We start from the raw sequence: 69,500 nt of genomic DNA on the forward strand, positions 1-69,500 counted from the left end.
ACGTGGCCGGGCTGAAGGCAGTTTCCTTGGCACCCGAGACAAATGCTTGGTCTGCCCTCCTCCACACCCCCCGCCGCCCCGGGGGCTGATAGATTTGCCTCATTAATCACAGTCTGCCCCGCGGTGGGGGTGGGGCCAGAGGGGGTCCTGGGCCCCCCTCCGGGAAGCTCCATCCACCTGCATACAGCCCTGGCCAGGGGCAGCCAGCGAAGGGACTGGGCACTTGCCCCCAGAGCCCAGCCAGGCCTCTGCTCCCCCTTCACCACGTGCACTTCCCCAGGTGCCCCCAGTTGGAAGACAGGGTGTGGGAGGCCAGAGCCGGCGTTCTGGCTCCTCCGTCTGTCCCCAATCACAGATGAGACCCTGCCTGGCAGCGTTCCCAGCAGAAGCAGCAACAAAGGTGCCCTCCAGGCAGGTGGGGGCCGGGGGGGAGGCGGGCCAGGGAGCTGTGCCCAGAGCCTCAGCTGTCGGCTCAGAACCTGGGGTCTCTGTGAGCCTCGGGCCTGTCGCTGAGCCTCCCGGGGCCTGGAAGTAGGGGCGAGACCCCTCGAGGGAGCTGGGAGGACGAGGGGCTCCTGGGGGGCCTGCCTGCACCGTGACCCCAAAGAGCTCGAGGCAGACTCACAGCCCACAGGCCCCTCGCCCACTCTCCTCTCTGATGCGGCAAAGACCAGGGTGGACCTCGTCCTCCAGCGCCCTGCCCCGGGAGGCCCCCAGACAGCCCCCCACCCCAACCGGCGCTGTCCCGAGAGGGTCCACAAGCCTTGCTGGCCACCCCCTCCTCACCCACCAGCAGCGATCTGCCACGCCTTCTGTCTCCCAGAGTCTCCTCGGACCAGCAGCGCCCCCATCACAAAGCCACAGTTGAGACCCTTTGCTTGTTGGCCCTGCCAGGTCAGCTCCAGCCTCCTCCTGCTCTCCCCCAAGACCCCCAAGTGCCCCAACAACGGGGGCTCTGCTGGGCCCACCTGGCCCCCCTCGCGCCCTCTGGGTCCAATAGAGCCTCACGCTCTCAAAGCGCCTTTTGCGGCCGCACCCCTTCCATCCACAGGGTCCTCTCATGGCCTGGTGGCCTCAGAGCACCGGGACCCTCCCTCACCCTGACCCTCCCCCAGGGCCCCCCACCTCCACTAGGATTCAGGGGCCTGGAGGGACCCAGCACTGGTAGGAAGGCAGGGCTGGCCCGAGCGAGGCCATGGGGGCAGATGCAGGCCCCGCCCCAACCCAGGCCTCTCCACGCCGGCTCCTCGGGGATCCAGCCCCCTGCATGTCCCCCTTCCTGCGCCCTGAGGCCACAGGGGACTGCTGCTGTGTGTGTGGTGAGGACTCCAGCGTCCGCAGCACTGAGGAGGGGTCCGCCTGGTCCCTCCCCTGCCCTGAATGCCCACCCAAACCTCAGTCTCTGTCGAGAGGGACGGTGAACCCGTGAACCCCACGGCTGATGTCCGGTCCCTTCCGTGGTCAGGCTCACCCTTGTTCTGGCCCCTCCTCTTCGTGAGCAGGGTCAGAGGATGCGCACTGCACTGGCCCCCCAACCCAGCTGGGGGTGGAGGGTAGGGGGTGGTGCGCACCAGGCTCAGCTTCCCAGTCGTCGGAGCTCGGCGGACACCAGGGCAAACACCACTGTTCACAGGTGAAGGTCAACAGGCCAGCAGAGGACGCACGGATGCAGAGGGATGCAGGCCACGTGCGAGCCCGCCCCACGGAGGAACCAGCGCTCACGGGGACCCATGACATGGGGCCCAGGGAGACCCAAGGTCCACGGGTTGCCTCCTCCACCCAGCAGGCGGGGTGCCACAGCCCCAGGGCCCCGTCCACAGTCCAGCCAGAACCTGCTCCACATGCACGCGCACGGCACCCACCATCCCTCCTTCCTCGAGTGACCGCCCACGCCGGCCACCGCTCAGGTGGAAAATAACCACAGGACGAAAGCGGGGATGGATGAGCCCAGAATTTCCTCCTTTCAGCCCTTGCTCGGCCACAGCTGATGGGAGCAGGTGCAGGTAGAACGCGGGTATCTAGTTTTTGCAGCGTCTCTGCTGTTCCATAACAGCAAAATTACGTGCACGCTGCAATATTTCAGTGGCGTCATTTCGGTGATTCCTCGTGGCAGTTAACGTGCTTATCTCTACATCTAAGACTAGCATCGCACAGTATAAAAATTAATGCCAACAAATTATTAACGTTCTTTACTTGAACGGCATTAAATAGCAAGTTTGCAACACTACGTCAAGACAGGCCGTGGAAAAAAGGAAAAAGCTATTTCCACACCTTTAGCGTCACTTTCCCCCCATATTTGAACAAGGGTGTCTCGTGATCTCACTCTGCAGGAGGGCCCCGCAGATAAGGAAGCCAGCCCTGGGCCGGGGGTTCCAGGCTGGGGCTGCCCTAGAACAAGCAGGAACCATGGAGGTTTCGACTGCCCCTCTCGGGACGCACTGGCCCCAGCACACAGGACAGGCAACAGCTCTGCGAGGTCAGGACTGCAGCCTCCGTTTCAGGGGCACGGCTCCAAGATGCTACATGACCCCGACAACACCCAGGGCCCCTGATGTTCCCCTGGAACCAGGGTGTCCGCCAAGGGCCAGGCAGTGCCGTGCCCAGAACACAGGTCCCCTGAGGGCAGGGCCTCCCTGGGCGCTGCTGCACCTGGACACAGAGAAGGTGCCCACTGGAGTTTCCAGAATGATCAGGCGTGGGACCTGGCAGAGCAGACGAGGCCAGCAGGCACCCGTGCTAGACTCCAGCATCCGAGAGGGTGGCCCCATGTGGGTGGCCTCCAGGGACACACCATTCTCTGACTGGGTGAGTTTTAGCCACAGGGAGCCTCCTGGGACTATAAAGCAGGGTTTTATAGTCCTGGAAAACCCACTGTCACGAATAGCAAAGACAACATCCTGACCCCCCGTGGCACGGCGCCCCCAGAGGGCCCCCGGGGGCTATGGCCATCCAGACCAACAGCCCACCCACCCACCTGCCCACCCCTAGGAAAGACTGCCCCGGTCCCACCCAGCTTTACCCCAAGGCACCATTCCCCCCACACCACAGTGGGGGTCCCCACCTAGCCCCAGGCTGCTTCGATCTAAAATTGGCTTCCGACCTCCAGCAGGCGGCAAGGCCTGGGCCACAGGCCACCAGGAGAGCCCCGCTGCCCCCACCACGGAGCTGAGGGTGGGGACCCGAGCAAACGTGCTGGTCTGGAACACGGAATTGCTAAGTGTGCCCCCCAGGACGGCCCCAGGCAGCCCCGCCCTCCTGGAAGGGGGCCACTGCCAGGACTCAGGAATGAAGCCGTCCCTGTTTGAGTCCCATGTCCCGTCACCTTCAGGCTCTATGACCTCCAGCACCTCATCTTTCAGAGCTGTGCTTTGCGGTTCTGTAAAGGGGGCAGCGATCGGCATCCGGTAACTGATGGCTGGCGGGGGACAGGGCGCTTTCTGCCTAGGGTGAGCAGGCAGGCCAGTGTGCCCATGTGGTCTTAAAAATGAGCCTGCCCAGATAATCTGTGATCAGTCTCCACATGGGATGCAGAGCCAGGAACATGCTCTGAGGTGCAGGAACCAGAAACCAAACTGGAGTCAATCATGCCTCTGCTTCCAAGCCACCCCCTCCAGTCACAGGAGATGCAGGACCAGTACCCAGTGGGCACCAGCAGGCGCGATGCCATCAGCAACGGTGGGACACAGATGGCCTCACTTTCTCGTAAAGTGGCTGGGGACGGGATGCTCACAAGAGGCTTAACTCCAGTGCGGATCTGCACCGGATCCTTATTATGAAAAACCAGGGACTTCCCAGGGGTCCAGTACTCGACTCTGCTTCCACCACAGGGGGCACGGGCCCTATCCGTGGTCAGGGAAGTTCACAATCATGCATGGGGCAGTCAAAAAAAACACAAACATGGAAAACAGAGGCAGTCAGAGGGCTGTGCCACTGACCGGGTGTTTGACAAAATGAAAAGAGCTGTTGTTCATCTGTGGGGGTCAAGGTATTGGGGTTCCCCTTGGAAGCTCATCTGGAGAATTTACGGGTGGAACCGTACGATGTCTGAGGTCTGCTTCAGAACCACGCGGCGGGTGGTGGGGGCGATGCATGGACAGCCAGGGGTTTGTGTTCAGTCTTTGGTGCTGGTGATGGGGCTTCTCAGAGCCTTCTCCCACATCTGGCGTGTCCATCGTTGACCAGGCCGGATGCTGGACGCCTGATACAACAATGTCACTTGTGGGTTAGATGGAGCCTGTGTGCCCTGCTAGAACGTCAGCTCCATGAGGGTGAGGCTTCCTCGGGCACCAGCGCATCCTCCGTGCCTGGCACAGAGAACTTGTCCGGCGGAAGTTCTGGAACTTCTGCACGCGCTTGGGATTTTCCGTAAAAACAGAAGCACAAAAATGGCAGCTCTTACCCTTGGCAGAATTTCATCACCAGTCCCCCTCGGCCTGCCCCTCCCGTGCGTCCCCTGTACCCACCTGCCAGCCAACACCCATGTGTGATACTACCCTGCCTACCACCACTCCATGTCCTGAGAGCTGCATGCCTTTCCCTGGGTCAAGGTAAGGAGACCCAGCAGAGGCCGGAGCCAGAGGCTCGGTGAGGTCACTGACCACGCTGTGGACCCTGGGGAAGGCTGCAGGCTGGCCCTTGCCGGGTGGCCACATCACACGCCTCGTCTGTCCCTGGGACGAGGCCAGGTCACTCCTGGCCCCGCAGTCCCCAGCCACAGCTGCTCTGCTGACCCCGCCAAGCCTGAGCCTCGTCAGACCCACCCAGCCCGTCACCCTGGTCACCCGGGAGACATTCGTTCTGCCAACACCAGTCGCCCCAACCTGCCCAGGTTCCAACGGCTGTGACCCAACCACTCCCCGCAGGAGGAAGGGGTGCCTTCAGCATCCGAAAGCAGCCTGGGGGATCCCTGTCGGCTCCACCTCCACCCATGCAATAAAAGAGAGCTCTGGGCAGGGTGAGACTTCAAAGCCGCCGAGCCTCTGGTCAAAGGTAGGGCTGAGTAATCACCTCTGAGCTTGGGGAGCCTGGGGGGGCCTCCTTGTTCCTCTCAGAGGAGGGCCCAAGCCTCTGCAGCCTGCAGGGCACACGTGGCCAGGAGCCACAGGCATGGCAGCGGACGGCTGAGTATGGTGGGCTGGACACAGCCAGACACCTCTCCATCGTCCTCCCGCAACTGTAGGTCCCCCCACTGGCAGGTGGAGAGCCCTGCCCGGGGTCACCCAGCTGGCGGCGGACAGCGGGGATCTGACCACAGCAACCTGGACCCCAAGACAGAGGGCAGCCTGGGGGCCCACTGGTCGGACCCCCTCGGGCTGAGCCCTATGCTGGGCCTTGCCTCAGAGCCTGATCCCAGTCAGCAGCCTGCAGACATCAGCGTCCCAGCCGTGAGGCAGCCCTGTCTGGACCACCCTCCAGCGCCCCGACGCCTGACAGGAGCCCCAGGCCCTCCCGGGCCCATGAACTGCTTTGGCAGGGCGGCCGCCAGGTGGACCCCCAGACGGAGGCGCAGGGTCCAGGGAGACGTGACCACAGATGTGGGCCTTCTGGGTCCAGGGTTGAAGCCACCACCCTCCCACCCACACGGGACCCTCACCTGGATCATGGGGGGCCTCAGGGGTATGGAGCGGGTACCCCCACCACCACTGATACACAGCACCGGTTTATATATAGATCCACCTTCCCTAAAACAGGTTTCCTGAGGCTGGTCTCTCCACAGCTGGCAGAGATGAAAGGGGACGCCCACCAGGAACTCTGCACAAGGGCTGTGGCACGGGAGATTTCAGCCAGGTTCACAACTTCCAGGAAGAGGGAATAAACAGTCTTTATTGTGTTCTAAATCTAAGGGTTCTTTGTACAAAAATAAGCCTTCATACCGCCAGTGTCCCTGAGCAGTTCAAGTCCATGTGTTCGTAAAAAAAAACATAATCTGCGTCGTCATAAAGCCCTCTCCCCTTCAAACCTCCAAGTGTCGGTTCCGCAGCCCCAGTCCAGTGGAAAGTCTCTGCGGACAGGGTGGCTGGGGTCCGAGGAAGCTGCCGCCGGGAGGAGGTCAGGCGGGAGCGCTTGCACACTAGCCTTGGGTCAGGCTGGATGGCGGGGAGCGTCGGCTGGATCCCTGGCTCGGTGGTGGCTTGGCCCGCGGAACGACGAACACGGAGGCGGGAGCCTTTCCAACCGACTGGCTCCGCAGGGGTGAGCGCGTTCCCCGCCGCTGGGAGGGAAGGGGGGGTGGGGCAGGCACGTGCGTTAGTGCGGGATCCGGCCCCGGAGACCCCACGCAGCCCGGCCCTCCCCCACACCCACAAGCGGAGTCGGCAGTTTCGTTCTCTGGGTGGGTTTTGGAGCCCAGGTCTCCGTAGGAGCCTCGGCTTCGGTGTGTGGCCCGGCCCTGGGCGCCGGGCGGGGCGAGCGCTCGGAGCCGGGGTGAGTCAGGGCTCCGCGCCCCGCCGACTCATTTCTGCCACCGGGCCGGGCGCGCAATTTGCAATGCAAAGTCTCTTCGCCTCCCAGCGCCCTAGTCTGCCCCGAGATCCGCAAACACTCGGGGCCTCACCCGCCCCAGCCCTCCGTTTCCCCGCTCCCCCTACGGCGGCGGAGCAGCGAGGGGGAAGTTTTGCAATCCCGGACAAACAAACGTTAGTCTTGCACAGGCTTGAAGAAGTCTGGGGAGGAATAAAGAGGGAGCGAAATCCAGGCCGTCGCTCCGGCCTCGCTCCGGGCCTCGCGGGCTCTCGGGAGCGCGAGCAGCGAGGCCGTTGTCTCCACGCGCCCAGCTGCCCTCCCTCCAGCCCTCCCTCCTTCCCGCCTCTTGGAGCCTACCTTGCGGGGCCGGGCGCTCAGTAGCCCCCTAACCAGCTGGAGAAGTCGAGCAGCTCGCGCTCCGCGGGGCTCAGGGCGCCCTCACAGCCGCTGTCGTCCGACGAGTAGGCGGAACGCGGGGACCCGGGCTCCGAGCTGTGCCCACGACCCGGGGACGACGAGGCGCAGGAGGGCGAGGCGGCGGTGGCGGGGGTCCCCGATGGAGCGCGGGGCAGGGGGTGGCGCGCGGCCGGGGCCAGAAGCCCCCCGGCCAGCGCGGCCCGCACAGCATCGTGCTCCGCCAGCAGGCGCTGCAAGGCGCGGATGTACTCCACCGCCGAGCGCAGCGTTTCCACCTTGCTCAACTTCTTGCTGGCACCGCCGTGCGGCACGTGCTGCCGCAGCGCCTGGAACCCCAAGTTCACCAGCTTCACGCGATTGCGCTCGCGTTCATTGCGCCGCGCCACGGCCGCCGCTCCACTGCCGGGGTCCACCGCGCCCGGCCGCCGCCGGCGGCTGCAGCGGAGCAGCTCTGGAGACTCCGGTCGCGGCCGAGCGGCGCAGCAGCCCGGGACACCAGGCGCCGGGGGCGCGGGCCGGGGTAGTGCGCGGCTGTCCATCGCGTCTGCATCCACTCGCCCCGCGCTTCCCCCAAAGTCTCTGTGCGCCGCAGGAAGGTGGAGGGCAAGGAACCGAGGGCGGAGGAACGCCGGTCAAGTCTCAACGACGATCGGGCACTGCGCTGCCAAGACTACCCCGGGTACGCGGCCCCAGGTCGTCCGGGGTCCGGGGACAGTAAGGCGCAGGAGACCGAGAGAGGGCGGGCAGTGCGCGCCGAGGAGCGTGGGGGGCTCGTGACTCGCGCGTGCTGTCAGACGCTCGCCAGGTCTTCCTTGAGCGGCGCAGGCGGCGCGTTTTTAAATACATAGATAACCCTCCTCCGCGCCGCCGCCTCCTTTCTCACGCCCTCCTTCCCTTGCCTCCCCCTCGCGCCACGCTTCGCCCAACCCCTGGCGCACAGTCTGCAAAGACAGAGCCGTGAGCCTCCGAAGACCGCACCCAGTCCCCCAGGCACAGCCGGCAGGCCCCCAGTGCGTCCTTGTTCCCAGCAGGTGCCCAGTGCGCCCCCAAGATGCAGTCCGCGGGTCCCGCGTGCGCACCGCCCCCCACTCCCCGAAGTTGCTGTTCACAGGTCCTGGGTACGACCCCCGCCGCGTTCGCCTTTGAGGGTAGGGTGTGTCCACCGCCACGGCTCAGCCATTCCGGAGGCGCGTGAGACCCCCGGGGGCAGCACGCGCCGGGCAGCCGGCACCCACGCTCCGCCCCTTGAGGCCGAGGGGCGTGGGGGGGGCCTCAGCCAATGGCGGGCCGCCCGTTCGGCCAATCGCGGCGGGCGCGGCCCCACGCCTGGCCCCTGGGAGGAAGCGTGTACGCCAGACGCGTGGCTCCCGGAGCGTCTCTAACAAAGCTTGGCGCCCGCGCGGCCCCGCCCGGCCCCTCCCCGCCACCCGGGTGGGCGCGCGCTCCCACGCGCACCTGTTCCTGGCCGGGCGCCCACCTGTTATTCTGCTGGGCCTGCGAGAGGGCCACTCCGTCTTCCCGCCAAGGCGGGGCTTAAGAAGTGGTGGAGATTCGGCGCGCTGGGGTGGGGTGGAGGCCGGAGGTCTGGCTCCTGGGGTGCGTTCCCCCAGTTCCCTGCCACGTACACAGTCTGCCCCCGGCCTTGCGCGTCTTTGAGGCGAAGGGCCTGGAGATTTGCTCAGACCGCTTTGGACCCCGGGGGGCAGTCCGCCTGCCTTTCCCCTCTGCCCGTCTCCCCCCGCCCCGCTCTCGAAGCTTCCTTTACTTTCCATACTCCCCTGAAATCGTCCTCCCTTCTTGGACCGGTTCCCTCGGGCTGCTCACCCGTGGATGTCTACCCGCCTTCATGACCCTTTTCCCTCAGTGCCAGCACCTGCCACCTACCCCTGCGCTGGGATTGGCCGGTGGGGGAAGTCGGGGGGCAGCCGCCTTTCCCGCTGACCGACGGGGGTACCTTTCGGGGTTTGAGGGGGCAGGGACTTTGGACGTGCGCCGTTAATGGGAGAGTTTTGTCCTGCCCCGCGGCCTGGGAAGGCCAGCCAAATGGCTGTGCCCTCGGGAGGCCATACCCAGCAGGTTTTTCCCGAAAAGCGACCAGACCCTTAGGGCCAGGACCTCCGGGAATGGAGGGCGGGGGTAAGGGGCGGGCCCAGCTACCTGGAGCAGACTTACTCTGCTGGCATGGGGAAGGGGTAGGGGGCTGGGGCGCCTCCCGAGGACCCCACGGGGCACCGTGGCGAGGGTTTCCTGCCTGCCTGGTGGCGCCCTCTGGCTCCTGTCCCCCTGAAGGATTCTGGCAAGTCTGGTCGGCTTGCCTCCTGTAGGAAGTGACCTGGAGTCTAGCACTTGCCAGGAGCCAGGTGGGTGCGGGGCCCTGTTTCTCAGGAAGAAGCTGACTCAGACAGGACATGGAATGTGTCCACAGTCACACCTCTGGCCAGTGGAGCAACCCAGATAGGAATAAGGTCCCTTCAGAGCGGAAGGCCTGGCTGGCCTCTGCACCCCCTCTCTGGTAAGAGCCCCCTCCTTCCCTGAGGGTTATTTGGCAAACCCCCAGCCAGATAGGAATCTGCCTGCCCGTGCCAAGGGTGCCAGGGAGAATTCCCAAGTCCTGCAAACAGGGCCCTGCCTGAACTTCCACGGGGCCTCCTGGGGGCTGCCTCTGCCTCTGCCCAGCCTTCTGGGCTCTGGCTTTGCCCCCTCCCGCCTGTCCACTGCCTGGAAGCAGGAGGGTCATTACCCCGGCGAGTCGGATCATGCCCGGGCCCGGGGATTAAGCCTGGCTCCCCTCTGCGCTGGCCTCACGCTCAGCTCTGAGGCCGAATCACCAGAGCCCTGTGGATCCCTCAGCGCCGTGCTGTGCACAGCGTGCCCCTCATCCCGGGTGTCCATCTGAGGGCTCCACGCGGAAAGACAGGTACCCTTCTCTCTGTGTCCACAGGGCACTGCCCGTGCCCAGGCCATGCATGACCGTGCTTCGCTAAGGGGACCTCACGTCCAGCACAGAGGATCAGAAGGAGCTGGCCACTGTGGGAGTGGGCGGTGGCTGAGGGACAGGGGAGCAGTCCAGGCCCAGCTCTGCCGTTGACCTTGAGAGGTCCCAGCAGCCCGGTGCGGGAGTGGGTGGTGGCTGAGGGACAGGGGAGCAGTCCAGGCCCAGCTCTGCCATTGACCTTGAGAGGTCCCAGCAGCCCGGTGTCCCGCTGCTCCAGGAGGACATGCCAACCCCTGCTCCAGGGTGACCAAGGCTGAGCGCTTGCCCACTCTGAAATCATGGGCTCCATGGGACTGGGGTGTAGACCCTGAAAATGTGGGGCACCCTGGGGACACGTGAGGCCCAGAGAGGCTCTGGGTCCCCCTTCTCTGGGGCAGAACTGGACTAGGCAGAGGCTGGGTGAGCTCCATGCCTGGGTGAGGGCGAGCAGGGCTGACTGTCAGCTGCCTTGGCCTGGGCTCCTCACTCCTCCTGCAGCCCAGGGCTGCTGCCCACCTCCCTGTCCACCCCTCCAGGGCCTTCCTCCCTGGCTGCCTAAGTGCATTCTCTGGGTCAGGGCACAGGTGGGAGGTGGGTAGCCAGTCTGGGCCAAGCCAGCAGCTTCTCCAAGCCCACAGGTTGTCCTGAAGCCCTCCTGCAGGAGTCCCACCTGTGTGCCCAGGTCACTTGGGAGTCCAGAACCTTCTGGAATTCAGTGGGGTGGGCAGGAGCCATGGGACATGAAGTACTTCCAGACATCAAGCATCATACCCACCAATGACCAGTTGGGATTCTCCAGAGAAACAGATAATATGTAACAAGAAGTTTATGATGAGGAACCCGATCGCATGATGGTAGAGTCAGGAAGCCCCACGTCTACCGTCTGCAGGAGGCAGACCCAGAAAGCCTGTGTGCTGGTGGGATCCCGTCCAAGTGTGGAGAGCTGAGAACCGGGGGGCCGGTGGTGTAAGCCCCAGTGCAGGGGCGGGAGATGGCGAGCTGGCCGGTCCCAGCTCCAGCAGGCAGACGGAGGAGGAAAGGTGAATTCCTCCCACCGCATCCGTTGTTCCGTTCAAGCGCTCAGCGAACTCCGTGATGCTGGTCCACACTGCAGTGGGCGCTGATTCTAATCTTCACCCCATCCAGAAACACACCCAGAAATAAAGTCTAATCTGGGCACCTGTGAGCTGGGCCGGTTGACACTCAAAACTGATCATCACACATCCACCCCTTGTCCACGCGGCACCTGTACCCAGCTCCTGAATCCATGCCTGAGCTCCAGACAAAAAAAAATAGAAAGGTCATAGTTCTGCCTCCTGTGTACAGCTGTCCTGCCTACAAACGAAAGCACATGCCCTCCTGCCCCAGAAGAGGAGGAGGAGGCCTGGGGGTGTGTCTCTCTCCCGACATCCTTAAACACTGGTTTAAGTTCCCAGGCCTAAATGCTGTGACATGAAGTCAGGGCATCGTATGTGACATGACGAGAGGAGAAGACAGGAGAGAAACAGAGATGCACAACTGCATCACCAAGCAGGACCCGGTGGGACCTTCCCAAAACGGAGCCTCCCTCCCTGCACACCCCGCCACGTCTCCTCCCTGCTTCCTGTGTGGAAACACTTTAAATGGAATCAGAGAAATGAGAAAACGCAGAAAGAAAACATTTGAGCAAGACAAAAGAATAGTGCGGCCATTCAAGTCAAGGACCTTTAGCTGCTCCTCCAGGGCTGCAGATGGTATTCTGAGCCATGTCCATTGAGCTGTTTTGCAGGTACTGAAAGCCCCATCAGGCAGGAGAAGTTGACTGCATGCTGCCTGACCCCAGGCTTGTTTGAATCAGAGGTTGATATCGCCTCCCAATTTCCTCACTGCCGACCAACCAGAAGAACGTCCACAAGCTGATCACTCACCCTGATCACTCATCACTCCCTTCCCTCACCCTATGAGTCTTCAGGGAGTTCAGGCCTCTTAAGCACTAGCTGCCTGGACTCGTTGCTTGGCACCCGCGATAAATCTGCACTTCTTTCCTTCACCACAACCACGTGTCAGTAGATTGGCTCTACTGCACGCAGGAGAGCAAACCCAAGTTTGTTTGGTTCCATGACACTTACAGCCGAAGGGCAGGAAGAGAAGGGGGCAACAGAGGGTGAGATGGTTGGATGGCATCATCGACTCAATGGGCTTGAGTTTGAGCAGGCTCCAGGAGATGGTGAAGGACAGGGAAGCCTGGCATGCTGCAGTCCATGGGGTCGCAATGAGTTGGACACGACTTAGTGACTGAACAATAACTGTAGCAGAAGGGGGAAATAAATACCACAACTCCAGTTCTGGTTTCTGTAACGGTCGTGAGGCTGTAGTCAATATTCGTAACCACCTTCTCCCACTGCCTGCTCCATGCTCCCTGTGCCTTCAGCGAGCCCCTCAGCTTGCTGTGGTTCTGTGCTTGGTGGTTGACCCAAACCGTCGTTCCTAGAGGGTCGGGTCATCAGTGGTCCTGCCTGGGTTGGGCTGCTATCATTTCCCCTTGGCCTCAATCCCAGACCTCCGGCGCCTTCGTGCGCTTTCTCGCCTCTCATGAGGAGGGAGCAGCCAAGCCCCCCACTTTGGGATCAGGCGCCCTGGCCAGCACAGTGAGTCCCTTCTCTGCCTGTTGATTCTGAGACACAAGGACCCTGCATTGGCTGGTGAGCCCTAACTTCCGGTTCAGTGGACTCATTGCTTAACTCCTGGTGGAACTGAGAGCTCTGAGCAGGAGCATGCACGGTCTCAGGATCAGGATGGAACCGTCACGCTGGTGTCACAGCCAGGGCCACTGCCACTTCACCCCTTCATCCCAGGAGCCTCCGCTGTGAATCAGCTCGTACCGTGGACACCGACTCAGAACACACGCAGCCTCTTGGAGAACCCGCCCCAGCCCGCAGGGCATTGCCAGCTTGCTGGTGCTATAACTGAGTCTTCAAAAGGCTATTCCACCATCTGGCAAGCCAGCTGCTTCACGATGGTGGGGAACGTGGTGCGTTCCACAGGCAGGGGCCCCTTGCCACCCTTTCTTCCCTAATCAGAAGCAACGCTGTGCGGGATACCACGAGGTGGATAAGGCATTCTGTGATTCACTTCGGCACAAGTACTGAATGCAGAGAAGGCAAAGCCGTATCCAGCATGGGTGTCTGTCCCAGTAGGAACAAAAGACTGTCTCTTCTGTGATGAAAGTGAAAGTCACTCAGCCGTGTCTGACTCTTTGCGATCCCATCAACTACATGGTTCCTGGAATTCTCCAGGCCAGAATACTGGAGTGGGTAGCCTTTCCCTTCTCCAGAGGATCTTCCCAACCCAGGGATCAAACCCAGGTCTCCTGCATTGCAGGCTGATTCTTTATCAGCTGAGCCACAAGAGAAGCCCAAGAATACTGGAGTGGGTAGCCTATCCCTTTTCCAGCAGATCTCCCCAACCCAGGAATCAAACTGGGGTCTCCTGCACTGCAGGCAGATTCTTTACCAACTGAGCTACCAGGGGAGCCATGATGAAAACAGTCCTGTTACTGAATGTGGGTCCACTCACCTGGGAGCAGTAAAGCCAGTCTACCGACACGCGGTTGTGGTGAAGAAAAGTGCAGTGTCTATTGCAGATGCCAAGCAAGGAGTCCAGGCAGCTGGTGCTCAAAAGGCCTGAACTCCCTGAAGGGTAAGGGAGAGAGGCTGTGGGGTGGGTGATCAGCTCATGGACATTCTTCTGATTGGTTGGTGATGAGCTAATCAGAGCCAACATCGTCCACCCTCTGGTTCCAACCCATCTGGGGTCTCTGTGCTGGTGGGCAGTTTGCAGTTAACTTCCTCCACCTGGTGGGGATTTCAGTGTCTGCAAAGCAGCTCAAAGGACATGGCTCAGAATATCATGTACAGCCCTGAAGGAGGAACTCAAGGTTCTTAACTTAATGGCTAAACTAGTATTATTTTAAATGTTTGACTGTTTTCCTTTCTTTCCGCATTTTCTGACTTCTGTGATTAAATTTACTCTTTGGAACTCAGGGAAGGTTTGGGAGGCTGAAGTTTCTCTGCAGACAAGACATAGTGGAGGGCTCTCTTCCGGGAAGTCCCCATAGTGTCCTGCTCTGTTACACGCTGGTGTAATTAATCAGGTAGCTGGCTGGCCCCTCTGGGGGGTGGCGCCAAATCAGGGGTTTGGTGTTGGTCTTGGGAGATTGGACACTCAGCCTTGGTAAGTGGAATCCATGTTGCTGGACCCATGCATGCCCCCATCCCTGCCACCAAGGCCACTTTACTTAATCCACTGCACGATGACAGGGTGGCTGGGAAAGAGGCTGATTGGGATCTACAGGATGGTTCTCCTGTGCACTCTGTTACTAAAATCCTCTGCTGAGTTCACCCTTTGGTGAGCACTCATGTGGGACATGAATATTTTCAGGGTTCCTGCCAATCCACATACTTCTTCCCCAAATTTCCTTGTCACCAATTTTCCAGTCATGTTGCTTCAGAGTCCCTAACCACCCAACCAAACCACTGCCCAGAGCCCATGAGTCCAGTTATCACCACTCATCTGGCCGTTTCTCCTTCCAAGCGAAGTGCAGGACCAGGTGCACTGCCCAAAGCTCTGCCCACCGGGAGGACTGCCCTTCACCATGTCCCTGAGGGATGTCTGCCTCTGGTGGGGGGAGCCTGCATATCACACAGGACCATCTGTAAACAAGACCGAGGTGCTTCTTCTTCTGTTGGTAGATCTAGGAAGCCACCCCCTCCCCCCGAGCCCACAGGTTCAGGCAGGGAGAAAGAAGGCAGTGTAGCAGGGGTGGGAGCCATGGGCATTTGAGCTACTTCTTCAGGTCACTAACCTCTGCCTTCAGGGCCTGCTTGGTCAGGCCCAGCTACATGCCACTTCCATTGGATGGTGGAGTGTTGCCCTGCACACCCAGCTTTCTGGCTTGGTGGGTCAGATAAAGATAACACCCAGTTCATGATAAGCAGGTCACATGGTAACTTGGTGACCTGTGGAGAAGTGTTCAGCCTCTGCTAAGGCTAGTAGCAGGCCCAGAGATTTTCCTCAAGAGGAGAGCAGTTTTCTAGGATGGATGGCAAAGTCCTGCTCCCAAATCTTAAGGGCCTGCCCTGTGATTCATCTCTAGGGGCTGCCGAAGACTCAAAGAGCATCCATCTCTGCCCTGACACTTCCGGGACCACTGGACCTGCTAGGACTCCAGGAGTGCACAGCCTAGACCTGTAGCAGAGCCCCCCACCCCACCCAGCAATCGTCTAGTCAGTCAGTGGGCCCGAGTAACACACCCAAATGAGGACTACATTGTCTCCGTTTTTGGTTGCAGGAGGGATCAGATGAAATACTCTATCCTTCACCGTAGAAAGGATATCTTGCCACTTTACTGGACTCTCTAGAAATTTTAATGAGATGGAAGGCCCCTGAATTTTCATTGGTTTTATTTCCTACCCTCTGATATACAAATGTTGTAAGCCTAGAGTAGTTGCTGCTTCTTGCTCGATAGGCTCAAAAATCAGCAAAATGCCATCCGTGTAGTGCACAAGTGTGATGTCTTGTGGAAGGGAAAGTAACCAAGGTCCCTGTGAATTCAACTGTGGCCCAGGGCTAGAGAGTCGCCTTACCCCTGATGTAGGACAGCGAGGGTGTACTGCTGGCCTTCCCAGGTAAAAGCAAGCTGTTTCTGCTGGGCCTTAGGCACAAGGATGAAGGAAAAGGCGCTTGTCAGATCTGGGGGTGCACGCTGGGCACTAGGGAAGGTGTGAATTTGCTCAAGCAGTGAAACCACGCCTGATACAGCAGCTGCAGTTGAAGCCACCACCTCATCAGCCTCACTCCTCCAAGACCCACTGTCTTCTGCGTAAGCCAAATAGCATGGGCTGTCGTGGGAATCACCGCCTCTCCACCCCTGCAGCCTTCAAGTCCTGGGTGGAGGCACTGAGCTCTGCAGTCCAACCAGGGATGCTGGCTGGTGTGCTGTCTTCCTCAGGAGAGGCTGTTCTAGGGGTTTCCCCTTGGCCTTTCCCCCCATCACAGCCCTTCCTCTACAGTCAGGGAACCCATGTGAGGACTCTGCCAGCTGTTGAGGATTTATCTTCCAGCTGTGCTGCTGAGCCTGATATGGGCACACCTGAGCTGAAGCGGCCGCGACCCCTGACCTCCAGGGGCCCATCTGACTGGGGGGTCCCCAGGGAGGCTTGGGTCTCCTGGAGTGGGTATGGGTTCAGGGCCAGAGTCTTGGGGCCCCTGGAAACTCTCATTATTCCTCTTCCCTGGCACACAGTCACCTGTGAGCAGCAGCAGGTCCTCCGGGGAAGGCTGGGAGAAAGACCGACAGCATTCACTTCCAGGGGTGTCCTGGGTCCATCCTCAAGGGGCCCTGGCCTCCCCTTCCTTCAAGGTCCTGGGTCTGAAAACTGGCTCAAGCCTGGGGCCTCGCTGAGTGGCCGTGACCCTCTGTCTTTATGATTCAGGTAGATGTTGCTTCACTCGGCCTAGGACTTCTTCCTTATCCAGATAAGAACCCGGCAGGCTTCCACACCAGCACCAGGGCCGAGCAGCTAAGACCATGGGTCAGCGCAGTCCGACTGTCCTGGCCACTGCCTTGCCCCTTGATGGTCATCCCCGCCACCATGCCCATGTTGCTTTTGGCAGCGAGTGCCCCCACTAGGGGTCCAGTGGGGTCCAGTGGCCCTGCTCACTTAGGCTTCCCAGTTCAGTGACCACAACTCCCACCACGAGGTCTGGATGGCAGAGAATGCAGCCCTCTGAAGATATGATCCTTGGGGGTGTTGGGGCTCCCCATGGGTGCGCTCCCCACAGTCGTGCTGAGAGGGTCTTCTGGGCCCTCCCAGGAGGGTGGGCAAGTCTTACTCGACAAACCCACTCTCACATCCTATATCCCCAAACCTTTGAACAAGGGAGGTAGGCCACCTCCAGTTCGGGCCATCATGACAGGCCATGTTTTGGCCCCTGTCTCAGCCGAGCAGCAAAACAAACAGTGAGAGCCCCACCCCCTTCTCCAGAGTGGCAGCAGGAGACAGAATCTCTGCTCAGAGGCTCGTGTCCACAAATTCGGTCCCACAGACTTCATCCTCCAGCATCCTACACCTTCAGCATCTGTCTCTCGTGTCCCCTCAGCTTCTGTCTGCATAGATCAGAAAACTCCGCTCCCTCTGGAGCACAGAGCACACTTTGCCCCTCGCCTTTGGGGACCTGCTGGGACTTGAGTCGAGTTATGGGTCTAGAAGCCAAGAGGTGGTGAGGGTGAGTCCTGAGAAGCAGCAGCATCCTCCGTGGCAACTGTCTCCAGGGGACTGTTAGCATCTCCCCAGGCAATGCAGGGTCAGCCCCTCCAGATGGAGCTGGGAAGGTTCCTACTCACTGGGGCTGGAGAGGCTGCTTCCACTGGCAAAGAGGACTCAGGAGAATCTGAGGGCTCGGGACCCCTCCTTCCTCCAGGATCTTCCCACATGTCCTCACCCCGCAGCACAGTCTCCTGGTCTTCCTACTTTAACCATAGACACCCTGCAAGGCTGGGAGCTCAGTGGTGAGTCAGGATGAGATCGGGCATGTGGCTGTCAGTAATCTCAATCTTGCAGCAGAAGGAGATAAGGCTTTCCTCGGGCCATACACAGAAGCTCTTTATGATTCTTTGTGAGATTATTTGTGACTCTGCGGTTATTTTCTGAGATTATCTTTAAGATTATTTATGAGACTCTTGAGCGGGGAATTTGAAATCTCAGACTCGCACTTTTCTTGAACCACTTTGTCCAGAGGCACCAGGCGGCACCAGCCAACGTCACGACGTCTCCAGTTTCCAGAGGTGCTCGAAAGGCCCACCCGCAGAGCAGTGCGGCTCCTTGCTTCGTGTGAGTGGGTGATGGGGAGGCTGCGGATATTCATGCTTTGAGTATCTCTCTTGCCAGATCCCATCATGGACTGCCAGTGTTTTCGCTCTGGCTGGAAATAGAGGCCTTGGTGTCTCTAAACCCCATCAGGTTAGAAAACTGATCCTAGAAACCTGGAATTCAAAAAATACACTCTTAACATTCTGTACCCTCTGGAAACACTCTCAGTACCCAGATCTTTGTTATTAATAGGGTTCTCTAGAGAAAGAGAACCATGAGAGATACAGATTTATCTTGGGAAATTGGCTCACTTGATTATGGGGGTTGAGAAGTCCCACCATCTGCAATCTGTAAGAGGGAAAGCCAGTGGTGAGATTTAGCCCGAGTCCAAAGGTCTCGGGCCTCTGCGGGCAGAAGGTCAGTGTCCAGTTTGAGAAACCAGACAGGAAGCAGAGGAGCCCTCCTTCCTCTACCTGTGTTCTGGTCCGGTCTCGCTGGACGGGAAGGTGCCCACTCCACAGGGAGGCCGCCTGCTCTCCTGCACCCACAAATCAATGCCAGCCTCACTGGGAAACACCCTCCCAGACGTCCCAGGATCGTGTGGAAGCTGAGCTCCCAGTGATCAGTCACATTGACTCAAACACCCCAGCTGGGAGAACAGACTCAAAGCCTGCTCTGGAGAGAAGAGTATGGTGTTCCCATGTGGAAGAGGGGTGTAAAGCCCTTCCCACCCCCAGGGCTGTGAAGTCCCCATGGAAACACATTAGAAGAGCCACAGGCCACCCAAGGCAAATATAATGTGAACCTTCAATGTAACTTTGAAGTACCTAGTAACCACATTTTAAAAAAAAGGAACAAAGAAATGAATTTTAATAATATATCCAAATGAATAACATTTTAACATATAATCAATATGAAAACCATTGAGTGGATAGTTCACAATTTCTTTTCACATTAAGTTTGGAAATCAGATGTGTATTTTGTTATACTTACATTGGTCTGGCCACGTTTCAAATGCTGAACACATGTGTGACTCATGCTACCATACTGAGCCACAACAGGCCCAGACAGGGAGCACCAAGCTGCGTTGTAATACTGCATTTTCTAGTCTATATTTGGTGCTTTGACGTCTTGGGGCTCCAGGGACCCTGGAGAGACTGCCCGTCCCTGGGAGGGGCTGGCTCCTAGAGATAAAAGCCAGACATGCAAACCGTCTCGGGCAGAGCACAGACCCACCACCTCCTCTATAGGGCTCTGACGCTCAGGACCACCAGCCCCTGCCCTCATCATCCCAGATCAGGAACCAGACAGCCAGGGGAGCCCCTGTACCCCAGAGCACCCTGGAATTATTAAAACCAGCCAACATTAAGCCTGTTCATCCAGCCTTTCCAACTCCATCCATGGAAACCACAGTAGAGGCTCCTCTCCACATTTCCCACTCTCTCCACTCTCTCTGCCTCCTGACCCAGCCCCAGCATCCCATCCTGCCCCCTCCTCTCAGAAACTGTAACTGTCTTTTCAAGGGTCATCTTTGGCTCTGTTGGCCTTGCTATGCCTGAATAATAACAAAATCTATACTTTAAAACACTCACTGGGGACTTCCCTTGTGGTCCAGGTTCCACATGCCATGTGGCATGGCCAAAAAGGAAAAAAATCAGGGAAATAAGGTATTCATAAAGGCATAAAAATAAAGAAAATACAGATTTCTCAGTGGTAACAATGCAATAATATAATTTTTTAAATATATAGAGAAAAAATCTATTAACCTAGCATTCTATACTCAGTGAAAGTATTTTGCAAAAACTCAGAGAGACAAAGTTTTTTTCAGACATTTAAAAGCTGAAACAATTCATCGCCAGCAGAACTACACTAGACAAATATTAAAGAATGTCTTTCATGAGAATTCTCTGGCAGCACAGTGGCTCTGCTCTCTCAATTCATGGGACATGAGTTCAATCCCTGGTCAGGGAACTAAGATCCTATGTGACAAATGGGGCAGCCAAAAAAAAAAAAAAATCCTTCATGCAGGAGGAAAATTATATGAGATGAAATTATAGACGTACACAAAAGAACGCAGAGCATCAGAAATGGTAACTATATCAGTGTGTGTGAGCTAAGTTGCTTCAGTCAGGTCTGACTCTTTGTGATCCCATGGACTGTAGCCCACCAGGCTCCTCTGCCAAGGGATTCTCCTGGCAAGAATACCCAGAGTGGTTGTCACGCCCTCCTCCAAGGGATCTTCCTGACCCAGGGATCAAACCGGAGTCTGTTTTATCTCCTGCGCTGGCTTTTTTTTTTAACTACTGGCACCACCCAGAAGCCCAACTATATGAGTAAATATATTTAAATTATCACCTAAATATATCTAAAAATAAAAAAGCTAAGTCCTGGAACTTCTTGGTGGTCCAATGGTTAATAATCCACCTTCCAGTGCAGGGGGTGGAGGTTCAGTCCCCAGTTGGGGAACTAAAATCCTACATGCCATGGAGCAACTAAGCCTGCACGCCACCCCTAGAGAGCCACGAGCCACAACCAGGGAAAGCCTGCGTGCCATGGTGAAGACCCAGCACAGCCAAAATAAAAATAAATTTAAAAGATAAGTCAACGTGTAAACAAAAATGATAGCAGCATGGTGTGGGGCGTGAGATATGCAGAAGTAAATTGCATAACAGCAATAGTACAGAGTGTGGAGGGGCGTGAAAGAGCTTCCTGTAAAGCTCTCACACTGTGTGCAGGGTTGTATGATATCACTTGAAGGCAGATTATAAATTTAAGATATAAACTACAAATCCTAAAGCAACTACTAAAAGAAGACCATGAAGGTTATAGTTAATAAGCCAACAATATTAGTTAATAAGCCAGTCTAAGATTAGATGCCAGGAACTAACAGCATAATTAAAATTACAACATTCAATTAATTTTTTTAAAGCTAGAAAACGGAGCAAAGAGCAGGTAAGTAAAAAGGAAACAGCTGGATGACAGACCTAACCAAATCAATAATAACCTTCAGTGTAAATGGTCTAAATATCCCAGTTAAAAGGCAGATGGTGTCATAACGGACAATAAAGAAACGTCTAAGTCTATGCTGCTTTTTAGAAATACACATCCAATATAAAGACACAAATATGTTAAAAGTAAGACAATGCTCTGAGAGATAGTGGCTAAAGAGGCCCTGATTATCTTGCGAGACACACCCAGGGCTGAGTCTAAGATGCGGTGAGTGAGGCACGGCCTCAGTCAGTAACGTAAGGGAGCAAAAGACTCGTCAATCAAGATAACAACACCTTAGTGCAGTACTTTTTAAAAAATATAAATTCAAGTTAAAAATTCATGAAAGTTAAAATATAAATTTTAAATAAAAATAGGATTAGTAACAGTTCGATGCTCTGCCAAGATAAGCCCTACTGGGGCCTGAGGAAAAGGAATAAATTAGCCCCATGGGAATCCTTGATTCAGAGGCACCCAGCTGAATCACGCCCAGTTTCCTTGCCCGAAAAAAGCTGTGAGATAAAAAATTTATTACTTTAAGCCACTAAGCTTTGGGGTATTTGTTAAGCAACAATGAATAATTGGTACAGATTTCAAAAGATATTCTGTGTCAAACTAATCAAAAGAAACCTGGAGTCACATCCATTAAGAAAAAAGAAAAGTCTCCCCCCAAATTAACAGTACATCTCAAGGAGATAGAAAAGAAAAAAACTAAGCTCTAATTTAATAAAAGGAAGAAAATAGTAAAGATTAGAGCAGAGATAAATGAAGTAAAGAATAGGAAAATGATAGAAAGGATTAATGAAACTAAGGATTGGTTCTTGAAAGCATAAAGAAAAATTGACAGACCTCTAGCCAAGGGAAAAAAAAAATAAAGACAGGATCCAAATGAATAAAATTACAAAAGGAAGAGAAGACGTTACAGCTAGGACCACAGAAACCCAAAGATTGACAGGAGACCACTATGAGCAACATCACTGTTTCTAGAAGAAATGAACCAATTCCTCGAAAGACGCAACCCACTGACACTGAACCTGAAGAAACAGAAAATCTTAAGAGTCACGTGACTAAGGAGATTAAAAACATTAATCAAAAACCTCCCAACAGAGGACCAGAGGGTTTCACTGATAAAAGTTGCTAAACATTTAAAGAAAAATTAGTGCCAATTCTTCTCAAAATCTTTCAAAAATTGAAGAGGAAGGAATACTCCCAAACTCATTTTACGAGATCACATTACCCTGATACCAAAGCCAGATAAGGAAACTACAAGGAAAGAAAGCTTCAGGTCAATATTGCTGATGAATATACAGGTAAAAATTGTCAACAAAATACTAGCAAACAAAACACAACACACATTAAAAGGATCGTACACTGTGATCAAATGGAATTCATCCCTGGGGTGAAAGGGCGCCTCAGAATACACGTCATTCAGTGTGACGCATCACATTAACAGAATGAAGGGTGGAAATCATATTCTTGTCTCAATAAATGCAGAAAAGGCACTTGACAAAATTCAACATTTTTCCATGATAAAAAAAAAAAAACTCTTAACAAAGTGGGTATAGAAGGAACACACCTCAACATAGTCAAGTCCACATATGACAATCCCATGGCTAACACCATACTCAGTGATGAAAAGATGAAAGCCTTTCCCCTAACATCAGGGTTAGAGGGTGCTCACAGCCACAGCCCTATTCAACGAAGTACTGAAAGTCCTAGCCAGAGCAGTCAGGCAGGAAAAAAATCAAAGACATCCAAATCATGAAAGAAGTAAAACTGCTTCTTTTTGAAAATGACCTGAACTTATAGATAGAAAACCCTAAAGATTCCACAAATCAAAAACAAAACAAAATATGGTTATTACTCATCAATAAATTCAGCAAAGTTGCCTGATACAAAATCGACATACAGAAATGAGTTGTGTTTCTGCACACAAATAACAAACTCATCACAAACTGCCAAAATTAATTCAAAAAGAAATAACCAAGGTAGCTTCCTATCTATTTAGTAAACTAAATTTGTAGTTAAGGGAAAAAACTTACTGTTCAAAAAAACTCCACGCTTAGAATAGCTGGTGACTTGATTCAAATATTTAAGGAAGAAATAACACCAATTCTACCTAAACTCACTGAGAACAATGAAAAAGGATGAAATACTTCCCAATTCAGCCTGTGGAGGCGGTGTTGTGCCGGCACCAAAGAGAGACAAACACAAGGAAAGCAACTGCAGGTACTCCTCATGCACATAAGAGGCGAAAAATCTAAAGAAAAGCTTCGCAACTCAAATCCAACCATACAAGTGGGGATTAATTCTAGAAATGCAAGTTTGTTCAACATAATCAACCCAATTAAGTGACAACATTATATTTAAAAATAAAAGCCATGTCATTTTTTCAATAGATTCACAAAAAGCATCTGACAAAATCCAATAGCCATTCATAATTTTAGAGGTGCCAGCAGCTAGGAATCAAAGGACACTTCCTCAGCCTAATAAAGGCCTCAAGTTTAATGGTAGGAAACTGGTCAATTTCTGACTGCTGTCTCACATTGTTCTGAAAGTTTTAGCTGGTGCCATGTGGCAAGAAAAAGAAAGCAACTGAAAGTAAGAGCGAAATGTTTTAATTCATAGAAACCATAATCATCTGAAAAAATCTGACCAAATCTACAAAAATAAAATAAAGTGACAGACTTCATTTTCTTCGGTTCCAAAATCACTGCAGATGGTGACTGCAGCCATGAAATTAAAAGAAGCTTGCTCCTTGGAAGAAGAGCTATGACAAACCCACTTTAGTTCAGTTCAGTTGCTCAGTCGTGTCCGACTCTTTGCGACCCCATGGACTACAGCATTCCAGGCCTCCTTCTCCATCACCAACTCCTGGAGCTTGCTCAAACTCATGTCCATCACGTCGGTGATGCCAGCCAACCATCTCCTCCTCTGTCGTCCCATTCTCCTCCTGCCTTAAATCTTTCCCAGCATCAGGGTCTTTTCAAAAGAGTCAGTTCTTTGCATCCAGTGGCCAAACTACTGGAGTTTCAGCTTCAGCATCAGTCCTTCCAATGAATATTCAGGACTGATTTCCTTTAGGATGGACTGGTTGGATCTCCTTGCTGTCCAAAGGACTCTCAAGAGTCTTCTCCAACACCACAGCTCAAAAGCATCAAGTCTTCGGCACTCAGCTTTCTTTATAGTCCAACTCTCGCATCCATACATGACCACTGGAAAAACCACAGCTTTGACTAGATGGACCTTTGTTGGCAAAGTAATGTCCCTGTTTTTTAGTGTGTTGTCTAGGTTGATTACAGCTCTTCTTCCAAGGAGCAAGTGTCTTTTAATTTCATGGCTAGAGTCACCATCTGCAGTGATTTGGGAGCCCCAAAAAATAAAGTCAGCCACTGTTTCCACTGTTTCCCCATCTATTTGCCATAAAATGATGGGACCAGATGTCATGATCTTAGGTTTCTGAATGTTGAGTTTTAAACCAGCCTTTTCACTCTCCTCTTTAACTTTCCTCAAGAGGCTCTTTAGTTCTTCGCTTTCTGCCGTAAGGGGGGTGTCATCTGCATATATGAGATTATTGATATTTCTCCCGGCAATCTTGACCCCAGCTTGTGCTTCATCCAGCCCAGCATTTCACATGATGTATTCTGCATATAAGTTAACTAAGGAGGGTGACAATATACAGCCTTGATGTATTCCTTTCCCGATTTGGAAACAGTATATTGTTCTATGTCTGATTCTAACTGTTGCTTCCTGACTTGCATACAGGTTTCTCAAGAGGCAGGTCAGGTGGTCTGGTATTCCCGTCTCTTGAAGAATTTTTCACAGTTTATTGTGATCCACACAGTCAAAGGCTTTGGCATAGTCAATAAAGCAGAAGTAGATGTCTTTCTGGAACTCTCTTGCTTTTTGAATGATCCAATGAATGTTGGCAATTTGATCTCTGGTTCCTCTGCCTTTTCTAAAGCCAGCTTGAACATCAGGAAGTTCACGGTTCATGTACTGTTGAAGCCTGGCTTGGAGAATTTTGAGCATTACTTTGCTAGCCTGTGAGATGAGTGCAACTGTGTGGGAGCTTGAGCATTCTTTGGCATTGCCTTTCTTTGGGATTGGAATGAAAACTGACCTTTTCCAGTCCTATGACCACTGCTGAGTTTTCCAAATTTGCTGGCATATTGAGTGCAGCACTTTCACAGCATCATCTTTCAGGATTTGGAATAGCTCCACTGGAATTCTATCACCTCCACTAGCTTTGTTCGTAGTGATGCTTCCTAAGGCCCACTTGACTTCACATTCCAGGATGTCTGGCTCTAGGTGAGTGATCACACCATCGTGATTATCTGGGTCCTGAAGATCTTTTTTATACAGTTCTTCTGTATATTCTTGCCACCTCTTCTTAATATCTTCTGCTTCTGTTAGGTCCATACCATTTCTGTCCTTTATCGAGCCCACTTGCATGAAATGTTCCCTTGGTGTCTCTAATTTTCTTGAAGAGATCTCTAGTCTTTCCCATTCTGTTGTTTTCCTCTATTTCTTTGCATTGATTACTGAAGAAGGCTTTCTTATCTCTCCTTGCTATTCTTTGGAACTCTGCATTCAGATGCTTATATCTTTCCTTTTCTCCTTTGCCTTTAGCTTTTCTTCTTTTCACAGCTATTTATAAGTCCTCCCCAGACAGCCATTTTGCTTTTTTGCATTTCTTTTCCATGGGGATTGTCTTGATCCCTGTCTCCTGTACAATATCATGAACCTCCGTCCATAGTTCATCAGGCACTCTATCTATCAGATCTAATCCCTTGAATCTATTTGTCACTTCCACTGTATAATCATAAGGATTATATTCATGGATTATGTTCATGGATTAGGAGATCCAATAGATATTATTTTTCCCCACATTGATCTAATCTTTTTTTCGTTAATTTTTCTTTTTTAATCTTCTTTTTCTGTTTGTTTTGCTTTGTTTTCGTTTTTTTCTTCTTTCTTTTTCTACAAACCCTCATGTCAAGGGCTGACTTTCAATAGATTGCAGCGAGGGAGCCGCTCTGCATCTGCACGCAGCCGGGACCAAAAAGCAGGTCGGCTATTAATGATTTAGAACCAGGTTCCCCACAAAGGAGCAGTGCATGATGGGCGAGGGGGCGGCCGCCTTTCTGGCCACGCCCCATGTCCCAGGAGGAAGGGCTCGCTGCACCGAACCCCAGTCCCGACGCACAGCGGGCGCGCCACGCTGCTGGAGTGACATGGGCAGTGGCCTGCTGGCGGGGCCGCTGGGGTGACGCGGGCTGTGGCCCGCTGGTGGGGCCTGCTGGGGACTGGCTGTCCGAGGCCAACCGAGGCTCCTGCGGCCCTGCCATATCGTTCCGCCTGGGTGCACGTTGATCTATAGATCTGATACAGTCTCGATCAAAGTCCCAGCAGATTTTTTTTTTTTTTAAGTTGACAAACTTTTAAAATCCTTGTGTTCTTTATAACTCAGATTAATTCATCTTCATGCCTTGATTGGTATTTTATCTGTGAATGTTTGGAAGTTATCAGGTTAGGATGAAACACATTATAATTGTTACCATTAAAATTAATGGATTTCTTTTCCCGTTAAATGGCTATTCACTTCCCCAAAGGACTGTCATGAACAGATTAATGTTTTTAAGCAAACTGCAGGAAATAGTGAAGGACAGTTGGCACGCTGCAGTTCATGGAGTCGCAAAGAGTCAGACAGGACTTAGTGACTGAACAGTAATCCACATTAAAGTCGCAACGAGTCAGACACGACCTAGCAACTGAACAGTAATCACATTAGAGTAAGTGCACCGAGTGTTTCAAACTCCCAGCTGAGATGTGAATCCGGGTGGCACTGGATAAGCCTGGGTTAATTTCAGGAGGTTTGACATCTTTGTCATATTAAGGCATTCCTACAAGAAATGTCTGTCTATTCACTTCAACAACCTCCACCAGGGTCTCTGTTTGAGTCTAGAATTTAGCACAGGGAAGCCTGTGACCCATGAATTTCTAGTTGCTCTTGGTTTTGGTACAGTTAGAGGCGATGTCTTGTATGCTGTTTTGTATTCCCGTTGGTGATTTTTACAGGCATGGAGAGCAGATCCATGGTCTCTCGCACTTTCACACCCCTTGCAGCAGCTTCTGGAATTTATTTATCTTATTGTTTGAGAACCTTGTTGCCAGAGTGGGTGTTACTGTGGCAAACATTCTAAATACTCTGAAGTTTGGTGTCTCTGAAAGTGTTTTTATTCCACTTTCACATTTAAATGATAATGATATCCTGGAAAGTCCTTTGTGAAAAGTGACTGGTCCTCTGCACTTTCCAAATATGACTTCTCCTTGTATTCAGCACCGCTCTTGAGAAGAACGATATGAAGCTCATCCGTTCAGGCCATCTTCAGGTTACTCTGAAACGTTCCAGAACTTTCATCTTTGTGTTGCTACGATAGGAAGACTCTAGCTTCTTCCTTTTCATCCTGTTTGGCCCCTGAGAGCTTTTTCTCGTCTTTCTTTCCTTCTGAGGTACTTAATTTGGTTACGTTTTCAAATATTTCCTCCTGCTATTTCTCTTTCGCTCTGTGACTCCTCTTGTCCAATTAGCTTGTGTTCGTTTTCCTCCCCACACTCTCAGGGTCCCCTCTGATAGTCCATTTCACAGCATCGCAGTGCTGATTTGTGTAGGTGCAAATCACCAATCAATGCTAAAGCAGTGGGTCAAAGTGGGGAGAGTAGCAGGATATTTACACAATTTCGAGGTTCCTCCCTGCAAAAATAAAAATTACAAAGGGCAAAATATTACCTTTACCCTGTAAAGTAACTGTAGACCTGCGACTTACATTTAATCACGTGTTAAAAGTTAATATCTCCAGGCGGTCCTCTCTTGGCCATGCGGATAACTGGGCCCACATTTGCCTGCTGTCAGCTCCCAGAGATCAGGGAACAGTGCGTGTGACTTTGTGTTCAAACACGGACAGCGGGGAGTGAGGGACCTGTGAGAGAGGTGAAACTAACCGGGGGGTCAGGGGGTGATTCTCCAACTGAGCCCAAGGTTTCACGGAGGTGGGGAGGTGGAAATCTAAGTTCAAGGAGGCTGAGGGAAGGAGGATTTGCAGACAGATCCATGGAGAGAGGAAAACAGAGACACACTGTGTGTGTGTCTCACACACACACACGCACTGCAGTTCACCACCACCTTCAGTGCTCCCGGAAGTTTATCATACTTGCTGATCTTTCCTCAGATCCCTTCCTCCCTCTAGCTTCTAGGGTTTCTCCATGGTTGATCCTGAGTGTCCCCATCTAGCGGCCAATTCTGGTGTTGGAATGGATTAGTCCCTCTTCCTCTCTCTGCAGGGGAGAGTGGATGCCACAGACAGGACTGGTGAGTCCAGCTGATGGCTACTGAGGTCAGGTGACTGAGGCCACAGGCTGACGGCCGTGAAGGAGAGCAGTGCAGCTGTGCAGAATGTTCTGGACCTACTGCCAAGAAGCCAGACACAAAAGGACACCATCCTTCATCGAGGATGGAGTCCTGTATGTCTCCACTCACATGAGGCCCCTGGAGGGGTCAGATTCCTAGAGACAGATGTTGGGGCGGTGGGGCCAGACTGGGGAGGGAAAGGGAATGAGTGCTTCATGGGGACAGAGTGTGGGTTTAGGGAGATGAGAGCATTCTGGAGGAGGCTAGTGTGATGGTCCTGCCACAGTGCACTCAACACCATGGAGCCGTGCACTTAGGGTTGTGATGGGAGATTTTGTGTTTCACCCCACATCCTTCTAATATTTCTTTATTTGACTGTATCTCAGTTGCAGCACACAGGATCTTTAGTTGTGGCATGTGGGACCTACTTCCCTGACCAGGGATCAAACCTGGGCCCCCTGCATTGGGCACTCGGAGACTTAGCCACTGGACAACCAGGGAAGTCCCACGACTCCACTTTCTGTCTCTGGATTTGCCTGTTCTGGATTTTTCATACACATGGAGTCATACGAAATGCTATGTGCTTTTTTTTGACTGTACTTAACTTTTCCAATGGCCCAGATGGTAAAGAATCTGCCTGCAATGCAAGAGACCCAGGTTTGATCCCTGGGTCATGAAAATCCTCTGGAGAAGGAAATGGCTATCCACTCCAATATTCTTGCCTGGAGAATTCCCTGGACAGAGGAGCCTGCAGGGCTACTCACAGAGAGTCAGACACAACTGAGCGACCAACACACTCAGCTTCCAAATAAAGGCAAAGTAAAATTACACTTCTGCCCTGGACAACCAGAAGCATGCTCCCCTCCCCACAAAGGGGAGGAGGTCCCTTTATCCACCCCGGGGTGGTGTCCAGTTCTCTTCTTGCCTAGTCACATTCCCACCCTGACGTTTTATGATTTACCTGCAGAGACAGAATGGTGGGCCGGGAACCGTGGTCACACCCTCCAAGCTCTGTGGTTAGCCTGGCGGCCACGGCTAGTCTCTGTCAGCACCTCCCCCACGCCCACCTCCACATCCTCTTGGCCTCTGTAGGCACCTCAGCCGACGCTGGTTCCCTGCCTTGGGTCAATCCAAGGCCTCATTCCTGAGAGGCCTGGGCCGATGGCTATAATTCCCATTTGATTTCCATCACAGGACCAGGAATCTCCATGCTCCAGGGGACTTCTGCCTTCCAGACATGTTCTTTTTCATCCTCACCTCCTTGGAGTAAGCACCGGTTCCCACCCGATGGGACAGATCACTGCAACCTTATTGCCACCCCTCTCTGCCTGTTGATTCTCTGGCACGAGGACCCCACGGTGGCCTGGGTTTAATGGACTCTTCATGTGTCCTTGATGGGAACCCTCCTCCCTTGGGAACTTGAATTCTAGACCAAAAAAACCTAGAGTCGTGGGGACAGGAGGCAAAGACACACCAGAGACATTTCATTAGGGTAACAGAGCTCATTGCCATTTCTCCCTCATGATTCCCAGAACCACACATCTGAGCAAAGAAAGAAAATGCTGATTCAGAGCACCCCAGCCCTGCACCCCAGCAGGCGCTTCAGCCGCATCTTCAAAAGCTCGTCACACTGTCCTGTTGGGCCAGCTGCTTCAGGTGATGGGGGTTCTCGGGAAACCTACAGGTCAGTTAGCCTGAGCCCCCTGCTGGCTGGGGAAGGGGCTTCTTTGCTGTCAGCCTGTGACGGGGGGGTTAGGCGTCCCACTGGGCACAGGTGGTACGCCTGCAGCCACGTGGGGGCAGGAAAGTGACTCCATACTCAGAGCGTCTATTCTAGTGAAGCCGCCTGGTGCCCTTCCCACAGGGAAGCAGCCGCCTCACCCGCGGCCCTGGGATGGTGTCCGGACCACCCGGACCGCATCCGGGCATCGGTGTTGTCTCTGCTGTTTCGCGAGAGGCCCTCCGTGGACGGCCATGTGGAGTGGGCAGTCCGTGTGCCAAGCCCACCCATCACCTCCACCGTGGCAGCCACGAGCCCTCTGGACAGAGGTTGGCGGAGGTCCACAGAAGGGCCAGCGGTCTGCCTGGTAACTGAGATCCTCCTTGGCCGCGGCGGCAGCTCGGCATTCACATGGGCCTTGAATGCCTCCCCATTCTGTGTCCTTTGGGGAAGTCTAACCTCACCCCTCTTTCCCAGACCTCCTGCCAGCAACTTTCCAACTGTGCCCCTTCCAAGTCCCTGATCAACTAACCAAACTTTTCACAGCTGTAATGTCTGTAGACCTGAGGCCCCGACCTCTCCTTCCAGGCAAAGTGAAACAAAGAGACACTGCTTGGGTTCCTGGAGCTCGGGGCTGTCCACTTCGGGTGGTGACCCCACGCAGAGCAGAACCCTGGAGAGACAGGCCCGGGCTTTTCCTTCCTCGGTCACCAGGTCATGGGAAGGTCCCTTGATGCCAGAAGTGACACAGGAGTGGGTGGGCACAGCAGGCTTTGCGGCCGCTGCCTCACATGACATGCTTGTATCCTTAGAACCTGCCCGGAGCCTGTGTTGCATACACCCCTCTCTGATGGTGGAACAGGACTGTGTGCGCCCAACTTCATGGCGTGAAACTGTAAACCCAGCTGCACCGTCTGGTCCGGTCTCTGGTGGGACACCCATTCTTCGTTTTTCATCTGCCACGCATGCATTTATTTTTGTTATTGTTGGACTTAAAGCATTTTTTTATAGTATAGTCACTTCACAGTATCGTTTTAGTTTCTGCCACAGCAAAATGAATCAGTTGTAAGTGTCCATATATCCCCTCTTTGCTGGATTTCCTCCCCATTTAACTTGTCACAAAGCGCTGAGTGTCTCAGTGCTGTGCAGCAGGCTCTCATCAGTCATCTATGTTACACATTCATTGTTGTTCAGTCATTCAGTCGTGTCCGGCTCTTTCTGACCCATGGACTGCAGCACCCCAGGCTTCCCTGTCCCTCACTATCTCCCAGAGTTTGCTCAGACTCATGTTCATTGGGTCGGTGATGCCGTCCAACCGTCTTATCCTCTGTTGTCAGATAATCTTCCTCTGATAATCCTTCTCCTCCTGCCGTCAATCTTTCCAGCATCAGAGTCTTTTCCAATGAATCAGCTCTTAACATCAGGGGGCCAAAGTACTGGAGCTTCAGCTTCAACATTGGTCTTTCCAGTGAATATGCAGGGTTGATTTCCTTTAGGATTGACTCATTTGATCTCCTTGCAGTCCAAGGGACTCTCAAGAGTCTTCTCCAATACCACATTTCAAAGGCATCGATTCTTCAATGCTCAGCCATTTTTATGGTCCAACTCTCACATCTGTACATGACTACTGGAAAAATCATAGCTTTGACTATACAGAACTTTGTTGGCAAAGTGATATCTCTGCTTGGTAATACGCTGTCTAGGTTTGTCATAGCTTTTCTTCCAAGGAGCAAGCGTCTTTGAATTTCATGGCTGGAGTCACCATCTGCAGTGATTTTGGAGCCCAAGAAAATAAGATCTGCTACTGTTTCCAATTTTCCCTATCTATCAGACTGATGCTGAAGCTGAAACTCCAATACTTTGACCACCTCATGCGAAGAGTTGACTCATTGGAAAAGACCCTAATGCTGGGAGGGATTGGCGGCAGAAGGAGAAGGGGACGACAGAGGGTGAGATGGCTGGATGGCATCACCAACTCGATGGACATGAGTTTGGGTAAACTCTGGGAGTTGGTGATGGACACGGAGGCCTGGTGTGCAGCAGTTCATGGGGTCGCAAAGAGTCGGACATGACTGAGCAACTGAACTGAACTGAACTGATCTGCCATGAAGTGATGTAAATGTTAAAACACACACAGACACACAAAACCAGAGGCCCCCTGGGCATCAGGCATCTTCTTAAGCAGCAGAAAGGGCCAGATGCGGGCCTCAAAGTGCCCCAGACACGCCCCGGGCCCCTCGAGGGCCACTAGGCAGCAGGCAGCCAGTTCTGCGGGATTTCTTTCCCACCCTCCAGCATGGCCCGTGGTTACACAGTGTCTGGATGACCACTGCTTCCTGCTCACGGGACCCGACCAGCAGGATGTCATTGAGGTAATGGGCCAGCATGACACCCTGTGGAGGGAAAGCTGTTCAGGAGCCCCAGAGCTCACACGGCTGACCAGATGTAAGATGTCTGGGAAGAAAACCTTCCCCAGGAGACGCTGCCCAGGGCGCACACGTCTGGGCGGCTGCAACAATGTCAGAATCAGGCCGAAGGGCGGAGAGAAAGCCAGAGACTGAACTCGGGGTCCTTCTCAGCCCTCAGACCCGCCCTAGGAGGATGGCAGAGCCTTACACTCTGCGCTGTGGGGGGGTGTTGTGCTCACGGCTGGCCCTGGGCTCCTTCCTGAGTGGGGGCACCGTGTCACCAGCCTATGAGGCCGAACATCGCCTCTGATGGAGAAGGAGGAGGGATGTCTCCCTCGGGGCAGCTGTTACGAAGCCGGGCAGAGGCTGCCACCTCCTGGCCCAGGAAGTTGCCTCGTGGTAGGAGCGGCCTGCTTCATGGCTAACACCCCCGCTCAGATTCCCAGAGGCCGTTGCCCAGGTAAACTGAGGTGGGCCACAGACAGCAGACGGGAGCAAGGGGCCAAGTGGCTGAAGCCACAACTGCGTGAGAGGGCGTGAGATGGAAGAAGGGAGCGAGGGGGCGGGGACAGGCGGGCAGGTAGGTAAGGGGACGGGGGAGAGGCGGGCAGGTGAGCAGGCAGACAGGTCAGCGGGGCACAGGTGGGCGGGTAGATAAGGGGACGGGGGATAGGTGGGCAGCTCAGCAGGGGGACAGGTGGGCAGGGGGACTCGTGGGCGGGGGACAGGTAGACAGGTGGGCAGGTCAGCAGGGAGACAGGTGGGCAGGGGGACTCGTGGGCGGGGGACAGGTGGGCGGGTAGATAAGGGGACGGGGGGACAGTGACATCACTGAGTCCGTGAACATCTTGGTGACAAGCAGTTAGTGAAGTGGGGCTCTGTCAGGCCTGGGGCCAAGAGTTCAAGCCCCGGTAAGTGGACCGGCAGAGCCAACCCCAACCAGAGCCTGGTCCCCTCTGCGCCCTGAGACGGGGGTGGCAGCTAACACCACATTTTTAAATAAACTTTATTTGAGGATAGTTTTAGATTTACAAAGGAGAGTTGCAAAGATAAGTTCACCGATACCACCGCACCCCTGCTGCTGCTGCTGCTGCTAAGTCGCTTCAATCGTGTCCGACTGAGTGCGACCCCACAGACGGCAGCCCACAAGGCTCCCCCATCCACCCGTACCACCTCCCAATACCAGTGTCTGAGCGGCGTGCAGGGTGTCGGTCACAACGGTTCACTTCCCAGGACTCCATTGTTACTGACTAGAGCCCACACAGTCCTCAGCTTTCTCTAGTCCTTGCCTGCTCGCTCTTTTCTGTACTGCGCCCCATCCCAGGACCTACACCCATTGGTCGTCACATCTCCTTGGGCTCCTCTGGGCCATGACAGTTTCGATGACCTTGGCCGTGTGGGGTTCAGGGGTACAGGAGGTCACCCCTTTGCTGGGGTTTGCCGCAGTCAGACCAGGGCTGTGCATTTAGGCAGGAAGACGCAGGGGTGAAGCGCCTGCCCATCGCGGCCCATCAACACAGCCCCCAACACGGCTCACCCTGGCGGTGCTGCCCGCGATCGCCTGGCTGAGGGGCGCTTGCCAGAGCCCAAGAAGGGGCCGGAAGGAGGTGCTCCCCGCCAACGGGAGATTCCACACACGCTCCTTGGGAGTCTCCTGCACAGGCAGTCTCCCTCCCCTCCCACTGGTGTATTCATCCTTCTGCTGGACCAGCACGGATTACGGATGTTTGTTTAACATCGTGGGTTGTCATCAATCTGTTATTTATTCTGTTGCTCAAAGCATCCCAGCCATGGCCATGGGGAGGTCTGTCAGTCGGCTCCCCTGACAAAACAGCTTTCTATTAACCGAGTAATTATTAGATGAGGGCAGGAAGAGGGAGAAACAAGGAGGTCACTGGCCAGCAAAGACCATTACACAGACGCACGTATGCACCAGCAGACATGAGCACACACTTGCACACATGCGCACACACATCCCCCGTGGACACGGAGACAGGAGCGGCCTAGGCAGCTCACGGCGGGACCCTTGGCACAGGGTCCGTGCAGGGTGGCGGTCTGTCCCCCGGCCCAGCGCCTCCGACAGAAGCTGCTGCTTTCTGCGCCCTGCTGGCTCCCACGAGCCTGCCCTGCCCTCAGGAGGGGTGGCCGCCCTGGGTGCTAGAGGGGACAGGCGAGGGGCTGAGGGTCAGGGAGCCAGGCAAGGCCAGCACTTCCCCTCCAGATGTCATTTCCTGTCTCTGACTGGCTGTCGGAGCCGGAGGGAGTGGAAACAGGCTTCCTGGGGCAGGTGTGGACGGCTCCCCACGTGGGCCAGGCTCCCTGCCCAGGCAGCGGGCCCAGGGCAAGGGGGCCTCAATTAGAGGCTTGGACTTGAGGGGGTCTGAGCCGCGCTCAGTCCCCAGCAGTCCAGTCCCCAAGGAAGCCTCGTGTCCTGCCCGCAGAGGGGCTGATGTGGGGAAACACACAGGGTCGGCACTCGGCAGGCCAGGTCAAGGAGCCAGCTCTGACCTCTGGGAAGAGGTCAGGACATCTGCTTCCAAGTCAGAGGCAGACAGTTCCAGAAGTGAGGCCAGCACAGTGGCGACTGGCTCGTCTCTGCAGGAGGGCGGGTCCAGGCGGCCAGCCCTCAGCCCACGGCCCGACTCCCACCCCCATCCAGTACTTCCACTCCCGCTGGCCCCTCAGGCTGCAGCTTGGCTTCACCAGCTCAAAGCACAGGCTGGGACGTCGGGGGCCCCCTCCTGCCCCTTGTGGACATGGGGCAGGATTCCTTGTGCCAAGGGGCAGCTGGGGGCACGGGGGTGGATGAGGGGTCCTGGCTGCCCCTGCTCAGAACAGGGAGAGGAAAGAGGTGGCAGAGCTACCGGCTAGCACAGGCCACACTCTGCTGGCTTCTAGAAGGCCCAGGCCTTACCGCAGACACAGTGACAGCTGTCTGGGCACCTGTCCTTCCCAGCTGAGGCCCCCGAGTGCCCTGAGGACCCACGTGATGAGATGTGGAAGAGGGGTGATTTCAGCACGAGAGGGGAGCTGTGCCCAGGCAGCCCTGGAGGACCGTAGCAGGGGACCCCACTGTCCCAGCTGGCCCAGAAGGGACCCAGACTGGGGGCTCACCACGTGCCTCCCCCCAGGCTGCGCTGGGTCCAGCCGCCCACGAGCGCAGCCCCAGGGTCACATCAGGAGGTTTAATCACAGATTCGTGTTCCGACAGAGCCTCAATGTGGGTGCAGAGAGGGGCCCAGCCCTCTCCCCAGCCCCCTCCTCCAGCCCCCTCCCCCTGCACACTCTGCTCTAAATTACTCATCTGTGCCGCTGAAGCATTGAAAATCAAGTGGCTTTTTGGAAAATTTTGATGTCACAGAACATTTCGAAAGATGTTTCGTAAGACAGTGTTTCGATAGAGAAGTTCATATACGGCCTCTCTCCCAAAGTCCTGCAAGGCCTCTCTCCCAAAGTCCTGCAAGGACAGCAGCTCGAGGCAGGACTCACGGGGGGTCCAGCCTCTGCTTGCACACTCCTAGGACGGGAAGCTCACCCCCACCCAGGCGCCGTCTCTCACCCGCCCACTTCCTCCCAGGGTCCTCCACAGCCCTGCCAGGAGCAGGGCACACCCCTCAGGGAGGCCTCATTTACCTGCTCGCGTCCTGGGGGCCTGGGCCAGGGGAGGGGCGGCAGGGGGGCGGAAACTGGCCTTGCCCCCCTCCCCTTCCTCCCTGCCCTTTTTCTGGGGCACCCAGAAGCTCAGTTCCTGGGTATGCTGAGAGGCAGATGGGTGACCAACCTAACCCAGCTCCTGCGGGGTACTGTGGTCTGAGGTCCCCGCCCAGCTGGAAACCAAAACCACAGAGGGAGGGGAGGGGAGGAGAGGAGAGGGTGGGGAGGGGAGTGGAGAGCAGAGGAGAGCAACGAACCTCCATGGAGCCTTGCAGTCGAGTCAGGGTGGCCAAATGCCAGATGCTGGCCACCAGCCTCTTTGTTCTGGTAACAGGCAGACTGGGCAGGACGCGGCGGGGGTGGGGTGCGCCATGCTCCTGGGTCTCCATAACTGTGGGTTCTCCCCCTAACACACACACCCACCTTCCTGCCCCCGTGGGCGTGCACCTGGGGTCCTGAGGGCAAAGTCTCGGCGGCGAAAGGTGCCCCCTGAGCAGTGTGAGTCCTCCTGCCAGGCAGCAAGGGGCCTGCTGGAGGCCTGAGGGCCTTGGGTGGCTGGGGAACTGGGGTCGGAGAGGGGTCCCCCAGGGGAGCGGGCTGGGGGCTGGCCTCCTGCCCTTGGAGGTGCTCTCACAGAGAGGGGGAGCTGAGAGGGCTGGGGGTGTCCACAAACGGAACCACCGGAGGTTCTGGGCCCTTGGAGGCGCTGGACAGCGAGTGTCGTGCTGGCAAAGGGGGGATGTGAACGTGAGTCTGTGTGGTGTGTGTGGTGGGGTCTGTGTGTGGTGGGTGTCTGTGTATGTGTGGTAGGTGTCTGTGTGTGTGTGTGATGGGTGTCTGTGTGTGTGTGGTGGGATGTATGTGTGTGTAAGAGGGTGTCTGATGGGTGTCTGTGTGTGTGGTGGGGTGTCTGTGTGTAATGGGGTGCCTATGTGTGTGATAGGGTACCTGTGTGTGATGTGGTGTGTGTGTGTGTGTGATGGGGTATCTTTGTGTGATGGGACGTCTGTGTGTATGTGATGGGGTGTGTGTGTATGATGGGGTGTGTGTGTATGATGGGGTGTCTGTGTGTGATGGGGTGTCTGTGTGTGTGATGGGGTATCTGTGTGTGATGGGGTGTGTGTGTATGTGATGGGGTATCTGTGCGTGATGGGATGTCTGTGTATATGTGATGTGGTGTGTGTGTATGTGGTGGGTGTCTGTGTGTGTGTGGTGGGATATATGTGTGTGCAAGAGGGTGTCTGATGGGGTGTCTGTGTGTGTGATGGGGCATCTGTGTGTGATGGGGTGTCTGTGTGTGTAGTGGGGTGTCTGTGTGTGTGATGGGGTATCTGTGTGTGTGATGGAGTATCTGTGTGTGATGGGGTGTGTGTGTATGTTGTGGGGTGTCTGTGATGGGATGTCTGTGTGTGACGGTGTGGGGGTAGGTGTCTGCAGCAAAGACCCCCCTGAGGCCACCCCTAGAACACCTGGAAGCCCTGAAGCTGACCCTGTCCCGTGAGACCAGGACATGGAGACAGGTGGGGCAATCGGTGCCCAGCCCCGCAGCTGACCCTGTCTCGTGAGACCAGGATGCTGGAGACGGCTGGTGGGGGTCGGTGCCCAGCCCCGCGCCCACCAGCTGGACGTGCCTGCCCGCAGCTCCTGGGCTCCGCCATGGCCGCCACAGCCGCGCTCAGCTACTTTGGGCCCCACTTTGCCGTCATCGGCCCCGTGTCTGCAGACAGGACCACCTATGAGGCCTTGCGCCACGGGGGTGAGTGACACTGTGGGCAGCCACCGCTGGGGAGGGGCTTCAGGAGCAAAGGCAGCTGGGGAGGAGCCCTGGGCTGGGGTGAGGACTGCTGAGAGAAGCTGGGCTGGGGCAGGCAGCGGGATCAGAGGCAGGAGGGGCTGCCCTGAGGTCCCAGCTCCCCCCACAGAGCCTGAGTCTGCCTGGATCTTCCTTGGGCCCCTGAGGCAGCGTGGGTATGTCAGGAGGTATGCAGGTCCTGTCCTCCACGTCCAGGAAGGGGTGCTCACCCACGATGAGGCCTTGAACAGCTCACAGAGATGGCATCCTATTCCTCCAACCCCACCCCTGGGGGTCTTGACCTCAGGAGAGACCACAAGAGGCTGAGGAGGGCAGATGTGGTGAAAGCCGAGGCTGGCGGGGTTACCATGGTCCTAGCCCCAGGCCTCCCGTGTTTATCTCGAGCCCCAAACCCCAGAGCCCCGGGAGCAGGAAGCCTGGGGCTGGGCCTGGACTGATAAGATTACCAGCCTGTCAGCCGGGCCTGGGGGCAGGGACGGGCTTCTGACAGCCCCCGGGGGAGGGGAGAGGGGACGGGCGGGAGGGGCAGCGCAGGAAGGTGGGGGCACATCCCTGCTGAGGAGACGAGGCCCCTTCAGGGCCCCCGGGAGCCCAGCCGCCCCGAGTCCATTCTTGCGCACCCAGGAGCCCTGCCCGGGCACCCTGACGCCTCTCTCTACCCCCAGCCTTCTCCGCTGGAACTGCCCTGGCTGCACTCCTGACCCTGGGGGCCATGCTGAGCGCCGCAGCCACTGTGAGAGGGGCCGGGGGCCTCATGGCTGCGGTGAGTGCCCTGAGCTGGGGGCTGAGGGAGCCCGCCTCACCCCTGTGTCCCTAAGGAAAGCGAAGCCCAAGGGGTGTGGGACGGCCAAGACCCCCTCACCCGGGAGTCAGGACCCCTCCACCCGGGAGTCAGGACACCCCCACCTGGGAGTCAGGACCCCTCAACCAGGGACAGTCAGGACCCCTCTACCTGGGTCAGGACCCCTCCATCCGGGAGTCAGGACCCCTCCACCCAGGACAGTCAGAACCCCCCACCTGGGAGTCAGGATCCCCCCACCCAGGAGTCAGAGGCCTGGGACGGTCTGGTTCTGTGACCCAGGAGGCTCTGGGAACACAGTTGGGATGAATTCCACCCTTTAGGACGAGGCCAGGCCCGATCGGTTCCCCCGTAGGTCAGGACTGGCCGTGGCCCCTAGACCCCGGGCTCCTCCTGAGCTGCACGCCCTCCGTGGCAGCCGCCAGTGGTGGGGCTCCCTCCCCCGCCCTGATCTCGCCCCTTGCAGGGGCCCTTGCTGCCCCCATACCTGCTCCTCCAAGCGGCCTGTCCTGCTGCACCTGCCAGCCCCGCCTCCCCAAGGACTGTGGTGTCCGCCGTGGGCTCAAGCTGCCCTCTCTCGCCTGAACCAGGGCCTCAGCTCCTGGCTGGTGCCCAGTGGTGTCAGCTGTACCCCCAGTCCCTCTCAGGCTCCCCGAAACACCAAGTCTAGCCTTCCTGGGCCTCCATGGGTCCCTGCGGTACCCACTTTCCGGCTTCCAACCCTCTGCGCCTGCAGACCCCACCCCTACCCTGGGAGCAGTCCATGGGGCGGCCCCCCGGGAGCTCCTGCTGGGGGCTTTTCCCCAGGTGTACTCTGAAGCTGACAACCCTGGGCTCCCTGGCAGCCTTCTGGGTCCCCACGGCTGGCAGGGTTCTCGGCCAGCGGTGCCAGCAAACGTGTTGAGTGACTCCTGGGTTACAGACGTCTCCGGGGCCAGGTAGCTCAGTCGGTAAAGAATCTGCCTGCAGTGCAGGAGACCCAGGTTTGATCCCTGGGTCGGGAAGATCCCCTGCAGGAGGAAATGGCAACCCACTCCAGTATCTTTGCCTGCAAAATCCCATGGACAGAGGAGCCTGGTGGGCTGCAGTCCATGGGGTCGCAGAGAGTCGGACACGACTGAGCCACACACCAAGGCCGGGGCAGAGTCACGTCCCAGAGCCGGGCCCGGGGCCTGGTGTGCTAGAGGCCCGTCTGGCAGCGGGGTCACAACCAGGACCCCACAGGAGCGTGGGCAGTGCTACCAACCTGGCCTGTGTGGTCCGGCTGGGCGGGGGAGGGAGGGAGGCCCCAGGGGCATCCGACCAGGCAAGTGGACTGTCCCCCGGGAGGGGAGCCCTAAGGCCTGGGGCAGCCACAGGGGCTCACTGCTGGAGGTCCAGGCTGCGGGCAGCGGGGCCAGACCCGGAGGTTCCGGCGGCGACAGTCTGCCGCGTCCGCCGCCAGGGGGCGCCATGGTGCTAGGCGCAAAGCCGCGGCCTGAAGCTGCTTCTGCCGAAGGCTCCCGTTAGCCAGGGTCTTCCCGGCTCCCCCGACCACCACGCTCTGCGCCCTGCTCTGGGGCAGGACCCGGGAGCACCAGGGCCTCGGTTCTGCTTCCCTGCCAGGGACGCGGCTTGGGCCCCACGACTGGCCTCCTGCTGCACCCCAGCCTCCCGTGGGCCCCCAGCCAAGACGGGAGCCCAACACTGCCCCCGGAGGGGGTGAGGGGGAGCAGGGGGCCGGGGGACCCCCTCCCGCGCCCGCCCGGTGAGCAGGGTCCATGTGTGCACCCCGGGGTGCGGTGTTGTGTCTGGCCTCTGTGTGTGTCAGGAGCGTGCGAGCCCCCCGGGAGGGCTAGGAGAGGGCGATCTTTCCCGTCCTGCCCCCCATCTCCCTGCTGCTCCTCCTTCCTGCCCCCGCCCCCTCCCAAACCAGCCTTGCACACAGGAAATGCGCGGCTGAGAGCAGGGCTGGCCGCTGCGCCAAGGAAGCCATTTGGATTTATTTATGTTGTTGTTTAGAATCAGCAGAGAGGGCGGCAGGCATGGGGCCCACCGCACCCAGTGCCTCAGCGCACAGGCCGCCGTGTGCCACCCGGGACCCTTCTTGCAAGGCGGACGGGTGGGCGGGCCGCCGGAGTGATGCTCCCTCTCCCGGGGAATGGAACAGTTCCTGGAAAATGCTAGTCCCTTGAGCTGGCTCCAGGCCTCCAGCCTGGGAGGCAGCGCTGGGCAATGGCTTCCAGATGGGGAAAGGGGCCCTTGGCCAGCCTGGGGGCGGGAGGAGGAGGAGCGGGAGGAGGAGGGAGGGGAGGAGGGAAGAGAGGGAAAAGAGGAGGGAGAGGAGGAGAGGGAAGTGAGGAGGAAGGGGAGGAGGGAAGAGAGGGGAGGGAGGAGGGGGAGGAGGGAGAAGAGGGAAGGGAGGAGGGGGAGGGGGAGGGAAGAGAGGGAGGGGAGGAAGAGGCATCCTAGAGCCATCTGGAGACTGAGGCCTGGTGGGCCCCTGGGCAGGCAGGAGGAAACGTGGGGTGGAAGCTGGTGGGCCTCCCACCCCTGAGCGGAGCTGGAGGTCCCCGTCCCTGCATGGAGTCTGGGAGCCAGTGGGCTGGCCCCCCATCTCCTGGACGCAGCCCTTCCACCAGGTGTGGAACAGAACAGTCTTCTTCACCCCCGTCCAGCCCGGGCACTGTCAGCGTGTCCGTCTACACCTGGGTGTCCCTCCATGCTGGCCATGGACCCCGTGCTGGCCATAGACTCTCTGGTGTCACCCCAGTAAGGCCCTGGGTTGGGAAAGCCTGGCCACACCGGCCCCAGGCGGCAGACAGTCCCGCTCCTGGGAAGGAGCGATACCGGACTCCAGACCCTGGGCCAGGTGGTCAGCAGGCGGACTGACCATCCAGAGCTCCCGGAGGAGGCTCAGCCTGAATGGGAGCATCCCCAGCATGAAGTGACCAGTCAGACTACAGTGGGGGACGTCCCCGGGGCAGCCTGGGGTGAGCCTCTGAAACGACCCACAAAAGAGCTTTGGGGACGTTTGTGTATTTTCGGGGGATGGGACCAATACTCGTCAGCTTCAGAACCCCCGTGAGAGAAAGGGTCCACCAGAGCCCGAGGCCCAGGCATGGGCAGGAGGTGGACAGGCCTGCTGGGTCCTGGGGAGCACACCGGTGGGAAGACGAGCACCTCTGCTGGGAGTCACCCCATCTCAGTGTGGCCACCAGGCCATGCTCTTGGCTAGAACCCCAGCTCCTGAACCTCTGGGAGGCCTGTTTCAGAAAACCAAGCAAAACCAGCTGTCGCTTCTGGAAAAGGCCTTTCCTATCCAAGCGATTCCCTGATGGCTCAGTCAGTAAAGAATCTACCTGCAATGCAGGAGACCCGGGTTTGATCCCCGGGTCAGGAAGATCCCCTGGAAGAGGGCATGGGAACCCACTCCAGTATTCTTGGCTGGAGAATCCCACGGACAGAGGAGCCTGGCGGGCTCCAGTCCATGGGGTCACAGAGTCGGACACGACTGAGTGACTAAGCACAGCACTTCCAAGTGCAGCCAACATCCCCGAGCCACCCCGCCAGGCCAGACCACTTGAAAGGGGGCACTTGTTCTGAATCTGAATCTTAGGCTCAGGGAAGGTCCGCCCGGCCCTTCTGGGGTTGGTGCCTTTCCCGGCTGCAGGCACAGAGGGCTCCCTCATCCTGGGGCCTGACCACCACCTCCCTGGGGTCCTGGGAAGCCAAAGCCGGCCGTGGGGGCCTCCCGAGAAGGGCCTAGCGAGGCCTGGGAGCCAGCGTGCCCACCGGCCCAGGTCTGCCTGTGGCAGGGGGAGCCACCAGGCCGTGGCGGGACCTGGACTCAGGGTGCCTCCTCCCCTGCCCCCTCCCAGGCCTTCCTGAGCTTTGCCCTGGTGTTCTGCGCCCTAGTACAGGCGGCCTTCTGGAGGGCCCACAGCCCCACTCAGGTAAGTGCAGCCCCGTCACGCGGGGGAGGGCCCCTGCTCCCTCTCTCCTGTGGCCACCGGGGGAGGCAGGCGGGTGTGGGGACCACTCTGGGGACACTCTCTGCCTGCGGGCCGGCCCTCTGCTGGGCTGAGAGCGGCAGGTCCTGGGGCAGGAAGGGGGCAGGCCCCCCCCCCGGGGCCCGGAAGATGGCACCTGGGGGGTTGGCGGAGGGAAGCCTCCCAGGCCTGCAGGATTGACTGGGGTGGGGGAGTCGGCTCCAGAAAAATGCACCTTCGAGGGCTGCACCCCTGATGGGGGCCGGGCCTGGCCGGGAGAGAGGCCTGTTCGCAGCAGGGGCTGCGGGACAGGGGACGGGGTGTCCAGCGGTCCTTCAGGGCGGCCCTGACCTGCCTGCAGGCGGGCTGCCTGGTGACCTGCTCCTTCCATTGTCACCGGGGGCTGTTCCCAGGGACGTTCACGTCGGTGGTGACCGTGGCGATGGTGGGCGTGTGTCCCTTTGTGGGGGCGGGGGGGGGGCTCCGTTCTCCTCTCCTTCCTCCGTCCACCCACCCCTCCATCTCTGGGTGCTGCTGGTTCTGAGGGACCCCAGGGCGGCTCGAGGCTGGCAGGGAGGGAGGCCCCAGTTCTGAGATAACGCAGTCACGCGGGACGCCAGCCCCCTGGACAACGGGGCTTGAAGCCTGTGGGCCCGGGTCTAGGGTGGGTGCTACCCCAGGGAGGAGGGCAGGACCATAGCTCAGGAGGGACTGCTCCCAAGTGACAGGGGGCGGGGGCCACCTGGCCTTCCAGAAATTCTGCCTGAACTCCAGGCCCTGAGACAGAGCTGAAAGCCTGCCTGGGAAACGGGACTGGTCAAGTCCATGAGCGAAGCTGAGTCCTCCCAGACCAGGGCTTGGGGTCAAGGTCAGAACGTCTGTGGCCAGACAGAGGAAATGGGTGCCCAAGAGGTTCAGAGAGACGGGGGACACAGCCCCAGATGGCCTTCTGTTTGCAGGGGCCGAGGACTGGCAGGGCCAGGTCCACAGTCAGTTGAGGAGGGGGCGCTGCTGGTCCATGTGGCCGATCCCAAGGGCAGAGCAGGGCTGGCCAGCACCAGTACCCGCCGTGCCCTGTGCCCGTGGCCCTGACAGGCTCAGCTTCGCTCCCCAGCCGAGCTGTGAGTCTGAAGGGCAGCCCCTGAGTGCCCCTCCCAAAGGGGGGCTCCTCTGTAGAGGCCTCCCCCCACCCCCAGGAGCGGACACAAGCCAGGCAGGAGAACCCAGGCCCAGGCTTCACCTGTGGGAGCCCAGCCCAGGCCAGACCCCAGAGCAGACCCTGGGGAGCCCAGCCCCATAGCCCTGTCCAGACGGACTTTCTGAGACCCCGAGCGTGCCTTTCTCTTCTCTTTGGGCTTCAGATTTCCCTGCACTCCATAAGGACAAGCCCGGGGAGACCACGGCCAGTCCTGCTGGAGGACACAGATGAGGGGAGCGGTTTAGTCTCTAAGTCGTGTCCGACTCTTGCGACTGTAACAAGCCAGCCTTCTCTGGCCACGGGATTTTCCAAGTAAGAATACTGGCATGGGTTGCCGTTTCCTTCTCCAGGTGGGGGGTCTTCCTGACCCAGGGATTGAACCCAGGTCTCCCGCATTGCGGACAGATTCTTTATCGACTGAGCCACTAGGGAAGCCCTGGACGATCCTGGGTTTCCAGGCAGGCAGGTGACCAGCGGCGTATGTTTGACCGTGTATCAGGGATCCCAGCGGCCCCGGCCCCTGGTTGCACGGGCACCCCAAGGTGTTCATGCAGCATGCAGGACAGCTGGGTCAGGAGACCAAGTTCGTGCTGTGCGTTTTCAGGCGTGTGGTTACCCACGCTAAAGCCCAGAGGGCTTCCCTGGTGACTCAGCGGGTAAGTCTGCCTGCAGTGCGGGAGAGCCGTGTTCGAGCCCTGGCTTGGGAAGATCCCCTGGAGAAGGAAATGGCAATCCACTCCAGGATTCTTGCCTGGACAATTCCATGCACAGTGGAGCCTGGTGGGCTGCAGTCCATGGGTCACAAGAGTCAGACACGACTGAGCGACTCACACTTTCACCCTTTGTCTTTACCGACTTTGGCCCTGCCCTGCCTTATCCACAGCACGGGCCTAGTTCCCCTGTCCCCTCCCCCGCCACCGCTGAACTCCTTGGAGTTGAGGGGGCATCCCCAGACCTTGCAGGGCGGTTCCATCCTCTTGGTCTGCAGATGGAGGGGCTCAGGCCCATGGGGGTGGGGAGGGGACCAGGTCACCCTGGCAGAGCCGGAGCAAGAGGGGGCCACCGTCAGGACTCTTAGACCTGAGTCAATGCCTCTTTTCCCGTAGCTGCCCAAAGATCACCCCAAACCATTCACCACCACTCTGGGATCATCTGGGGTCACCCACCCCTGACCAGAGGGGAAAAGAGCATTCCCTCTGGTTCTTGGGGGGTCGGAGCCCGGAAAGGCAGCCTCGGCTCTCAGAGACCAGGGAGCACCGAGCCAGGCTGCTGGCCCCCCACCCAGGAGCTGCCGGGTCAGGCGAGGTCGGGGTCACCACGTGGGTGGTCCCTGCCAAGACAGCTGCCAGGGTGCCCGGCCGGGCAGCTCCCCCGGGGCAGCTGAAGCCCCCACTCTTGACTCTGACCCTGTGTGTTTACAGCTCCCAGATCAGAGCTGGCGGTTCTGCAGGGGCGGGGCCCACAGGCCGAAACCCTTCTGGGGCTCCTGCTCTGGGCAGGGGAAGGGGTGGAAGCAGACAGGACGCAGCTGGGCTTCCTCCCTGCACAGCCCCCGCCACCCCGGACACAAATCATTCTGGTCTGGTCTGTGCTGCAGCTGGCCTTCGGGGTCCAGGGTTCGGGGCCCTGGCAGGCCCCAGTGGGGGCTGGGGCTTCCTCCCACACCTGAGTGGGCGCAGGGGGGCCTGGGTGGGGTCAGCCCTGCGTCCGGCGCTCTTGGGAGATCGGCCCACCTTCCTTGGCCTCCGTGTCCTCGTCTGTAAAAGAGTATGAAGACCTCCCCATGTGGGGGAATGAACCAGCACAGGTGAAGGGACAAGCAGAGCCCACTTGCAGCCACCGAGCCCGGGTCTGACCTCCGTCACCCGCTCTCACGAGAGTGCGGGCCCCAGGCGGCAGGGGCCGAGGAGCCGCCTGTCCTGTGCCCCCGACCCCGGGCACCTGGGGGCCCTTGGCGTCGAGGCCAACCCGGGCCAGCAGATCCCTCTTTCCATGGGGTCCTCCTGGAGGCAGGAGCAGAGACGCTCAAAGGGCCACACTGTTTGCTCTAAGGGGTCTGTTCACCCCCATTTCTCCCCTGGCACCCCCTGAGAGATCCTGAAACACGGGGTCCAGATGGCCCGTCTACCTGAGGATGGCCGTAACTTCCTGTGGCCCCGGAGCCGTCCCGCAGGCCCTGACCACTCCCTGCCCCCCTCTCCCGGCCCCTGGCCCCTCTCCCAGCCTCAGGCCCTGGTAGGTGCCCTGAAGCTTGGCGGGCATTCAGCAGGACTAGGCAGTCGTGCTGTGAATACAGAGCTTGAGGGCGCCTGAGAGCCGCTCTGCCCAGTCCCCAGACAGGCCTGCGGGCGATGAATTGCCAGGCCCCGCTTAATAATTCAGGCACGGATTGAGTGCGATGGTGCCTGAGCTGGTGAAAGGCTGCCCGTCCCCCAGCTCCAGGGCTGGGCCCCGCCCCTTGGGGCCACTCCCCGCCCCCATGGTCCAGTAACCGTCAGAGCCAGCCCTGGGCCACCGGGGGCTGCTCCGCACACCATCTGCAGCTCCTACTGCCCCCGCCCCCCAGGCATCCTGCGCCAGGCAGGTTAGCAGACTATGGGAGTGTGGTCAGTGGTAAGGTTGGGAGGGATCCTTGAGGGGAGCTGGCCTGGCAGGGACGCCCCAGGCCCTTGGTTTGTATTCAGCAGCCTAGAAACCCTGTCCTGAGGGGTGTCCCCCAGAGCCCTGGGAGATCGGGCTTAAAGATTAGGGCGCCCTGTAGGGAGAACCCAAATCCTGGGGCCCAAGGGCCTCTGAGACCTCCCAGCCCCCCCGAATTTCTCTCCTAGAGACACACAGGACCCCTGAGCCCAGGGATGGGGTCCGTCTGTGGAGCAACACCCACCCAGGCACCGGGCCTCAGGAGAGTCAGACCAGCCCCACATCCAGGCCAGGGGTCTCGGGCAGGGGTGTGGCTTTGTCGGATCCACCTCTTCACTCGGAGGAGGAGCTCATGGCCCCCACTTCAAAGGAGGCGCCCATGGCCCCCCTTCTGGGGTCGGGAGGGGGTGGGGAGGTAGGTGGGGGAAGAACCCACAGCTCAGCCCCGGCGGGCGTGCCCCTCCAGCCAGTGTTTCTCGTAGCACTCAGAGGGGCCAGGGTCTCCCTGGGCCCTAGTGGGGGGTAGGGGGGGCTCGCCCCCGTCACGGCCTCCTGCACCCCTGACCCCAGGCTGGCTCTGCTCCCCCCACAGGCCCCCCCGAGACCTCCTCCCACGGAGACTAGGACAGCCCAGCCGGTCTCCACCCCCAGGAGAGGGCCCCCTCGCCAGGCCTCCTGCAGGGGTGGCCAGCCTGGCGCCTGGCCCCCCGCCCAGGACGCTGCCCACCTCCCCCTCGGGTAGTGAACAAAGCGGACGGAGCATCTGGAAGGCTCGGAGATTTGGGTCTCACCAAGAGAGCAATGAGCTCGGAGCGCGATGCTGGGGGTGCAGATCCGCCTGTCCCTACAGGGGCACCAGGGCTTTGGGCAGCACTGGGCAAGAGCGCCCCCCTGCCCGCCGGCCCCCAAGTCCTCCAGGCAGGGAGTGGGGAAGCCGGTTCCTTTCTGGAGGGCGGGGTGAGTGACCAGAGCAGGGTACCCCTGAGCACCCGCCCACTTATCCCAGCGGGCACACGACTCAGGGGCAGGAAGGGAAGGGAGGCTGGGCTCAGGGTCTCTGAGGCGGGGAAGGAGGGCAGGGGAGCTCAGAGGCCTTGCCTGTGTCAGACCAGTGACTCCAGCACAATCACCAAAGACTCCCTGGAGGAGGCAGGATTCCAGTCTGCCTCTGGCGAAATAACTTGGCAAGGGGAGGGCACTTCAGAAGGCGCAGGAGGGGACGTTTAGCTGGGCAGACGGAAGGAGGCCTGGGGAAGCGGCGCAGGGTGACGGAACAGCTGGCCAGGCCCTTTTGCTGCTCTTCTCCGTCGGCCCCAAGGGGCCTCATCAGCCCTGGGTGCCCATGGCCAGCCCTGGGCTCTTAGGCCTTGCCTGCACCCCAGCTGCCTGGGCTTTCCGGAACGTACCAGATGGTTCTGGGGGACGACCTGGACCATCCCTGTGAGCTGAACTCTGGCACGAGGCGGCTCCTGGCCGTCTCCCCCAGGCTCACCCTTCGCTCTCCCTCTGCACTGTCCATTTCCAGATCAACAGAAGCAGGTGGACACAGGCCAGGCCCTCCTCCCACTGTAAGACAAGAGCTGGTTTACCCTGCAGGACCCCAGGGGCAAGAGTGGCATCAACAATCATTCTTGGGGGGAAGTCCCCACAGCTGGAGCATGGGAACCCCTGTGACCAGCACCCGGGGGACACAGGCCCTGCTCCTGGGGGGGCCGGTCCCGAGGAAGCAAGAGGAGGAGGCCAGTTGAGCGCCGCTCAGCACCTGAGGGTCGTCAGGGGGTCCGTCAGGGACGTGAGCTTCACCAGCACGGCCTTCCCGGTGCCCCATGCACAGGTGGAGGACGCCGTGCTGGACGCCTACGACCGGGCCTACGAGCGGGCGCTGAGGAGCGCATCCGAAAGCAGGCGGCAGGAGCTGGTGGCCATCCAGGACACGGTGAGCACGTGGGGGAGGCCCCCTCCGGCACAGCTCTGGGCAGCCTGCCATCCAGAAAAGGGGCACAGGGGAGCAGTCCCCCAGAGCCAGCTGGCCAGGTGCGGAGCTGAGGGTCCCGGGTCACCGATGCCAGGGCGGGGCAAGGCGCAGGGCAGAGCGCGCCTGTCTTCCTCCGCCCTGGGAGGCCTGGCTTCTGAGTCCGCGGGGTCAGAGCAGAGTGCGAGAACCCGTGTGCACACGTGAGCTTCCAGCTGGAGGTGGCACAGCCGGTCTCAGTGCCCGCAGGCCAGGCTGCTGGGAGCTGGGTGCCCCCTGCAGAGCCAGCCTCCTGGCCCTGTGCCCCCGTCCTGGCCGGGGGCAGGGCGGGGGGAGGACGTCATGCCTCAGTTTCCCCTCTGCCCCTGGGGTTCTCAGAGCAGACCGCCTCCCTTTTCCGCTCCTGCAGTTCCGGTGCTGTGGCAAGAGCTCGCCCCTTGGGCTCCTGGGGGGCTTGGAAGCCGACCTGTGTCAGGGGGAGGAGGCTGCCAGACAGGTGAGGGGAGGGCTCGCCACCATCCCTGGGCTCTCAGCCCCAGAGCAGGGCCACACCCACCCACTGGCCCCCCAGACCCTCCCAGGGAGGCAGCTGGCCTGGGCTGGGTTCACTTGACCCGGCTGGGCCCAGGTGCTCACTCCTTCGTACAGCTCCCAGCTTGAGGGACTGAGACCCTCCCGTCAGAACCCTCTAGAAGGTCAGGGGAAGGTAGGAGACCCAGGGGCTGAGCTGTGCTGAGCGCCCGCAGAGCGTGGTGGGCAGCTCTGCCTGTGCCGGGGACTCCGAAACCGGAAGGACATTTCCTGGAAGGTCAGCCTGGGCCTGAATCTGGCCACGAGGGCGTCGGAGGCAGGGACAGTGGCCTCCCCTCCCCCCCACCCCCTGGCTCCCCTCCCCCACCGGTCAGGAACAAACTCACCCCATCTCTGGCAAGAGGCTCCTGGCCACCCTCCAAGAAACAGACAGGAGGATGCAAATGGCTGGAAGCCCAGCCCTGACGGAGCCAGCACAGTGCCCTGGGCCCTGGCGCTGGGGGGAGGTGAGGGCAGTGGAGGGATGGGGGGTGGGAGGCCCCAGGTCCTCGCCTGCAAAGTGGGGGTGAAGGCCGGCTTCCTGCACCTTCTGAGAGGCAGGTGACATGGGAAACGGTGAAAGCCTTGTGGGGAGGAACCCCTGGGGGAGGGAGTGGGAGGGTGGACCCCAGTCGCCTTCCAAGAGGAAGTGCAGCCGCGGGGGCGGGGATGAGAGCCTGTCAAAGGGATTCCGGGGCAGATGGATAGACAGACACCAAGCCGGCCTCCTCTCCCTGCAACCTCCGGCTTCAGAACCCAACCCTGCCTGCCCCCAAACGCCAAGTCCATCCTCGGAGCCGAACTCGGCCTCTGAGTGGTTCAGAGCAGGGGGGTGGTCCCCTCCCTCTTCCGTGGAGACAGGGTGCCTCTGTGGGCCCCACGGCCTGAGGAGGCCGGGGAGGTTCAGATGCTGCAAGAACGCCCCTCCCTGTTAGCCAGTGCCCTCTCTTCACCCTCAGTGGGGTATCTGGGACTCAGCCTGCCCTGGAGGGGCAGACACATGGCCTAACACCGCCGCTCAGGGGCCACCCAGAGGCAGGCCCCGCTGGACCTCTGGAGCCCCTCGTCCCCACAGAGGCAGGTTCCATCCTGCTTGTCTTTGCCTGTTTTCAGTACCTGTCTGGAGCTCGGGGCAGTTGTCCTGGGACGGGTGGCACCCCTAGCCTGGGTCCAGTGTCCGCTAGGGCCCCACGCCCCTGCGGAGGCACCGTGCCCGGGCCGGGAGGGGCGGTCCAGGCCCACACACTGCCCTCTGCCCAGGACTGCCTGCAGGGGATCCAGAGCTTCCTGAGGGTGCACAGGAACATCGTCTCCACCCTGATTGGCCTGGGCCTCGCCTTCACGGTAGCTCTCACCGCCCCCGCGGCCCCTACCCCCAGGGTCCTGGGGACCCGCAGGGATCGCCCTGCACAGGGAGCAGGGAGGAGCAGGCCTGGGGGTGACAGGGCCTCCTTGACTCCCTTCCCCGGGGGGTGGTGAGCCCCCAGAGCTGCTGGGACATGTGCTCTGCCCCCCCGTCCACCAGGTGTACGCAATGCTGCTTAGCTCCTTCATCTGGTTCACCATCCGCTTGGGCAGATACCCCGTGAGCCAACGGTAGGCCCACGCACCCCCCACTCCCACCGCCGCCTCCCCAGAAGGGTCCTAAGGGCCTGCAGGTGCAGGCAGGGGGCAGACAGCACCACCCCTTCCCGCTCCCAAGATCCTGCCTCTGCCCAGCTGTGGGGCCCCTGGACCAAGGGCCCAGGCCGACACCCTAGAGCAGGCCCTTGGGGGGCAGCAAGCACTCGGCCAGGCAGGCTCCGCCCCCTCCCCGCCCCCGCAGACACCCGGTCTCACAGCGGCATCTCTGGGGCCCCAGGACAGCCCCCTGCCTCCACCCATGCCGCAGGTTCCTCCACCGCTGACCCAGCCCCTCTGCTCTGGCCACCTGCACGCCCTCCGGGCCCAGATCCTGGCCCCTCACGTCCTCACCATACCTCTGCCCCTCAGGGCCCGCGACCACCCTCCCCAGGAGCCCAGAGTCTACAGGTGCATCCAGGAGGGATCCCCGTCTCCGCGCCCGTCCAAAGCGGACGCTCCCGGGGGCCATCTGAGTCCAAGCAGACGCTTGGGTCAGCTTCTGCTGCTCCAGGACACCCACCCGCCTACCCATGGGAGCGGAGATGCTACGGTCTCGACTCGCATGTGACCCTCGTGGGAGGGGAGGAGCTGTTTCCCTCCACGTGGTGGGGGGTCAGGGAAGAGGAGGCTTGACCAAACCAGCACCTCCATTGAAGCAGATGGGGGTTGGGGGAGCAGGGGTCAACGGCAGACTCTGGGGAGAGGCTGGGGGGTGAGAGTGCGGGCAGAGGGAATAGAGGGTGGGTTTGGCAGGGCTCCCTGGCCCCCCACTCCCAGGCTCTGGGTAGAAGGGAGGACCCACTGCAGGCTCAAGCAGACTGGGGGCAGTTCAGTTCTGCGCAGCGTCAGGACTGAGGCCCCACCCGTGTCGGCTGTCCACGGGCCGCTCGGCTCCGGAGACCACTTCCCCTCCCCACACGGCCCCCCATCCTCACGTCGCAGGCAGGAGGGCTCCTGCTCCCCTCTGACCCTCCAAGCAGGACTATCTGCAGGCCCAGGTGACTAGGTGAGGGCCACCCGGGTGACTTCCCTGTTGTAAGGAGGAATCACTCGTGTAGTGGGTGATGCTGTGTGCACAGTCCCGGGGGTGTGTCTGAGAAATCCTGCCTGCTGCTGCCCCCGTGTCCGCCATCCGACTACCTGACGACTGGCATCCTAGGCTCAAGCCCCAGAGTCCTGGGCAGGACACCAGACTGGCCCAGCCCAGCCTGGGGGCCCTGTCGTAGCTGCCAAAGGAGAAGGAAACAGGGCCCGGTGAGCTTCCACCAAGGGGGTGCGGCCCCGCCCCACCGAAACCCGCAGAGTCTGCTTCTTCCCCAGTAAGGAGCAGCGTCTGTGAGGTGCAGCCAAATGGGGACAAAGTGAACAACGCCTGCTGCCTGCAGTCACACACACGCCGTAGCACACCTCCCAGAACAAGCAGCTCCCCGGGGACAGACGAGCAGCCTTGTGCCGGAAGCTCGTGGGCAGAAGCCTCGCGGTTCCGCGGTTCTGGGTTTGGTAACCGTCCAGGGCCTCTGGGGAGGTGTGTTCCTCTCCCGGTCTGTTCTTCTCATCTTACAAAATAAACTTTAAGGAAGGCAGCAGCAGTGGTAGGAAGAAGAGGGAACGGGCTTGAATCAGGGACTTTCCTGGCAGTCGGGCGGTGTATGCTTGACGCTTCCACGGCAGGGGCCGTGCAGCATGGCGAAAACCAAAGAGGAAGAGAAGAGAAGGGGTGTGTCACAGTCAGAGTTCGTAGAATCGGATGTGAGAGTGCAGGACAAGAGTGTGCGCCGTCAGGCTCGCCGCTCCCCTCCCACGCCCACCCCGTCCGAGCCCTCCCACCTGCTTCTTCTGCTGGCGAGCCCACTCTTCGTGGGCAGGGTGCTGGGAAGGAAGGCCTCCTCCCGGTGGTGACCTCTGCCATGCAGCCTCATCGCCCCCTCATCCCGCCCTCACTCAGGAGCAGGACCCCATTTCCTCTTGATCCCATCACCGCGGCACCCCCTTCGGGGCCCCCTAATCCACTGGCAGAGGAGCCCCGGCTGGGCCAGGTGGGAACCCTCCCCCTTCCAACTCAGGGTCACCATTGTTTTGTTCAAAGCATCCCTTTGCTGGGACTGAAAACCAGGCGAGCAGGGACCAACAGGGGCAAGAGACAGAACGTTTGTGAGCAGCCCGTTCATTCTAATCACAGGAAGCGGGCCCTCCCTGCCCGTGGCCTCCACCCCCGTGCATCCTGATTTGGGGGAGATGGCGGCGTTGACTAGCATGTCCTACAGGACACAGGGCCACGGTCACCCCACTGCCCCAGCCGTGGTCCTAAACGATGCCAAGGCCACCATCCCATGGGGTCTCCTCCTTGAGGAGCCGGGTACGGGGTGGCTCTCGGGGAGCCCAGGGCATCTCCACTTGCCTTGCTCCTCTGGCTGTAAGGTCAGGTCCTTCCCCAGAAACAGGGATCCGGGAGGAACTAGCCCAGCAGCACGGTGTTAAGTCGGTAAATAAGGGAAGGACGGGCGCGGGTGGGGGGGCAATCCAAATGCAGGGCGAGGGCCCGGCCGGTGGGGACCATCGCTGCCCTTCCCGTGAAGCGGGGAGCCGTGTTCAGCAGTGTTTCAGCATGACCCGCCAGAGGGGACGCGACTTCTGGGGAGGCTGCGGGGGTAGCGTTTCCTGGGGAGGTTGGCACTGGACTGTAGGTGCAGGAGAGTAGGCGGCCTCCCCCATGTTGGGGGGCACCAGCCGGTCCCCGAGGCCTGAACGGAACACACGGGGGAAAGGAGAACGCCCCTCCTCCGGCCCCACCGCCTGAGCTGGGGTGGCTCCTGGCACCTCCTCCCGTCCTCAGACTGTGGTTTCCAGCGTCTCTGGGGCTCAGGCCTCCAGACTCAGGCTGGATGACGTCACCAAACTGGCCCTCCTGGGCCGCCAGCGTGCCCACGCAGGTCACTCCCAGGCCCGTAACCACGCGAGCTATTTCCTCGTAGTACATACTTTATAGAGAGGTAGGTAGGTAAATAGCTGGATGATAGGTGGAGGGGTGTATGGATGGAAGGATGGAGAGATGGAAGGGTGGATGAATGGAAGACAGACGGATGGGTGTAGAGACAGATATCCCACTGGTGGGCTTCCCAGGTGGCGCCAGTGGTAAAAAGCCCGCCGCCAAGGCACAAGGCGCAAGAGATGTGAGTTCCACCCTGGGTGGGAAAGATCCCCTGGAGGAGGACAAGGGGCCCACTCCAGCGTTCTTGCCTGGAGAATCCCATCGACAGAGGAGCCTGGTGGGCTACAGTCCAGGGGGGTCACAAAGAGTCAGACACGACTGAGTGACTGAGCACGCATGCAGGCATCCCACTGGTGCGGTTTCTCTGGAGACTCCTGACCCACATGGGGTCTCACGTCAGTGAACCTGCTACCAGGGGGCAGGCCGGTCTCCCGGAGGTCCGGCATTGTGGTGCAGAGCTGGACGCGCATCTGTGACAGGCTGGGCACCCAGCTGGAGGGGTGTCCTGCTGGGCCCACGGGCGGCTCCTCTCCCTGCCCTTTGCTTTTCACGGGCCCAGCAGGCAGCATGGGGCTGACTGGGGAAGGAGACACTGCCTGCCTGCCACGGGCTCCAAGGGCCTTACAAGAGTCCAGACCCCCAACCTCACTGGGCAAGGGGGAGCTGCTGGCCTGCCCAGCTACGTGACCCAGGGCACGATGACACCCTTTTCAGGACGGGCAGCTCAGGTCACCCTGCCGCCCCATGTGCAGGGGTCCACCTCTTCCCCAGCCCAGAGGGGAGCCAAACGAGGTGTCCCAAAGGGAGGTGAGTTCCTGGCAAAGGGCACGGCTATGTGCCCACACAGGACTGGCACTGACCTTCTGCATCTCAGCTTCCCCAGCAGCCCTGGGGCCCCTGGGTCTCAAGGACCAAGTCCTGTAACCCCGGGGGCACCTCCACCAACTCTGCATGTCTCTCAAAGTCAGCACCCCAACATGCTGATGCAGGTGAAAGCAAAGCAGATGCCCAAACAAGGCCTCCGCCTCCTGTGCTCAGAGCTCCAAGGCGCAGGGCACATAGCTCTGTCCCCTGGGCCCAGTGAGGACCTGTTTTCACAGGGATTACTCGCGCTCTGCCATGCGGTTTTCACCCAAGTGGACTACCATGCCTCCTCCAGATCTCCTCGGCAGGGGTCAGCGGCCCCTGGACTGAGCTGATGAAAGCAAGTGTCTGAGTGGTCCTGACACAGGGCACGCCGCTGTCCCTGCAGGTGACGGCACAGATGTCCAGCCTCTGGCTTTCTGCATCTTAGGACAGACCTAAAAACTCAAAAACAAAGCCATGTATTGACTGGCCGGGCAGCCACACGCCGGGGGCGGGGGGTGGGCACGTGCATAGGTTTGTGCCGACTAAGAATGCCTGGAGCAGGACTTCCCTGGTGGTCCAGTGGTTAAGCTTTTGCCTTTGAACGCAGGGTACGTGGGTTCAGTCCCTAGCTGGGGAGCCAAGATCCCGTATGCTTTGGGGCCACAAAACCCAAACATAAAAACAACATAAAACAGAAGCTATACAGTAACAAAATCTCAATAAAGACTTATAGAAGCCCTGAAGCTAGGGCTGCCCGTACGCCACCACCTGATTTTAAGGTTCACTCCTACCCACTATGGGGCACAGCTCACAGGCTGGGGACCCGATCCAGGGTCCCATCCAGAGGTGGGGTGCCGAATCACTGCATGTGCAGAAGCCACCCTCCTGGACATGGCCCATCGGTCCTCACACTGCTCGCTCCAATTTCAGCACTCACAGCAGCGCATGCGTGTTTTTGCCCAAAACCTGAAGACGTCTGTGCATCCAGGAGATGTGATTTCCCTTTTGCATGATTATTGGCCGTTTCTGTTTCCTGTTCTGCCAAATGTCTGCTTATGCCTTTTGCCCATTTTTAAAATCAGATCCTATGTCTCTATCTTCTGAAGCGTGGGGAAGTCTGTATTACTGGGTAGAAATCATTTGTTACTTGCATGGATTGTAAATACTGTCTCATATTTGCGACCTGACTTGCACTTTCCTTATAGTGACGTCTGTGAACAAAGGTTCTTTGTTTTTTAGCTTTTGATGAAAACTTTAATACAGAAAAGAAGTAGAAAGAGTAATATAATGAATACACATATATCTACGGGAAAGGCTAATTTTACATGTCAGCTCGGCCAGGTCCTGGTGTCCAGCTATTTGGCCAAACACCAGTCAGATATTGCAGAAGGTATTTTTCGATGAGAGTACCATTTTTGTGTGTTTGCACTGAGTCTTCCTTGCTGCGCGTGGCTCTTCTCTAGCTGCGGCGAGCGGGGCTCCTCGATAGTTGCAGGTGCAGGCTTCTCAATGCGGCAGCTTCTCCTGTGACAAAGCCCATGCTCCAGAGTGAGGGCTCAGTAGTGGTGCTCATGGGCTCAGTTACCCCATGGCGTGTGGGATCCTCTTGAATCAGGGATCAAACCCATGTTCCCTGCATTGGCAGGTGGATTCTTAACCTCTGGACCAACAGCAAAGTCTGATTGAACTTTTCAACCAGAAGATTTGGAGTAAAACAGATCACCTTCATCTAGTGGGTGGACCTTGCCCAATCATTTGAAGGCCTTCAGAGCAAAGACTGAGTTTTCCCAGAAGAAGGATTTCAACCTCAAGAGCGAAACACAGGGAGCCAGCCTGGGTTCCTGCCTGCCGACATGCTCACGGATCTCAGATGTGCCCCTCTCCCAACTGCATGAGCCAGTTCCCTAGAATAAATACCTCGTTCTTCATTCTCTCTCTGTATATATAGACACACATACACATACACACACGTGTGTTTACTTAAAGATATGTGTGTATGTAAGACTCTTAAAGTCGATTCCATATGTCATGACATAGAAATTGCATAGACAAGTAGTTCAGCATTCATCTCCAAAAAAGTAAGCTGTTTCCCAGCAGAGCCTCAATCCCACTGCCGTGCAGCCACGTTAGCAATAATTCCCTGGCAGCGCTGAGAACACAATCTGCATTCCATTTCCACCACGTTTCCATCTTAGCTCTTATTGCTGGCTTGTTCACACCTAGAGTCTGTCGAGGCCCCTGCCCTGGGTGTGTCTCCTCAGTCTTCTCGGATTCACAGTAGTTTCCTCCCACCCTCAGCATTTCTCCCTGAGCCACGAGCCCATCTCGGGAGCCCGGGTCAGTGGCCCGAAGGTCCCAGGTTCTGGAAGGGACGTCCTCCTGGTGCCCATCTAAGTGTGCCTCTCTCCCCTGTTTTTCTTGTAACTGGAAGTGATCACTGAAGGCTTGGTGAGATGGCAAGTCACCCGCCTTGGAGGGAACCCTGCACAGGTGAGGCGTGGGGTCCTTGCTGCCCCTGCTTGGGAAGCACGGGCCTGCTTGTCACACATGGGACAGCAGCTATTTCCACTGTCAAGTTACATCTCTCCCTTGCCACGAGCGAGCCCTCCATGGTCGTCCTGGTGACAGCCGTTCCCCAGCAGGCAGCCTCCTCCTGGCTGAGCGTCTGTTGGATCGATTATGACGCTAGATGTGGCAACATGGCAAGTCGCGGTAGTGCTGGTGAAAGTTAGTCACTCAGTCGTGTTCGGCTCTTTTCAACTCTATGGACTGTAGCCCACCAGGCTCCTCCGTCCATAGGATGCTCCAGGCAAGAATGCTGGAGTGGGTAGCCATTCCCTTCTCCAGGGGATCTTCCTGACCCAGGGATTGAACCCGGGTCTCCTGCATTACAGGCAGATTCTTTACCATCTGTTGTGATAGGCCGCATATAAATTAGTCTCATCAAGCCCTGGCTCCTACTGGTCACACCCCCATGCAACCCACTTTGTCTAGAGCATGTGGGCTGATCTAGTGAGTGACTTAACATCCAATAACTGAATGAGGGAACAGTGATGAGGTGTCTTCTGAGGCTAGACCCAGCTTCCGTTCTCTTATCGTCTTTGCTCACTCTGCTGGGCTGGTGACCGTATGGAGGGCTGTCCTGTAAAGGAAGAATTGGTGCTTTTGAACTGTGGTGTTGGAGAAGACTCTTGACAGTCCCTTGAACTGCAAGGAGATCCAACCAGTCCATCCTAAAGGAAATCAACCCTGGATATTCATTGGAAGGACTGAGGCTGAAGCTGAAGCTCCAATACTTTGGCCACCTGATGTGAAGAACTGACTCATTGGAAAAGACCCTGATGCTGGGAGAGATTGAAGGCAGGAGGAGAAGGGGACGACAGAGGATGAGATGGCTGGATGGCATCACCGACTTGATGGACGTGGGTTTGAGTAAACTCGGTGCTGCAGTCCATGGGGTCACAAAGAGTCAGACGTGACTTAGCAACTGAACCACAGCTATAAGATTTAAAAAGTTTTCTTCATTTTTTGTGTTTTTTTTTTATGTATTATTTGTGTGAAAAGTATTATAAACCTATCACAGTACAGGACTACATAGCCGACGATGTTAGTTGGGTACCTGGGCCGACCTTTTAGACTTACAAGCGTGATTTCAGAACAGAGCTTGTTTGCGTGCAGGGGACTTGCTGTACCACATTTGGGGCCAAGTCGCCTCATACCATCGCAGACAGCTAACACGCTGTATTTGCTACTCCTACTGTGTCCCTTAGATGACCCTTCTCTAGGAAGACACTTTCCTTCAACTGAGACTACTCATGAACTAGGATGATTCTTAATCTGACTTCTTCTTGAGTCAGTTCGGTCCATTCATAATTTTCTATCAATGTTTTTGTTTCATTGAGGTTTTCAAATTTCACAGCCTACAACTTTTTTTCTGACACTCTATTTTGAAATAATTATAGCTTTACAGGAAGTTGCAAAGAAATATATGGGGACATCCTGGGCGCGCTCCTCCCCTCCTCTAGAAAGCCTGATGGCAGAAACTGCTGTCTCAGCTGACCCCTCCCCGGGTCTTACAGTCGCTACTCAAAACATAACTAACCAACAAGAAAATGGGAAAAGGGATGGCCGGCCTCAAGGACTCTTCCAGGAGGGTGGACTCTTTAGATTATCATTAAGAAATAGATTAATAAAAGGGACATCGAAGGGGGCAAAACAAAGGTCTTAATACAGCTGTCTCAAGGATGGGTGGGCCAAAGGGAGGCCTTGCTGGTCTCCCAACATTAACGGGCCCTCAACAAGTCTGGCCTGTTTCCACCAGTTTGGAGGAAAGTAAGAAGCAGGAAGGCAGCAGGCACAAAGAGGAAGCAGACCTAGACTCTCTGGGGACAATGATCAGGCGACTTAATCAGAATAAAAGTTGACACTATCTTCAATAGTCGGGACATGGAAGCAACCCAAATGTCCATCTGCAGATAAATGGTGTGTGTATGTATATATATATGGAATATTACTATGGAATATTACTCAGCCACAAAAAGGAACAAAATAATGCTATTTGCAACAACATGGATGGACCTAGAGATTGTCATACTGAGTGAAGTAATTCAGACAGAGAAAAACAAATACATGAGTTGCTTTTGTGTGGAATCTAAAATACACAAATGAGCGTATTTACAAAAGAGAAATAGAGCCACAGGTGTAGAAAACAAAAGTATGGTGACCAGGGAGGAGGAGGGATAAGTTGGGAGACTGGGGTTCACACAGACACACCACTGCATTTGCTGCTGTTGCTCCGTCGCTCGGTCGCGTCTGACTCTTTGTGACCCCATGGACTGCAGCACGCCAGGCTTCCCTGTCCTTCACTATCTCCCAGGCTTTGGTAAAATTTGTGTCCATTGAGTTGGTGATGCTATCTAACCATCTCATCTTCTGTGGCCCCCTGCTCCTCCTGCCCTCAGTCTTTCCCAGAATCAGGGTCTTGCCCAGTGAGTCAGCTCTTCACATCAGGTGGCCAAAGGATTGGAGCTTCAGCCTCAGTCCTTGCAACGAATATTCAGGACTGACTTCCTTCAGGATCGATCAGCTTGATCTTGCTGTCCAAGGGGCTCTCAAGAGTCCTCTCCAACAACACATTTCATACACAAAATAGATAACTAATAAGATAAATAATAAGATAATAATAATATAAAATAGATAACTAATAATGAGTATAGCACAGGAAACTCTACTCAAAACTCTGTAATGAACTATATGGGAAAAGGACCTGAAAGAGGGTGCGTATGTGTATACGTAAAACCGACGCACTGCGCAGCACGCCCACAGCCAGCACAGCACCGCAAACAGAGCTCAGCTCAGCTCAGTCGCTCAGTCGTGTCCGACTCTGCGACCCCACGGACTGCAGCAAACCAGACTTCCCATCCATCACCAACTCCCGGAGCTCACTCAAACTCATGTCCATCAAGCCAGTGATGCCATCCAGCCATCTCATCCTCTGTCGTCCCCTTCTCCTCCTGGCCCCAATCCCTCCCAGCATCAGGGTCTTTTCCAGTGAGTCGGTTCTTCTCATCAGGTGGCCAAAGTATCAGAGTTTCAGCTTCAGCATCATTCCTTCCAAAGAAATCCCAGGATTGATCTCCTTCAGAATGGGCTGCTTGGATCTCTTTGCAGTCCAAGGGACTCTCAAGAGTCTTCTCCAACACCACAGTTCAAAAGCATCAATTCTTTGGCCCTCAGCTTTCTTTTTGGTCCAGTTCTCACATCCATACATGACTACTGGAAAAACCACAGTTTTGACTAGATGGACCTTTGTTGGCAAAGTAATGTCTCTGCTTTTTAATACGCTGTCTAAGTTGGTCATAGCTTTTCTTCCAAGGAGCAAGAGTCTTTTAATTTCATGGCTGCAGTCACCATCTTCAGTGATTTGGGAGCCCCCCAAAAATAAAGTCAGCCACAGTTTCCCCATCTCTTTGACATAAAGTGATGGGAGCAGATGCCATGATCTTAGTTTTCTGAATGTTGACTTTTAAGCCAGCTTTTTCACTCTCCTCTTTCACCTTTATCAAGAGGCTCTTTAGTTCTTCACTTTCTGCCATAAGGGTGGTGTCATCTGTGTATCTGAGATTATTTATATTTCTCCCAGCAATCTTGATTTCAGCTTGTGCTTCATCCAGCCCAGCATTTCTCATGATGTACTCTGCATATAAGTTAAATAAGCAGGGTGACAATATATAGCCTTAACATACTCCTTTCCCAATTTGGAACCAGTCTGTTGTTCCATGTCCAGTTCTAACTGTTGCTTCTTAACCTGCATACAGGTTTGTCAGGAGGCAGGTCAGTTGGTCTGGTATTCCCATCTATTTAAGAATTTTCCAGTTTGTTGTGATCCACACAAAGGCTTTTGCATAGTCAGTAAAGCAAAAGTAGATGTTTTTCTGGAACTCTCTTGCTTTTTCCATGATCCAGCGGATGTTGGCAATTTGATCTCTGGTTCCTCTGCCTTTTCTAAAACCAGCTTGAACATCAGGAAGTTCACGGTTCACGTGTTGCTGAAGCCTGGCTTGGAGAATTTTGAGCATTACTTTACTAGTGTGTGAGATGAGTGCAATTGTGCGGTAGTTTGAGCATTCTTTGGCATTGCCTATCTTTGGGATTGGAATGAAAACTGACTTTTTCCAGTTCTGTGGCCACTGCTGAGTTTTCCAAATTTGCTGGCATATTGAGTGGAGCACTTTCACAGCATCATCTTTTAAGATTTGAAATAGCTCAACTGGAATTCCATCACCTCCACCAGCTTTGTTCATAGTGATGCTTCCTAAGGCCCACTTGACTTCACATTCCAGGATGTCTGGCTCTAGGTGTGATCACACCATCGTGATTATTTGGGTCCTGAAGATCTTTTTTGTACAGTTCTTCTGTGTATTCTTGCCACTTCTTCTTAATACCTTCTGCTTCTGTTAGGCCCATACCATTTCTGTCCTTTATCGAGCCCATCTTTGCATGAAATGTTCCCTTGGTATCTCTAATTTTCTTGAAGAGAGCTCTAGTCTTTCCCATTCTATTGTTTTCCTCTATTTCTTTGCACAGATCACTGAGGAAGGCTTTCTTATCTCTCCTTGCTATTCTTTGGAACCTTGCACTTAGATTCTTTCCTTTTCTCCTTTGCCTTTAGCTTTTCTTCTTTTCTCAGCTATTTGTAAGGCCTCCTCAGACAACCATTTTGCTTTTTTGCATTTCTTTTTCTTGGGGATGGTCTTGATCCCTGCCTCCTGTACAATGTCACAAAGCTCCATCCATAGTTCTTCATGCACTGTCTATCAGATCTAAACCCTTGAATCTATTTGTCACTTCTACAATCTAATCATAAGGGATTGATTTAGGTCATACCTAATGGGCTAGTGGTTTTCCCTACTTTCTTCAATTTAAGTCTGAATTTGGCGATAAGGAGCTCATCATCTGAAGCACAGTCAGCTCCCAGTCTTGTTTTTGCTATATATATACAAATCAACTATACTCCAAGCATAAACAAAGAAGGTAAAAGTGGACCACAGTGCCCCTCAGCTCAGCCCTCTGCTGGGGCCCCAGAGCCTTGTGCAGAGTGGACACCAGGGTCAGGGGTGGAGAGACAGGGTCCAGGAGTCCTCAGTGCCAGAGCCCTGCACACGGTGGGACCGACACGGGCTGGAGAAGCCAGCAGTCGGAACAGCGGGTGAGAGGAGCACAGGGCCGCGGGCCATGGCAGGCTGATGCAGTGAGGACGCTTGGACGGCTCCTGGTGCAGCAGCCATGCCCCCTTTACCTGGTGGTTTATGATGTGGACATTATGCCGCAATAAGGGATGCGTCCCCTGCCTAGTATTATGAAACAAAGCCCTGTAGATGGACCCCAGTGGAGGCCACTGGGAGGAACGTCAAGGTCGATGGAATTAAGGTCGAAGTTCAGAGAAGCCTCGGGATGCTTGGACAGGCTTTATGTGACGCCACTGGGCCTCTTCCACCGGATTGTGCTGGGGGATGGGGTGGACGTGGTGTCCGGCTCGGGGATGTCTCTCCTGCCTGGTCTTGTAAAGCTCGTAACTCTGCCCTTCAAGCCGCGTTCACTGGACACGCTGAATGGGAACCAGTGAGATGACCTGAGCCACCCACCAGGGAGTAGAAGCTGGGGCGCCAGGCGGGCAGGTCCCTGAGCGATGCCCTGTGTGCCACCAAGACAGGGGCTCAGGGCAGCAGCCGTGGGCACCTCCTAGTGATGACCACCGGGACCTCAGACGAGAGAACTTCCATCTGCGTGGAGTTATCAAACACCTGCTTGTGTTTGCCTTGTTATCAGACACCCACTGGCACCATCCTGATGGCTGAAGGACGCAAAATGATCATGAAGGGCTTCCCTGGTGGTGCAGTGGTTAAGAATCCACTTTGCAATGCTAGAGATGCCAGTTTGATCCTTGGTCCAGGAAGATCCCACAGGCCACAGGGCAACTAAGCCTGTGCGCCCCAACAATTGAGGCTGAGCTCGAGAGCCCACAAGCCGCAATGAGAGAAGTCACCTCAATGAGAAGCTGGAGCACGGCAACCAGAGAAAGGCTGGCATGCAACAACGAAGATCCAGCACAGCCCCAAAATAAAACACATGAATTAAAAAAAAAGATCATGAAACCTGAAATCCCCCCAACGTCCAGGATGACACGGGGGCAGGCCTCGAAGGGGGCGGAGGTGCCCCGAAGAGCTCCAGCATGATGTGGACACACTTTCTACCCGGTGGTGCCGCCTGGGGAACACAAGGCCCGCCACCGCCCCCACCCCGCACAGGGAGCCTCTGCGTCCCCGGGACTGACCTCGGGAGGAGCTGCCGGGCCGTGCTGTCCCTGGGACGCGGCCTGACTTGCAGCTCTCCCCTGGCCGACCGAGAGCAGCTCGGTGTGCAGATGGCAGCCACATCCTGTCTGGATGGCCCTGCAGGCTGGCATGTGCTCTCCTTGAAGTGGGGGGAAGCACCGGATGGTAGGGGAAGTCCTGACATTTGGGTTTTTACCAACGTGTAGGCAGGCCAGAGACCTGGCCATCTGGTCGGGCAGGAGGCCCGTGGACCTGGCCTGTTACAGGGACGTCCGTGAAGGATGTGGCCCCATGGAAATCTCTGTGGGAATCTGGGGTGCGCTCAGGTAGGCATGTCGATGCCCCTCAGCACAACCCCGTCGCAGGCTCAGAGGCGACTGGAATCAGCAAGCTGATCCCGGGTTCTCACCTGAGGCATACACCTGGGACCCCGGGGTGGGCAGACCTGGGGGCGCTGTAGGAGGATGGGGTCCACAGCCTCAGAGGCACAGCACCCCGGGAAGAGACGGGGGTGGCTGATGGCCATGTGGCCAGTTCTCAGGGCTGGGGGTAGATCCCGATGGAAGCTGGCAGGTGAGACTGAGGCTGGGAGCCCGTGGTCTGCATGGGGGTCCTGATGGGAACAGACGCTCGGCCGGGATGGTGTCTGGCTGACCCAGACATAGACACTCAGAGCCCTGAGAAACCGGAAGAGGTGGGTTGCGCCAATCTGGGCGGCCAACTGCCATGGCTTCCGAACGAGGAGCTCTGTAGGACCCAGAATGTGCAGCCTGGGAGCGCAGGTCTGAGGGACGAGGGGACCAGCTGGTAGAACACGGGAGGGGGGCACGCACGTGGGGAGCTGGCGGCAACCCCCCTGGACCGACACTTCTGTCTCCCGGGTGGATCGGGGGCAGCGAGGGCAGAGAGGATGCTGGCATCATTGTGCAATTCCTGCCGGGCTGGGGGTGGGGGGCAGGCCCTGTTCTTTCTTCCCCAAATCACTTCAGTTTTTTCCTACTTGATGCAACACCAAAAAGACCAAGTCTGCAATGACCAGGGGCAGAAGTGGGGGGGTTTCTTATGCAAGAAACTGCAACTGTGTTTTAAATTTTAATTTCACTTTTTATTGGAGTAGAATTGCTTTACAATCTTCTATTAGTTTCTGCTGTGCAATGACGTGATATACACCGTATATCTCTTCCCTCTTGGACCTCTCTCCCACCCCACCCCCGACTGGAATTGATATAAATACACTTGTTTTTAGTCACTAAGTCCTGTCCGACTCTTTTGTGACCCCACGCACTACAATGCGTAAACAGGTAACTAGTGGGAAGCTGCCGTGTAACACGGGGGCTCAGCCCAGCGCTCTGTGCTGACCCCCAGGTCGGGGATGTAACTGTGGTTTTAAACCTGAACGCCTCCGGGCCTAAAGCAGCCGGTGGAACCGTGCCGCCCTGTTTGGCAAACCTGGGCTGACAGCAGACATAGCTAGCCCTGCACTCGCCCGGAGAGGGGTGGACTGAGGGGAGGCATTCTCGGGGCTCCTATCCCAGCTGAAATCTAGACCAGCTCGTCCGGGAACCAGGGAGAGAAGGAACAGCAGCTGGGGGCAACGGGATGAACCCACAGGTCCTGGGATGTGAGGAAGGAAACCAGTGTTATGCCAACACCCGAGAGAGGCTCAGAGCCGGCGACGCTGGTCCTCGTTTCAGCTTCACCAGAGGCCTGAGAAGTCAGGCCGCCGGGCCAAGGCTAGCCCTTCTTTGGAGCCTGACCAGATGGGCCTGCGGGCCTGAGGAGCCTCGCCCTGGGGGACGTTCCCACCCAACGTGACAATGCACTGCGCTGATTCTAGCGAGGCGCACATACCGTTTGAATTTTACCATCGTTTTGCTGGAAGGGATCTGGTCGGTGACCCGAAAGTGGCCTGTGATACAAGAAAAAAACAAATAGTTGGCCTTTGTTCTGGTCCTTGACACACAGTCGCTAGAGCCCGTGGTATCTCTTGGGACGTCCCTAGCTGTCCAGTGGCTAGGACTCTGCACTTCCGCTACAGAGGACGGGGTTCCATCCCTGGTCAGGAAACTAAGATCCCATATCCTGCACAGAGTGGCAAAAAAAAAAAAAGAATTAATTAAATAAGACCCTTTCATCTGTGAAGTAATGAGCATGCTTCGTGAGCTGAGGGGACGACAGGTGTCTGGGGGCCCCTAGGTCCTTTCAGGACGAGCGCTGGTCTCCGAAAGGAGCCGGCGTGATTAGAGGGTTGGCCCTGGCAGCCCCGCCCCTTGACCCCTGGCGGGGAGAGCGGCTGGGGGCTCAGTCCTGCGGCCGGGGTGTGAATGGGGGCCCCGTGGAGGGGCCAGGAGGGCCGTGTCCCCAGGAGGTCACAGACGCTCCATGGCCCCCCTCCCTCCCCTCCTCCCCCAAGCACCACATCCGTCCAGCTGTTCCCGAGTTGTGTCTTTTATAATAAAAAGGCACTAGTGAGTGAAGCTCCTTCCTGGGTTCTGTGAGCCGTCCTAGGAAACGATCACAGCTGGGGGGCGGGCTTGGGAACCCCCTATTCACCGTCATAGTTGGAGGCGGTCTGGACTCGGTACAGGTGTGGGGACCATCTTGTGGGGCTGAATCCTTAACCTGGGGGTCTGACAGTAAACCAGGCTGACACTGTCAGAATAGACTTGGACTCCCTCGACTGGGGTCCAGAGACTCAGAAAAGTGGATGTGGTGTTGGAACACCCCCCACCCCCAACCAGGGGCTATGACAAGCAACGCTGCGAGGGACATCTGTGCGCGCCGTCTCGAGTGGACGTGAATTTTCATTTCTTTTGGAGAAATGCCCAACAGTGTAATTGCTGGGTTGTGTGATACCCGCATGTTTAGTTTTACTGAAATGAATAAAAAGCCGCACGGTAGTCAAATGCGCTCTCACCATCCTTTTAATCTCCCGCTGAATCTGTTCGTAGGCCCCTTTCACTTTCCTGACGCTTTTTCATTGGTTTCGTCGTTTCGTGATCCAACTTGCCAGACTTTGATCATCACGTCCATCTTTCCAGGCAAGCCAGGGGCTGTGGTCCCTCCCGCATCCGCCCTGTCCCACCTCGTTACCTCTTGCTGTCGCTGGGCATTGCTATCGGCCCTTCATCGCTTGGGGTAAAGGCTTTAAAGTCTCTGTTCCTGACTCCTGGCCTCCTGAGTCCTCGCCTTCACAGAGACGGTCCCGTGGGTGAGAGCGCAGGGCGGGCTCCAGGCCCCGCGTCCATGCCGGGGAGGCTGGCCCTGCGTCCTGCCCACGTGACCGTCGGCACCCCCTCCCCCTGCCCGGGGTCAGCCGGGGACGCTCACCCCACTGCGGGCTCCCGGGACAGGCCTGGGCCCTGGGCCGCATTCCCGCACACAGTCTGGAGTCTGGTCTCTGGCTGCCCTTCCTCCACGGACAGAGGGGCCTGGTGGGGCCGCAGTCCACGGGGTCGCAAAGAGTCAGGCACGACTGAGCACTCACAGAAACGCACGCACATGCGGCCCTTCTAACAGTCCAGCCCCCTGGCCTTCCTCACACCCGTGTCTCCCCAGAGGGGCTCCTTGCAGAGTCTCGAGGGCGGCAGACAGACCTGCAGACAGACGGGCATGTAGCCCGGCAGGCAGCCCGTGCTCAGAGGCTCTGCTGGGCTCCACCCTGGAGCCTCTTCCTTCCCGGTGGGCGTCTGCCGGCTGCTCGGCTCTTCAGCACCGACCGGTAAGCCCCCCGGCCCCGGATCACCCCGGCGGGTGACGGCGGTGCGCGGGTGGCCGTGGCCTGCTGGGACCCTGGGGGTGCTGCTGTCCGTCTTGTCACCTGCACACTGACACACCTTCTGTATGTGCAAAAACACGGCCCAGTTTCACAAACGTGGACAGGACGCAGAGGCCGGGCCGCTCCCTCAGCACCCTCGGCCCCTGTGCTCTGGGGCCCGTACGGGTCCCTGAAGTCACTTGGTGCCCGCCCTCCCCTCCAGGCGCTGACCGGCTCCTGTCCCGGGGGCACACAGGCTATGCTTCGGGGGACACGGACGACAGGGGCCCGTAGCAGGCGGGGACAGCCCCCCTCCCAATCTGCGGCTCTCACACGGGGCAGGGCAGTGGGGCAGGAAGCCTGATGCCCACAGTTGGGGGCAGCCCTGGGGTCCTGGCTGGTGGCAGGAAGGGGCAACCTCTGAGGAGCCCCCACCAGGGGTTCCCCCCCACACTCTGTACTGTGGCCCACAGAGGCCCGGGCGCCTCTCAAGACGGTCAGAGTGACCCGGGAGGACAAACACTCGGGTGCTCAGACCAGGGGGGTTTCAAGTCCACATCATGCAGGAGGGGGACGGGTGTACCAGTGGCTTCTGCCCTCCTGGCCCGAGAGAACGGAAAGCCCCCAGTCCAGGGACAAGCGCAGCGAGGGAGGCCCCAGTCCTGGCTCAGAGGCCCTGCAAGGCCTCAGGGGCTCTGGTCACGCAGCAGCCCTGCAGCCAGGCCCCAGGTGTCCGCGCCCGAGACCTCACCCTTCCCTGAGGGCTGTCGGGCACCTCCGAGCAGCTCTGGGGACAGCGAGGCTGGGGGTCTTATCTGAGCCAACACATCTGGGGGCTCAAGAACCTCAGGGTGCAAGGTCTGAGAAGCACCCGGGGACTGAAGCCTGCTTTGCGGGTCCCTCACATCCCCATCCCCACAGCAAGCGGCTGGGCAAGGACCCCTTGCCACCCACTGGCAGCTTCAGGGACATCCCCCCCCACCCACACCCAGGCCCAAGTCTCTTCCAGGCTGCAAGGATCCTGACACAGAGGCTGGAGTGGGGTGGGGGCCCCGGCGGCACCAGAGAACAGCCACTGGGCTGCTCAGGATCAGAACCCCGGACCCGCCGGCTGCTGCCTGTGTCCTGCCCTCAGCCTCAGAGCTGAAGGCTCCAGTAAAGCTGGGACTGGGGCCCCCAAGCCCCGCCCCAGGCTGCCTGGTGTCCAAGTGGCAGCAGCTCCGGGCCGTGAGCTCACTCTCGGGTCCAGCACGTGTGGCCCAGCCTGGGGGTCCCTTCACAGCCTTCACGGAGGGGGCCCAGGGTCCCCAGGGTCAGTCCTGACCCCGCACATCAGCTGTAGCACCAGCTTGGAGGCCACGGTCTGTCTCACCCCCGTGCACTCAGCCAGGCCCCCCTCTGCCCACGGCACCAAAGCCCACGGAGCCCGCCCGGGCACCAGGGCCCAGCTCAGGGCCGGCAACACCAGCAGTGACAGAGGAAGACCCGCCAGGGATGTGGAGGAAGGAAGACGGGTTGGGGTAGGCCCATGGTGGGCGCTGTGGGGGTCTCAGCCCAACTGGTGGGCAAGCTCCAGGCTGAGGCCCAAAAGGCCAGGGGAGAAGAGTGCGGGTGTGTGTGTGCACATTGGCGTGTGTGTGTGAACATACGTGTATGTGCTCATCAGTGGGTTGCATGTGTGCACGCGGGCATGTATGCACATGGGGTGTGTATGGGTACACGTGGCTTTGTATGCATACATGTGGGCATATGGCTGTGTTTGCATGTGTATGTGCATGTTGAGGAGGGTGGCATTCCAAGCAGAAGAAACCAAATGTCCAGCTGCTGGGAGGTGTGGGGCCCTGTGCCAGGAACGAGCACGCCTGAACGTCCAGTCTGGGGAGGGGTGGCGGGTCAGCTGTGGCCTCAGACTGGAGGAGTGTGAGGGTGTGACAAAAGGAAGACGGGCAGGCGACACAGGTGTGCACGGCGCCCTCTCCCTTCCAGGCTGGTGCATGTGGGCGGGCGGGACATACACACCCCACCACCCAGGCCTGGCCCTCCCGCCCCCTTGCCCACAACCCCGAAGGCCACCTGTCCCGTCGGCCAAGCTGCAGGTGGAGGACGGCTGCCAACCCGCGCCAGCTGCTGACACAGCCTTGAGTGCGTGTGGGGCCGTGTGCACTCACACTTCTCTACCCTGGCAGCAGCCACCCGGGCCCTCAGGCTCGATACACAGCTCTGACCCTTCCTCTGACCTTTGCCCCGCTTGCCCCAGCTCAGACGTTCTCCTGGGCCTCTGTTACCAAGCTTTGACTTTGCCAAGTTCTGAACTTCTGAATATGTTTTCATATTCACTTTTCTTTCTGCAATATGTGCTCATATTCACTTTCATTTCTGTTTGCAAAGTGGACCTGCTCGATCCCACCTCTTCCTCGTACACACAAGGCCAACAGCAAGCAACACCACAACGCCCTAACACACACACACAGCATCCTAACACACACACAGCGACCAACACACACACACAGCGACCAACATACACACACACAGTGACCAACACACACACACAGCGACCAACACACACACACAGTGACCAACACACACAGCACCCTAACACAC

At 57.3% G+C, this 69,500-nt stretch overlaps 2 protein-coding genes and 1 long non-coding RNA gene across 3 annotated transcripts; 1 reads left to right on the forward strand and 2 right to left on the reverse strand.

The window, feature by feature from the left end:
• Positions 1–5,812: 5,812 nt before the first annotated feature.
• ASCL2 (achaete-scute family bHLH transcription factor 2) lies at positions 5,813–7,652 on the reverse strand. The gene is made up of 2 exons (XM_055583284.1): positions 6,820–7,652; positions 5,813–6,211 (listed from the first exon to the last, which is right to left on the reverse strand). The coding sequence occupies exon 1, from the start codon at positions 7,416–7,418 to the stop codon at positions 6,837–6,839; it is 582 nt and encodes a 193-aa protein (XP_055439259.1). The 5' UTR covers positions 7,419–7,652; the 3' UTR covers positions 5,813–6,211; positions 6,820–6,836.
• A 3,029-nt stretch (positions 7,653–10,681) lies between these two features.
• Positions 10,682–13,508, reverse strand: LOC129653553 (uncharacterized). The gene is made up of 3 exons (XR_008715158.1): positions 13,409–13,508; positions 11,558–11,718; positions 10,682–11,124 (listed from the first exon to the last, which is right to left on the reverse strand). It is a non-coding gene; the product is annotated as an uncharacterized LOC129653553 (long non-coding RNA).
• Positions 13,509–36,145: 22,637 nt separating this feature from the next.
• Positions 36,146–51,123, forward strand: TSPAN32 (tetraspanin 32). Its single transcript, XM_055583285.1, has 8 exons — positions 36,146–36,211; positions 37,526–37,640; positions 38,363–38,460; positions 42,357–42,431; positions 48,140–48,241; positions 50,108–50,191; positions 50,373–50,443; positions 50,840–51,123. The coding sequence occupies exons 1-8, from the start codon at positions 36,146–36,148 to the stop codon at positions 51,036–51,038; spliced, it is 810 nt and encodes a 269-aa protein (XP_055439260.1). The 3' UTR covers positions 51,039–51,123.
• Positions 51,124–69,500: the final 18,377 nt, after the last annotated feature.

Source organism: Bubalus kerabau, chromosome 5, assembly GCF_029407905.1.
Source record: "Bubalus kerabau isolate K-KA32 ecotype Philippines breed swamp buffalo chromosome 5, PCC_UOA_SB_1v2, whole genome shotgun sequence".
NCBI lineage: Eukaryota > Metazoa > Chordata > Mammalia > Artiodactyla > Bovidae > Bubalus > Bubalus kerabau.

What these genes read in the sequence shown, in the direction of transcription:
- ASCL2 (XM_055583284.1), bottom strand. Translation starts at nt 7,418, where the DNA reads ATGGACAGCCGCGCACTACCCCGGCCCGCGCCCCCGGCGCCTGGTGTC.
- TSPAN32 (XM_055583285.1), top strand. Translation starts at nt 36,146, where the DNA reads ATGGAGCCTTGCAGTCGAGTCAGGGTGGCCAAATGCCAGATGCTGGCC. An exon ending in CCGGGGGCCTCATGGCTGCG is followed by an intron (nt 38,461 to 42,356) that starts GTGAGTGCCCTG and finishes GCCCCCTCCCAG; the next exon opens with GCCTTCCTGAGCTTTGCCCT. An exon ending in TGGTGGCCATCCAGGACACG is followed by an intron (nt 48,242 to 50,107) that starts GTGAGCACGTGG and finishes CCCTCTGCCCAG; the next exon opens with GACTGCCTGCAGGGGATCCA.